The following is a 63,994-nucleotide window of genomic DNA, read 5'->3' as shown; positions in this document are numbered from 1 at the left end:
ATGGTATGGTGCATATTGTCACTATCATTACTTGTTGAGTGTTCGCGGGTAAATTGTATCTTGTTGTATCATCCTTTCTGGAACTTCAAGTGTGTGTGGCGGGGTGTGGTGGCTGAGTGTGGCGCCGATGTGTTGGGTGAGTGTGGCGGGCGGGGGGGGTGTGGCGCTGCTGTTGGACTCCCAGGGGCGCCACTATGGTTCTCACCCTGACAGTTATTGGCCTGACCATGAATACTGTGTCAGAGAGGGGAGGGGGAGGGGGCAGCTCTTATCGTGTGTGGCCTTCACTTACAGGACTCTGCTGGAGGAGTAATGTGTGTGTTCTAACTCCTGATTGGGGAGTGGACGAAGTGTAGGGCAGGTGGATGAAGTGTAAGGCAGGTGGATGAACTGTAGGGCAGGTGGATGGACTGTTATTGGATGTAGGTAAACTATTAGTGAAAGTAGATACATTGTATATCCATTTCACCAAACTTACCTCACACGTAATAAAAATCCATTAGTTAGATCAGTAAGACAAGGATAAATTGGACTCTTTTTAAGTACAGGTTATACAAGAATTTTTTTTAATAGGAAATAGGTTTAATAGGAAATAGCTGTAATAGGAAATAGCTTTGATATGAAATAGTATTAATAGTAAATAGCTCTAATAGAAAATAATACTCTATAAAGTCATCGAAAAACATTACGCAAATATTAATATATAATTAATTAAAATCTGGGGAATCGTTTTCAAAATCAAATTACCTTTACCTGTATAATTAAGGTGTATCGTCTGTGTGTTACCTGGAGACTTTTGTGACCTTTCAGTAATTAATTTAAGTATAAAATTAATTCCAGAAATAATTCTATATGATAGTTAATAAATTCTTGATAGTTTAATTAATTCTTGCATCACTTCTGTTATTTTCATTGTTTCTTTGTTTATTATTTTTTTCATTTATTTATTCTGTTTTATTGTTTTTCTTCTGTTTTTGTTGATTTAGTCATTTTGTTGTTTCAGTTCAGCGTTAACTCTGGGGGAAAGACGACTGCTTATTGGATTATATAGCGTGAGTGTTATTGTAATTGTTGTTATTGTTATTGTTAGTGTTATTGTTATTCATATTACTAGTTGTTGTTATTATTATTATTATTATTATTATTATTAGTGTTATTGTTATTACTGTTGTTGTTATTGTTATTATTGTTGTTGTTTTTATTGTGGTGGTGTGGAGGAAAGAAGATGGATGAGGCAGGGTGGAGTGAAGGGTGGCAGGGTGGAGTGAAGGGTGGCAGGGTGGAGTGAAGGGTGGCAGGGTGGGAGGAGCAGGGTGGTCAGGGTGTCGGGTCAATACACAGCTAGGGTGGTCCTCTTGTTGGGTGGCCGAAAGCTACATCAGCCGCCACCCAGACCACCCACATGTGTCCCGTTCCTGGTCGGCGCTTCTTGGGTAGGGCGGGTAGGTCAGGATAGGGTGGGGTAGGTCAGGATGGGGTGGTAGGTCAATGGGGCCGGGGTAGGTGGGGAAGGTCGCTATGGTGAGGTGGAGGGAAGTAGAACGAGGTGGAGTGGGGGTGAACCAGGTGGAGTGGAGTGGGGTGGAGTGGAGTGGAGTGGAGTGGAGTGGAGTGGAGTGGGGTGGAGTAGAGTGGAGTGGAGTGGAGTGGGGTGGAGGAGGCCAGGCACCACACCCACCACTAGCAGGAGTCATTAGAGAGATGCCTCCATACGCCATTATAGTGGAGTATGGAAAATGAGATTCCTGGGATGTCTCTCTCTCTCCCTCCCTCTCTCTCTCAATAATTATCTCTCTTTGTTCTATCTCCTCTTTGTCTCTCCCGGTGATATAAACAATAACGAAACAAGAATTACAATAAACGGAATAACACAAAGGAATAAGGAGAATTAGCTGAAGAAGATTGGAAAGTCGTTCAGTGATTCTCTAGTTACTCGGACATCAGCGCTAACAAGGTCATGATTTAGGACACTCGCTGTTGGTCGTTTAATGAGACACAAGAAGCGGTTGTTAATTCGCTATAATATGTGGACACTAAGACACCCCTATCTGTGTTTGCCAAGAGGACATAGTTTACAAGTCCGGTAACCTTTTAGGACATATTGGAGTCATTTGGGACACTGGGGTTATCATTAGGACATATTTGGGACACATTGATCAGGTTTGGTTAGGTTAGGTTAGGTTAGGTACCACAGTGGAACACCGCCTTGGGCAATAATATCAGGTCATTGCCCGAGGGAAATTTGTGAAGGAGGAATATTGGAAAAAAAAATTGAACTTTCTTTCCTCTTGTAGAAAATTGTTTCTCGGAGATAAGATGACGCGGTTAAAGTGAGTCTGTGGTGCCGAGGTAGTGGTTGGGTTAGGTTAGGTTAGGTTAGGTTAGGCGAATACTTGAATTTAATCTCCAAACATTAAAAAAAATACCTCCTATACTTAGGTTATTAATTCCAGATTATACAATAGAGATATAATTGATATTCTAGGTTCGATTATGTAACACGTATATATATTTTACATCTCGGGATAATTTAGATACGAAGGCCATATTGTATTTCATCAATATGTAGGATTTAAGAATAAGTATCATACAGAAGTTATTTATAGACCTAAGGTAAATCAGAACTTTCTTTTAGGGGTACTTGCCAGGAATCAGATCAGACCACACCACACCTCACCACACCACACTACACTACACCACACCACACTACACCACACCACACTACACTACACCACACCACACCACACCACACCACACCACACCACACCACACCACACCTCTTCACTAAATTGCACAGTAATTGGACCTTTTCCTGCATCATTACCGTAAGCCAATTTAAGTTACGATAATAATTAGTAGGGAAGGTAGGTGGAGGAATCTGATCTAAATTGGTAACCTTAAATTGGTAACCTTAAACTTTAATGGGGGGAAATTGGAGCCGGGAAGGACGACTGTACCTGGAAGATAATTGGAAGTTTTTTTAAAGATTTTCTCTCTCTCTCTCTCTCTCTCTCTCTCGGTGTAGAATAGAGAGGCGTAGTAATTACACCTGCTGTACCTGTGTTAATTATGATCTATCTGTCTCCCACCTGAGTAAAAAAAATTCACTACAAGAACCTACATAATACAGGATACTTAACATATTCAGCTACATGACCCTACATAACTAACTACAGTCATCTACATAACTGACCTTTCCATCACTCGTATCGTTAAGTGTGTTGACATCTATCCTAATCTAACTAAAATGATGAAAATAAGTCAAAAGTATACATAATTATTCCCCTGTCGTCACATCAGAGGATAGGATGCGTACTGTACCTGTAGGAGATGTATCGTGTTTACATTCTGGTAATTAAGTGGTCAGGTGATGGAGACACGCGGACAGGTAATTAAACACGTGTGTGGATTTTTTTTTTTTTTTTTAGGAAATGAGAGAGAGGTGAATCATAGCTGTTATATAAGTGTTTGTAAAGTAGGACACACTTATAATATCTGATGGGTTAAGTGCGTAAAGTAAAACACACTTATAATTCTGATGGGTTAACATTAGTGCTTCAGGTCCGGTTAATTAGTCAGTAATTTTGTACAGCCGGGAGTTCATTTTTGGCTGTACATACTAAACAGGTCGTGTACATATTTACAGTTTTAATTATTTGTACATTTGACCTTTGACCTTGGTGGGTTGAGTGGCACTTGTAGGTGAGGTAGTGTATGACCCTCGCCTCTCAGGGTGCTACCTCCCACCTCAAGTATTACCTCCCTCCTCGAGTATTACCTCCCACCTCGAGTATTACCTCCCACCCCTCGAGTATTACCTCCCACCACCTTGAGTTTTACCTCCCACCTCCTAGATAATTACCTCAAGCAGGACCTTCAACCACCACTCCACTTCACACTTCATTTTTCATTTGTTTACATTAACTTTTTGTTCAGTGTTCATCAGGTGTTCAGTATGAGTCATCGGGTGTTCAGTATGAGTCATCGGGTGTTCAGTATGAGTCATGAGGTGTTCAGTATGAGTCATGAGGTGTTCAGTATGAGTCATGAGGTGTTCAGTATGAGTCATGAGGTGTTCAGTATGAGTCATGAGGTGTTCAGTATGAGTCATCAGTGTTCAATCATAAAGAATGTGTTCACCTCAGGAAGCAGGAAGACTTACCAGGTTTTTAGACAGTGGTTCGGGTGTTGCTTGTCGCTTTGTTGCTGCCAGGGGAGGGATGTGGGCTGGTTAGGCTATATTTATCTAGAGAGAGAGAGAGAGAGAGAGAGAGAGAGAGAGAGAGAGAGAGAGAGACCATTAGGATTATTTGTACCTAATTTCTGTCACCAAATAACAGAGACGGGTGTGTGTGTGTGTGTGTGTGTGTGTGTGTGTGTGTGTGTGTGTGTGTGTGTGTGTGTGTGTGTGTGTGTGTGTGTGTGTGTGTGTGTGTGTGTGTGTGTGTGAAATAAGTCGCATGATAACTTTCATTCCCTGAACTGAAGTCTTTTCACAAAACATTAAGTTCGTTGGGAGGAATAACTCTTATTTCTCCCTAGATAATTAATTTTTGGCACACACACACACACACACACACACACACACACACACACACGTACGTGATGCAACTCTTAAATGAACCACAAGACTCGATACTGTTCCTCGCTTCAAGTCGGTTCACAGTATTACATGGGCTATCTGGGGATAAATATTTCGTCTTTAGTGGTTCGAGGGTAATTTGGCTAAGTGTCTTCTCCGCTCTTTCCAAATTTTGATTATTCTAATGGTTTGAGAGAGATCATTTTTTATGGAGATAATCTGTCAATGTTTGAATGAGCTGCAGTGAGTGAGTGCGAGTATTTATAGAACAGTATAATTTACCTAAGTCTGGAGTGCGCGGGAGGTCAGAGAGTAGTGGAAGACACCAGACTCCTCCCGGTAAACTTGTTTGTTTTTGTTCCTCCTGCAGCACGTGAAGCTCGCGGGATCTTCTTAGCGATCGTCGTTGAGCACAGACTCAATCCCCCCATGAATATATTACGAGGCGGTAGCATTATCCTCTCACGCTGACCTTCCCCCAGCAGCGAGGCGCCCGCGCACCCTACCACCTCCCTCAGCGTCCATGCCTCCTCCCGTTGCAGCAGTGATGCCGTCGTCTGCCATCACTTCTACAGGATGTCATGGGGCACTGCCACGTCCTAGAGAGACTCCTGAGTATCCCTCGTCTGTTACCATGAGCGGTGTAAGACCTGTGTGAGAGGGAGAGAGAGAGAGGGGGATCTCCGCATGACTATTGATTTGGCTATTGACTACGGGGAGGACTGTTGAGACTCACCTCACACTGCCTCGCCGAGTCCGCTGGCGGCTGCTGACGGGCAAGCACCGGCCTGCTTCCTCGCCTTCCCTGGTTCAAATACACGCGGTGTCCGCTGTTATCGCGTTGTTGGATGTGTCGTGGTAGTTTATCATTACTATTTCTTTACGAGGTCAGATGTAAGAAAGTCAAAGAGAAAAGAGAGAAGCAAGATAAAGTGATATAAACAGTGAGAGAGAGAGAGAGACAACGTGTGGCGCTCCGAGAAAAAACTTTACTCGTTGGCTGACTATGGATGAACAGCTGAGAGTCGATCATATTAAACTGTGCGGGCGATGGTCAGGTTGGTGACAAGAGTTCACTAACGTGGCTCTGTGTGTGTAGTGTTGTGTCACCAGCCTGCCTGTGTGCGTGTCTGTTCACACAAACACACGCGTCCTCTGTACTGTTTCCTCTATCTATCGTTGCATGTTACTTCAAAGAACTTTCACTGTCAAACTGAAGAATATCCCCAGTGCATGTTGACCGTCACGCGAGTAGAGGAATTAGTCGATATATGAATGATGTGTTTTGAAGTTTTGGGTGTAGTTAGACAATTATCTCCAGAATAAACAGTTAAGCCGACACTGCGGACGAGGTTTGGTTGGCGTGTGAGGGGGAGACAGGAGCCACTGGGAGTAAAACAAACGTAAAAATAAAATCATTTTCCCCACACCTGTACTAAACCCAGATTACACTATGGATATATTAAGTGATTCTAGATAACATGATATCCTGTTACCATGATGATGTTGAGATGTGATTCTAGATAACATATCCTGTTACCATGATGAGTTGAGATGTGATTCTAGATAACATGATATCCTGTTATCACGTGTACTCTGCCGTGATGGTGCCTCAAGCATGGTACTGTATTATTGAAGACCAGCATGGACATGATACCTTAACTCGTGTTGTCCTGTACATACATACATACATACATACATACATACATACATACATACACTTACGCACATATATACACACGCACATACTATACATACACGCACATACTATACAGATACTCACGCACATATACTTACGCACATATACTTACGCACATATACTTACGCACATATACTTACGCACATATACTTACGCACATAAACACACACGCACATATACGCTTACGCAGACGTGCACAACAAACATACATCCATTCACATCAAACACCCACCACACACACACACACACACACACACACACACACACCTGGTCATACTTAGTTTTTTCTTCATTTTCTTCATCGTAAAGAACAAATTATGATACACTAACTAGGGTAGAAGTGTCTTGTCTGTCTGCCTGTCTGTCTGTCTGTCTGTCTGTCTGCCTGTCTGTCTGTCTGTCTGTCTGTCTGTCTGTCATGTACTGGAAACGTGTGAAGTTGTGTTGTGAACTCATGACACTGTTGATGACACACCTGCCCATAGTCTCCACACCTGAAAGTGAGAGGTCAAGTGTACAGGTGTGGGGGGTGAGAGGTCAAGTTGTACAGGTGTGGAGGTGAGAGGTCAATGTGTACAGGTGTGGGGGTGAGAGGTCAATGTGTACAGGTGTGGGGGTGAGAGGTCAATGTGTACAGGTGTGGGGGTGAGAGGTCAATGTGTACAGGTGTGGGGGTGAAAGGTCAATGTGAGTGTCAGATGTGTACAGGTGTGGGGGTGAGAGGTCAATGTGTACAGGTGTGGGGGTGAGAGGTCAATGTGTACAGGTGTGGGGGTGAAAGGTCAATGTGTACAGGTGTGACAGTGAGAGGTCAAAGAGTGTACAGGTGTTAATTTTTTTTTCATGGTCTTTATTTTTACTTTATTTCATGTATTTTTGTCCGCTATTGTTTTATATAATCCTCATTTTCTCTTATGTTTTTCTTCTTTTGTTTTGTATAATTTTATATTTTTATTGTCTTTTAGTTTTTGGTTTAACTGATTTTATGATTTTCTTTAATTTTCTTGCTTTTTTTTCCTGTGTTTGGTTTATCTGGTTTTATGATTTTTTTAATTTTCTTGCTTTTGTTTTTTTCTTGTTTGGTTTATCTGGTTTTATGATTTTCTTTAATTTTCTTGCTTTTTTTTCCTGTGTTTGGTTTATCTGGTTTTATGATTTTTTTTAATTTTCTTGCTTTTGTTTTTCTTGTGTTTGGTTTATCTGGTTTTATGAGTTTGATTTCTTTTTGTTTTTCTTTTGTTTGGCGGAAGAATATCACATCTTTTAAGCTATTGTTTGAGTCTTATTTTAGTCAACACAGAGAGGAGCCCATACACGAGGAAGCTAATGTTACCTTGAGCGCTACTTTGTTACTTAAAAGTCGTGGTCAAGTAACATTCTTTTTTTTTTATTTGTTTTTACTTTTTTAATCGTTTGTGGATGAGGTTAGGTTAGGTTAGGTTAGGTTAGGTTAGGTTAGGTTAGTGTGCATGAGGAGACAGAGTGAGATGTAGGTTGAGTTGCTGAGTGGGATTCTGATGGTTTGTTTTTTGACTGACTGACTGACTGACTCACTCACTCACTCACTCACTCACTCACTTTATTATTAACATACTACTGGTATATAACAATATACGTAGACAGTACAGGTAAACAAACAATGATCATAAACAGTGTAGATATGTAAACAGTATGTAAACAGTAGGTAAACAGTAGGTAAACAGTATGTAAACAGTAGGTAAACAGTAGGTAAACAGTAGGTAAACAGTAGGTAAACAGTATGTAAACAGTATGTCATCTTGATCAAGGATAAACAAAGTCATCTTATGTTTATTTACGTGAGTCCATTAGTGTGTCGGTGTTATACAATAGAATTTTAATGCAGATCGGATTCTTTAACATCTGATCACTGTAGAGCATCTGGCACTCTGTACTGGATTATTAAACCATTGTAAAAGGGTTAAACCATCGTCGTAAAGGGGTTAAACCATTATAAAAGGGTTAAATCATCGTCGAAAAAGGGTTAAATCATAGTTGTCAAAGGGTTAAACCATCATAAAGGGGTTAAACCATCGTCTTCAGAGGGTTAAACCATCATCATTCATTTGTTATGGTTTCCCAGGTGACCTATGAGACACCCTGTACAATATTACTCTTTTATATATTAGTAGTAGTAGTAGTAGTATTAGTATTAGTAGTAGTAGTAGTAGTATTAGTATTAGTAGTAGTAGTAGTAGTAGTAGTAGTAGTATTTTAGTGTTGTTGAAGGCAGCCATGTCATATCCGCCCCATTCACCTGTGTCTCCAAGATCACGCTGTCAAATGATGTCTGTTGGCTGATGAGGGAAAGGCTGCTCACTATGGCTGGGACAATCACCGAGAAAGATAATAGACATGTTCGTGGTATTCGTTGTTTCGTGGTATTCGTTGTTTCGTGGTATTCGTTGTTTCGTGGTATTCGTTGTTTCGTGGTATTCGTTGTTTCGTGGTGTTCGTTGTTTCGTGGTGTTCGTTGTTCGCTGTGTTTGTTATTCCCTGTAATCGTTATTCTTTCATATTCGTCGTTTCGCTTTTTTGTCCTTGATAAAACAAAAACAAACAAAAAAAACAAATAAAAACAAATACTTAATAAATTTAGTTTTGAATCTCCGACATAAGTTTGGATTGAGTTTGTGTCTTTGTTTGTTTGTTTGTTTGTTTGTTTGTTTAAGGAATTATTATTGTGTAAAATGTATATGGTTGAAGGTATTGACAAACAGGGACAATAAGAGGGCAATGCAAGTAAGGGCAATAAGAGGGCAATGCAAGTAAGGGCAATAACAGGGCAATGCAAGTAAGGGCAATAACAGGGCAATGTAAGTAAGGGCAATAACAGGGCAATGCAAGTAAGGGTCAATGCCAAAGCGGAGGGCAATAAGAGGGCAATGCAAGTAAGGGTCAATGCCAAAGCGGAGGGCAATAAGAGGGCAATGCAAGTAAGGGTCAATGCCAAAGCGGAGGGCAATAACAGGGCAATGCAGTACTAAAAGTTAAGATCGATGCCAAATTAAAGCGAGAAAGATTAAGGTTTATGCTCCACTAATGTATATAACTTAGGAGGAGCTACCGTGTATTATGTTGAGGTAGGTTAAGGTTAGGTTAGGTTAATGTTAGGTTAGGTTAGGTTAGGTTAATGTTAGGTTAGGTTAATGTTAGGTTAATGTTAGGTTAGGTTAATGTTAGGTTAGGTTAATGTTAGGTTAGGTTAATGTTAGGTTAGGTTAATGTTAGGTTAGGTTAATGTTAGGTTAGGTTAATGTTAGGTTAGGTTAATGTTAGGTTAGGTTACTTTACGTTTCCCTGATAAAGCCACCTTGTTACTCAATTTATTTTATGACTGATTATTTTCGGAAATACAAAAATACAGAATTAATACGATTTTCACTCTTGTATAAACATATTCAAGAATAATAACAGTATTAGTTGTAATGGTAATAGAACTGCAGTGGTAGGGGTTATTATTATTATTATTATTATTATTATTATTATTATCATTATTATTATTATTATTATTATTATTATAACTCGTGACGGTGCGTGTATAAACAATAACTCGTACACACACACACACACACACACACACACACACACAGAGGCCGTCTCCCCTCCGTTATCTCGCCCTCACAACCCCCCTGGGAGACTATCACTCACAACTGTGGGGGAGATACACAATAAGTTCCTCATATTACTCTCTCAGGTATGTGGAGTATTTCGCCTTTCCTTAGAGAACTTTTTTCCCTCACCTGTGGTTTCGTCTTCTGTCAACGCTGTGTCGAGTTAATCTTGTGTTTAGAGGCTCCACGAACACTATGTTTACATAATATAGTAGTGTTATACTTATAGTGTGTTACTCTAGATGACAGGGAACATATAATTAATTAATGAAATGTGAGAAGCGTCTAGACACAGCGCCAATCAGCTGGCTCGCAGACCACCACACGAAATATTTTTGGGGTCCCGGAGACAAAAACCCCGCTATTCAGTCTTATTTACCAAAAACACTCGGTCTCATAAACGCCAAGATATATTTTACTCTTGCTGGAAAATAAGAACAAGTATTTTTAGATACTATCCTTTCACATATGGGGGTGATAATAAAAGATTAGAACATATAGATGATAAAGGTACGGACACATAATAAGGTCATGGCACCCACATTACTTGGAGACCTGATACATTAAGACGTTCAAGGACTGTACCAGTTATTCCTGTGCTGCCCTTACCATACCGTTTCTTCCCTCCTTTCCTGCCATCACTCCCTTCTCTCTTATCTTCTCTTCCATCTTTCTCGCCTCATTTCCCTCCTCCCCCCATCTCCTCGTCCTCCCTCTCCCCCCTCCCCATGCCTTTCTCCGTCTCTCTCTCTCTCTCCCTCCCATCTCTCTCTCTCCCTCCCATCTCTCTCTCTCCCTTCCATCTCTCCCTTCCATCCCACATGTAATCTCTCTCTGCCTCCCACTAAGCGATGGCTTGTCGAGGCAGAATAAAATGACATTCTCAAATCCACCTTACCTGAATGTGTTGCCCCAGCGTCTATAATACTCCGTCTATAATACTCCGCCAATAATGCTCCACCTATAATACTCTGCCTATAATACTTACCTATAATACTCCGCCTATAATACTCTGCCTATAATACTTACCTATAATACTCCGCCTATAATACTCTGCCTATAATACTTACCTATAATACTCCGCCTATAATACTCCGCCTATGATACTCCAGTAGGCGTCTATGATACTCCACCTATATCATGTATAATACTCCATCTGTATGTATTTTCATGTACGCCTGTTGACAGTAAACTTATTATGATATGGCTTTGTCTGTCTGTGTCTCGAGTAGCCATATGTCTTGTGTCTGTTTATCTATGTCTGTGTCTGTTTATCTATGTCTGTGTGTGTGTGTGTGTGTGTGTGTGTGTGTGTGTGTGTGTTCTACATTGATTTATTTACTTCATTCAATATTCATTTATTATTTATTATTCAGTTTATTCACGCAATCGTTTCACTCAGCCAGAAACTATTTAATGCAGCAATTAGCTCGGGCTGGTGTGGGCAATGGAGAGATAACAGTAGGGGGGGGGGCAATAGAGAGAGAGAGAGAGAGAGAGAGATGTGTGCCAGGCCAGCTCAAACACTTTATTCATGCTTACAAAAATGCAAAAATAAATACCAATCTCCAGTAATTTATTTAACGTCCATTATAAATTTATTAATATGTGTGTGTGTCTGTCTGTCTGTCTGTCTGTCTGTCTGTCTGTCTGTCTGTCTGTCTGTCTGTCTGTCTGTCTGTCTGTGTCATGTTTTGAACGAATTGGTATTATTTCATTGTGTGTTGAAGGCCTTATACATACATACACGCACACATCATACATACATACATACATACACGCACACATCCATACATACATACATCCATCTCCACTCTTCTTTGTATTCATTACTCGGCCACGTAATATGTAAACATTGCCTTCCTTCAACAGCCATAAACAACTGTAAACAAGAGAGGTGTGACTCACTGTTGGTAGTGAACTTACCTGAGATGTCCACAGTTGATTAGTTCCTTAGTTTACCTGTAGTTTACCTGAGTGATCGATGTTAATTATTTCTTGTTGTAGCGTACCTGTGTTATCGACGTTAATTATCTCATTAGTTTACCTGTAGCGTACCTGTGTTATCGACGTTAATTACCTTCTTAGTTTACCTGTAGTTTACCTGTGTTATCGACGTTAATTATCTTCTTAGTTTACCTGTAGTTTACTTATGAATTTTAGGTTTGGTTGAAAGTTTTGTTAAGGATTCATTTTTATTTCGTATTCCCGCTTTGTATTATAGATCAACCAGGCTCCGTGAAAAGACTAAAAATATTTCCTGTAATAATCGACCCCAATTGATATGCAAATCTTACGCCTACAACCCCCTCTCACCCCACAACCTCCTACACACACACACACACACACACACACATACCTAATATAGTATTTACCCAAACACACACTGATAGATTATACTCTGAAAAACACACCAAGTCGCTACAGCTGACGGCACAGAATTCGGGGGAAAAAACTGCTTTTACTTAATGTTTTTTTTTGTGTGTGGGGGTGAGTTTCTGGTCCTGGTTCTTCAACACAAAAGCTGTTTCATTATTTCACAAGACAAATATTTGCTCTACAAACACGGGCGGCTCTGGCTGTTATAGAAATAGTTCAAATCTGAGTTAAATTAAACGTTTTTTTGTGGGGTGATTTGATCCAGGAAGCTATAATATGACCTGAAAAGTTGATATTCATGTTATTATTCCACCGTGTCGGAAGAGTTGTTAGTGGATTAATTTACGTGACCAGAATATTTCGAGTTCACTTCATCCTGTGTCATAATTGATTCTCTATTATGGAATGACTTAAGTGTGAAAAATAATTTGAGGGAAAAAAAAAGTATTGTAAAGTTGTGAAAAAATATCGTTCGTGAATTGGTAATTGTTAGGTGTTTAATTTTTTTTTTGTACAGTCGTTAAACACCAATGATGTGTTAGGAGTGTGTTTGTAGCTGACTTCTTTCAACATTTAATACGACTATGTTCCAGTTTGGGTAGTCTGTTGTCCAGCCCCACTGTTATCACGCTCCAGTGTTGGTAGTTCATGCTAAGCGGGTCGTCATTAAACTGAGGTGTCGTCATTACACGGGGGTCGTCATTAGACTGGTGGTCGTTATCTTGGGGGGGTCGTCATCACACTGGTTGGGGTCGTCATCACACTGGTTGGGGTCGTCATTACACTGGTTGGGGCCTATTACACTGGTTGGGGTCGTCATCACACTGGTTGGGGTCGTCATCACACTGGTTGGGGTCGTCATTACACTGGGAGGGTCGTCTTCACACAGTCATCATCATCACACTGGGGAGGAGAGGGGGGTCGTCATTACTGGCTGAGGGGTCGTAAACAAGACGTTCACTAAGATAACTCCTGTTACGACTACAGAGAGTTTACTGAAAGCCAATTACCTGCTATTGATATTACGAGAAACTACAATATATTCCTCTTAAGGTAAATTACATTTCTACCTGTTAAATAATTATCATCTCAATATATACACGTATTTTTAACCTTGATCTGTACAATAATCAAAAGCAATCATAAAGACTCACTGTTCTCAGGTGTGTTATATTTCCATTAATTAATCTGAAAGGTGAAATTTACATCAATTTGTTGTGCTGTCGGAGAAAATTCACGATTCTGATACAGTGTAGAAGTAGCGATGGTTGTGTTGTACTGTATGTCTCTATCTACCTGGTGAATACACATTTGCATATAATACATAATACATATAGAGATACATATTCATATATCCCACGTGTAGAGTTGTGGAGGTTAGGTTAGGTTAGGTTACATGCAGGAATGTATCCAAGCTGTAATACATGGAATGACTGGTGGGGTGGGGGGGTAACTCATCTCTTGAAAGGGGTCAGTGTATATGTACCTGGCGATATGGTGGTCGAGGCAGGCTGTGGCGATATGGTGGGCGAGGCAGGCTGTGGCGATATGGTGGGCGAGGCAGGCTGTGGCGATATGGTGGTCGAGGCAGGCTGTGGCGATATGGTGGTCGAGGCAGGCTGTGGCGATATGGTGGTCGAGGCAGGCTGTGGCATATGGTATGAGGCAGGCGTGGGGAGGTGGTCCTCAGGTAGTCTCTCAATATGACTACTGGCGACTCTCTTTGATGGGCGAGGGCGTGGCGAGTGGCACCATCTGTAGGCTCAGGTGGCGTTACTCTCAGATGAGACGCTTGGGTGTTGGGGGTAGAGGGACAGGAGGGAAGGGAGGGGAAGGGAGAGAGAGAGGAGAGAGAGGAAGGAAGGAAGGAGAGAGAGAAGGAAGGAAGGGAAGGAAGGAGAGGAGGAAGGAAGGAAGGAGGGAGAGGGAGGAAGGAAGGAAGGAGGAGAGAGAGGAAGGAAGGAGAGAGAAAGAGAGAGGAAGGGCGAAGGAGAGAAAAGAGAGAGAGAGAGAGAGAGCAGTCATCTTCTCACGAAACCTCTCTCTCTCCTCTCAGTGTGTGGGCTAACTTCAGCAGTAAACTTTAGACCATCAGGCAGGAGATGGTAGCGAGCGAGTTATTTAAGGTGGTGTTTCAGCCTCATCAGCCAGCTCAGGTAACTCAATTTAGGTAACCAGATAACCAGGAACCTTTTCAACAACACCTGCAATTAGCCACTGGGACATCACCTTCATCGTCATCGTCGTCACTTGGAAGGTGTGACCAATAATGTGACAATAGTGATAGAACTAGTACTCTCTCTCTCTCTCTCTCTCTCTCTCTCTCTCTCTCTGACCTGAGATTGTCGTGTCCTTCTCATTAACTCTTCCCCAACGACCCTGCACGAGAGACTGTTTACCTACGAGACCCTGTACACCTCACTCCCTTTGGTCCCTGTGCCGGAAATAACACCTTTATGGTACTCGTAAACTTGATAAAGAAACCTAACCTAACCTTACCTCCCCCCTTCCTACCCTCCCCCCTCCCCCTTCCACCCTTACTCTCTTGTTCACTAAATCCTCAACTTAATGAAAGAAATTAAACCCCTTCTTGTGATATCCTTCCATTCAATCTTTTTTTTTTTTTTCTTATTTTGTCACCCCTTTTTATCTCCCTCCTCCCTCCCTCCCCTTAGTTCTTGCCTCGGTGGTGGTTCTGGAGGCAGGAAGTGGTGGCTGACGACATGTCTAGTGTCCCTGGTTAAAAAACAACAACACAAAGTAAAAATAATAAAAGTGTAGTTACTAAGGGCCCTTCACTCGATTAATTAGTTAGGTGAGGACATCACCTCTCGTATCAACACAGCCAGGTCACTCACCTCTGCCCCCCCTGGCTCTCCCTCCCGCCCCCCTTGCAAGACTAATTATGAAACTCTAATTCTCTTCAGCCAGCTTCCGCTCACACCCCCTCTCCAACTCCCTGACCTCTGACCTGACCTCCTGACCTGACCTCCTGACCTGACCCCCTGATCTCCGACCCCCCCGACCCTCTCTAGCTGAAGAATTTAAGACTACCTGAGGCTGGGAAGAGGAAGAGGGGGAGAAGAAAAAAAAGAAGGGGGAGGAGGAAAAGGAAGAGCAAGGGGAAGGGCAGAGGAGGCCAAGAGGAAGATGAAGAGGTGGGGAGGGGGTAGAGGTAGAGGTCGCATATGTTTGGCAATACACGTGTGTGTGTGTGTGTGTGGTCAAATAAGTAGTGTGGTGGGTGTACTGTAGGTAGTGTGGTGGCCTGTGTGGTGTAGTGTGTATTGTAGGTAGTGTGTGGTGGGGTGTACTGTAGTAGTGTGGTGGGTGTAATGTAGGTAGTGTGGTGGTGTACTGTAGGTAGTGGTGGTGCATTGTAGGTAGTGTGGTGGGTGCATTGTAGGTAGTGTGGTGGGTGTACTGTGGTGATACTGTGTGGTGGGTGCATTGCAGGTAGTGTGGTGGTGTACTGTAGGTAGTGAGGTGGGGTGTGGGTAGTGTGGGGGGGGTGGATCCGCCACCATCCACACTTCTTTCTGACCTGCACGAGCAGGTGTATTGATCACTCTGAAGTGTCTTATTCAACCTGTATTAGGTGTCACAATCAGGTGGGAGGAGTCATCACCAGGTGGAGGAGTCATTACTAGGTGGGGGTCATCACCAAGTGGGAGAGCTCATCACCAGGTGGGAGGAGTCATCACTAGTGGGGGTCATGACCAGGTGGGGAGGAGCTATCACTAGGTGGGGGTCAGTGACCAGGTGGGAGGAGTCATCACTAGGTGGGGGCTATCACTAGGTGGGAGTTATGTTGAGCATGATTGATGAATGATTATAAATAACACCCCCCCCCCCCCACACACACACCCTCCTCCACACACCCCACACACCCCCACACCCCACACACACCCCCACACACCCATCTAGTGGTAAGAGTCGTTTATTCAGGAGCGGAGTTGTTTCCCATGACAGTGTCGCCAACGCTCTCGATAAATCGACTCTGATAACATTTTTATGACGACTTGTCTGTCAGCTGCCCTTGGCGACGCTGGCTTTTGGGAACTGTGTCTGACTGTGATGATGATGATGATGATGATGATGATGATGATGATGCACAGGGACAAGTGTATCAGAATGTACCAAAGAGAATCTCATAAGAGTGTATTACAGGTGACTCAAACAGACAGACAGAATAGACAAACACAGGTAGACAGACACAGGTAAACACTACTTGCTGATTTGACTGAGGGAAATTTTCTACCCCGTTTCCCCACCCCCTTAATCCCCTTCTCCCCTTCCCCCACCCCTTTCCCTTACCTCAACCCCTTCCTCCCCACCTCACCCCTCTCTCCCTTTCTCATTTCACCCCTCCCCCACCCCACCCCCTTCTCACCCCCTTCCTCACCCCCTTCCTCACCCCCCTTCCTCACCCCCCTTCCTCACCCCCTTCCTTAATTTCCTAAGTAGCGTGATCAGGCGCATTACTGGTCACTATACACTACACTTCATTATTACCTATGGCTGTTATGACACGAGTATAGAAACAGTCAACAGTCACACACACACACACACACACACACACGCACACACACACACACACAGTAGATGCTTATAGATTTAACTTATTTTGCTAGTAATAGATATTGTGTTGACTTATATTACAATAATGTCACAGTAAGGTATTGTTGTCACTTACGATACCACTTGTTATTACGATACTTGTGATTTACGATACCAATTGTGATTTACGATACCACCTAGTCATTTACGATACCACTTGTTTAACGTCTCTGGTCATCATTGTAAAGCGGGAAGAACACAGCGGGAAGTACACGGCGGGAAGTACACGGCGGGAAGTACACGGCGGGAAGAACACAGCAAAGGTATATTATTGCCCCGAACACACAGCCCTTACGACACATCACCGACACAGCCTCTGCACATGTTAGCATACACAAGGAATAATTTAGACACAAACCACAGAGACAACACACAGCACATGAGCCACACACCCTACACAACACAGCACATGAGCCACACACCCTACACAACACAGCACATGAGCCACACACCCTACACAACACAGCACATGAGCCACACACCCTACACAACACAGCACATGAGCCACACACCCTACACAACACAGCACATGAGCCACACACCCACACAACACAGCACATGAGCCACACACCTACACAACACAGCACATGAGCCACACACCCTACACACAGCACATGAGCACACACCCCACACAACACAGCACATGAGCCACACCCTACACAACACAGCACAAGAGCCACACACCTACACACACAGCACATGAGCCACACACCCTACACAACACAGCACATGAGCCACACACCCTACACAACACAAGCACATGAGCCACACACCCTACACAACACAGCACATGAGCCACACACCCTACACAACACAGCACATGAGCCACACACCCTACACAACACAGCACATGAGCCACACACCCTACACAACACAGCAATGAGCCACACACCCTACACAACACGCACATGAGCCACACACCACACAACACAGCACATGAGCCACACACCACACAACACAGCACATGAGCCACACACCTCCACAACACAGCACATGAGCCACACACCCTACACAACACAGCACATGAGCCACACACCCTACACAACACAGCACATGAGCCACACACCCTACACAACACAGCACATGAGCCACACACCCTACACAACACAGCAACATGAGCCACACACCCTACACACACAGCACATGAGCCACACCCTACACAACACAGCACATGAGCCACACACCTACACAACACAGCACATGAGCCACACACCCTACACAGCACAGCACATGAGCCACACACCTATACAGCACAGCACATGAGCCACACACCCTACACAACACAGCACATGAGCCACACACCCTACACACAACACAGCACATGAGCCACACACCCTACACAACACAGCACATGAGCCACACACCCTACACAACACAGCACATGAGCCACACCCTACACAACACAGCACATGAGCCACACACCCTACACAACACAGCACATGAGCCACACACCCTACACAACACAGCTCATGAGCCACACACCACACAACACAGCACATGAGCCACATACCCTACACATCAGCACATGAGCCACACACTCACACAACACAGCACATGAGCCACACACCCTACACAGCACAGCACATGAGCCACACACCCTACAAAACACAGCACATGAGCCACACACCCTACACAACACAGCACATGAGCCACACACCCTACACAACACAGCACATGAGCCACACACTACACAACACAGCACATGAGCCACACACCTACACACACAGCACATGAGCCACACACCCTACACAACACAGCACATGAGCCACACACCCTACACAACACAGCACATGAGCCACACACCCTAACAACACAGCACATGAGCCACACACCCTACACAACACAGCACATGAGCCACACACCCTACACAACACAGCACATGAGCCACACCCCTCTAACAACACAGCACATGAGCCACACACCCTACACAACACAGCACATGAGCCACACACTACACAGCACAGCACAAGAGCCACACACCCTACACAACACAGCACATGAGCCACACACCCTACACAACACAGCACATGAGCCACACCCTACACAACACAGCACATGAGCCACACACCCTACACAACACAGCACATGAGCCACACACCCTACACAACACAGCACATGAGCCACACACCCTACACAACACAGCACATGAGCCACACACCCTACACAACACAGCACATGAGCCACACACCCTACACAACACAGCACATGAGCCACACAGCCCTCACAACACAGCACATGAGCCTCACACCCTACACAACACAGCACATGAGCCACACAAGAGCCACACAGCCTCAGCTCCCCTGGTTGCCTTTAATCTATACGAACCATCTGTCAGGTGGGTGGTTTATGGTGGTGTGTGCTGGGTGGGGTGGAGGGTGGCCAGGGCAGCAGATGGGTGGGAGAGGGTAGGCCGGGTTAGAGATGAAGACTGGGATGAGTGATAGAGGTGGGTGGGTGGGTGGATGAGTGTGTGGGGTGTGAGTGAGTGTGTGGGTGGGGGTACTGGGTGGCAGGGTGGGGTACTGGTGGCAGGGGTGGGGGTGTGGGTGCAGGATGAGTGTGTGGGTGGCGGGGGGCGCTGGGTGGCAGGATGAGGTGTGGTGGGGGGGTACTGGGTGGCAGGATAGTGTGTGGGTGGGGTACTGGGTGGAGGATGAGTGTGTGGGTGGGGGGGGTACTGGGTGGCAGGATGAGTGTGTGTGGGTGGCGGGTACTGGTGGCAGGATAGTGTGTGGGTGGCGGAGGGTACTCCTGAACATGCTGCTTAGGATCTGTAAAATTTGATATCTTGATTATAACTTGTTCAAATGGCTTTTAGAAAATGTTCAAATGATTTTTAGAATATTTTAATTACTTTTTGCAATGCTAATTACTCGCCACTTATGGGTTTTCGAGGTCATTTCTTGGTGCTTGTGTATTATTCTGGATGTACTTAAATAGTTAGGCACATTAAATTTTAGTTCAGAGAGTATTTTGGCAAAAATTCTGTAGGGGTAAGCCTTACAATTTTTGGAATTTCGTCCAAAATTGATTTTTGCTCAAAATCGCAGTATAGGTACTCCTGAACATGCTGTAGGATCTGTTAACCAAAATTTGATATCTTGATTATAACTTGTTCAAATGGCAGGATGGGGGTACTGGGTGGTGGAGGGAACTGTTCCATGCTATTGATTGATTCCCATTTTTGTGTTCCTAGTGATGGGAAGACAGTGTATGTATGTATGTATGTATGTATGTATGTATGTATGTATGAATTAACCTCATCTGATGAACACTTAAGTAGTCATCCTTACCTGAGTTAATTGGAGTTTAATACCTGGATTAATTAGATGTTATTACCTGGGTTAATCATTATCATTCATTATCATAGTTATCGTTCATTATCATAGTTATCGTTCATTATCATAGTTATCGTTCATTATCATAGTTATCGTTCATTATCATAGTTATCGTTCATTATCATAGTTATCGTTCATTATCATAGTTATCGTTCATTATCATAGTTATCGTTCATTATCATAGTTATCGTTCATTATCATAGTTATCGTTCATTATCATAGTTATCGTTCATTATCATAGTTATCGTTCATTATCATAGTTATCGTTCATTATCATAGTTATCGTTCATTATCATAGTTATCGTTCATTATCTCATCTCCAGTATATATGTGAGTTGCCTAATCATCTTTATTGTCTTATTTTCTCCCTGTTTATTCTTTTTCTTACTTCTGCTGTTTATTGTTTTCTTATTCTTCCTCTTCCCCCTTTCTTACTCCCTATTCCCCCTTTCTTACTCCCTATTCCCCTTTCTTACTCCCTATTCCCCCTTTCTTACTCCCTATTCCCCTTACTCCCTATTCCCCTTTCTTTTCACCTATTCCTCTCTTACTCCTATTCCCCCTTTCTTACTCCTATATGCTTTCTTACTCCCTATTCCCCTTTCTTACTCCCTATTCTCCTTTCATCTCTCGTCTTGGATAGAAGCCAATGACTCAGGCTCTCCTACAAAAAATTAAGGGGATCTACCCCTCTCCGCCTATCCTCCCCCCTCCCCTCCCCCTCCTACCCTACCCTCCTCCCCCCTCCCCCTCCTGCCCTACCCTCCCCCCTCCCCCTCCTACCCTACCCTCCCCTCCCCTCCCTACCCTACCCTCCCCTCCCCTTTCAGCCACCTCTATGGTCGTGGCAGCTATCGGAGGCTGAATCTATCGTAAACCAAACGGGTTGGGTTTATCGTAAATAAATTGGGGAATGTATCGTAAATAAATTGGTGATTGTATCGTAAATAAATGGGTACATAAAGTTACAGCTCTCGACCGCTATTTCTATTGTCAATCCATCATCTCCCTCCATCCACCTCAATCCGTCATCTCCTCCCATCCATCCACAACTTCTTTTCTTCCTTCTTTGCGTGGATGTGAGGTCCGGGAGGTGGAACACGTAGTACGACGGTATATGAACCTCTTCCGCCGCCGCCTCCTCCTCCTCCTCGACTAACTAACGATGTGGCGTTGCTGTAACTTATAAGCCTCTGGAAAAACAAAAGCCAATCGATACATAAACAAATGAATGATCTATAAACGCAGTGAAAATAACAATAAATGCAACAATTCTCCCTCGTTTAAAAACAAAGTACGGTCGTTTTACCTTTCATATGTGACACTAGCTTTATGAAAACAAAGGCAATCGATGTATAAACAAATGAATGATCTATAAACAAATGAAAATAACAATAGATACAATAAATGTTCCTCGGTATAAAGACAATACTATTTTTCACTTCATCTATAGTTGTAGCTTAAACCTTTGAAGTAAAAACAAAGCCAATCGACATATAAACACAATAAAAACCACAAAACTTATAAATCTTTCTCAATATAAAGACACAATACAGATTCTTTTTCTTTTCACGCGAGTAATATTAGTTGTAGCAAGAGAACAACCTCCCACCACCAATATTTTTTTTCGGGTACCAATTGGGAAGTTGCTGTGATTTATGACCCACACACACATACACGGGGTTATTGCAGCCGTGTATTTTTTTTGGGTCTCCCGAGTACAAATTTATGAGAGGGCGTTTAAAAATTTCCTTTCTGACAAATTGCTTCCCCGATATTATTTTAGGGGGGGCTGGTTCTTAGAGTTACGTAAAAAAGAAATAGAAAAGAAAAAGAACTAAAAACAAACAGACAAACACAGACAGACACAGACAGACAGAGAGACAGACAGACAGAACGAACAAGACAGCGCAACATACAACCAGGAAGAGACGGGATAACTTTATTGGTGTAGAGAGACGTGTAAGCATGATTTAGTGAGTGTAGGTCCGTGTTGTGACAGTGGCGAGACCTGACCTGACCTAACATGATCTAACATGGCCAAACCTAACCTGACCAAACCTAACCTGACCTAACATGACCTGAACTGACCTAACCTGACCTGAACTGACCTAACATGACCAAACTTAACCTGACCGAACTGACCTGAACTGACCTAACATGACCTGAACTGACTAAACATGACCTGAACTGACTAAACATGACGAACTGACCTAACATGACCTGAACTGACCTAACATGACCCGAACTGACCTAACATGACCCGAACCAAACCAGTCCCCGAGTTATCCATTATGTGTGTTCATGTTCGTTGTATTTGTTATTGTCTAGTTTGTGATTGTTGTTGTTTACTGTGTTGATTGTTAACTGTTTGTTTGTTGTTGTTGAATGTGTTTGTTCTTGCCCCCTCACTACTACCCCTCATCTCCCTCACTACTACCCTTCATCCCCCTCACCCCCCTCACTAATGCTCCTGTGACCTGAGGGAGAACTGGGTCAAAAGGTCAAGAGGAGGAGAGTCACACTGGAAGTAATAATCTTGTTTATATCACGAACAAACCTCATCACTACCTGATCTTTACTGCCACACATGATGATGATGATGATGATGATGATGATGATGATGGTGATGATAGAAATATATTATAAATAGGTGTTGTCTCATACGTGAATTCACCCTTCATACCTTTTTTATAGGTAGGTATATATAGTCCCAGAGATGTATAATTTATTCACTATACACTAGAGGCTCATGAGTGGTGTAATAGTGATGAACTGATTGTATTCACTATAGCTTCTTCTTTTTTTTTTACCTGAATTAATTTATTTTTTATTTTTTTTAGTAATTTATTCGTGTTGATTTGTTTATGATTATGGTTTGTGGCGAGAGGTGAGGGAAGAGTGAGAGGTGAGGGAAGAGTGAGAGGTGAGGGAAGAGTGAGAGGTGAGGGAAGAGTGAGAGGTGAGGAAGAGTGGTGAGAAGAGTGAGGAAGAGTGAGGAAGAGTGAGAGGTGAGGGAAGGCCGTTACTATCAAGGGAAGAGCCGAGGGAGAGTTTTCATTAAAGGGCTAAAAGACGGAAGGAAGAGGGGGCCGAGGGGATTAGCTGCGGTGCTAAGGGAGAAAGGGAAAGGGGGGTGGGGAGGGAGAGAGATAGTGATGGGGAAGGATTTGCCACGGTGAGGGAGAGGCAGGGGAGGAAGAATCACCACGGAGACTGCCTGCCAAAAGGACCTTAAGAATCGTTATAAAATAATTGTCATCTGCAGAATCAAATTTTCTTATCAAAGTTTTTTCCTTTTCATCTGAAAACTTTGGTGTGGGGAGTTTTCAGGTTCGGTTCCTCGCTGCTTCATCTTCGCCTGGCGTTCGCATCGCCTGACTGGGTTCACTTTGATACCGGGGCCAAGTTTTTCGTTTAGTGTTCCTGGACTAGAGAAGTGAACAGTTCTCCTGTCCTCCGGGTGTGTCACGTGGTTCAGCTGGTGTGGCGTCGTGGTTAGGAATGGACTTGGTAATTTTTGAAGTCACCTGTTCGTATCCCACGTTTGAGGGTGTAGTGTTGGGATGACCTTTCTTTATAATATAACCTACACAGACAGCCAGCCCACCCACAGACCCACCCACCCACCCACCCACCCACAGACACACACACACACACACTTACAGAGGAATTCTTCACGTGATAAACTATACAACTAAGACGGTAATCTTATATTCTGTGTACGAACAACAACCGCCTTCACCATAAGGACGACCCTGGGGACGACCCTGGGTGACGTAATGGGTGGTGGTGGTGGTGGGAGAGACTCACTGCTGGCTGAGTGGTAAAGGACCTTCCCCCTAGCTCTCGGGTACAAAATTCGACTTTTTATTTATTTTTCTTGAAACTAATCAACTTGTTTTGTTTTTATTGTTTGTCTCTTGTTTTTTTTTATCGGGTTTCACTCTGTTGTTGATGACTATTTGTGTACATAGTTCTTCTTTACGTAATACCGAGTACAGGAGGTGTTAGGCTTTCACAGAACTTCAGTCGATTATTCCCTGTGTGTCGCGACAGCTGGTGTAGTAGTGGTGTCGCTGGAGTTATTAAGATCTCTATAATAACCATATGAAGAGCTACGTTAAATACCTCAGACTTAAACATGAATTACACTTTCTAGATAATATAATACAGATAATCAGAAATAATATGGAAAGAATTAGCTGGAAATTCATAGAAAGAAAATAAGATTCCCATTGTAGGAGAAGTACTTGGCAACCTTACCTCGGGGAGCGTGAGGGAGAAGGAGAGACGGAGGGAGGGAAGGAAGGAAGGAGGGAAGGAACAGTGACTCACCCAACCTTCTCACGAAATCTGACTCACCCCGGCAACACGAACACTATAATAATAAGTTATAAGCTGAACACTTGTAAACAAACCCTCTAGAACTTTATAAAACTCCCAAATCATAAAAAAAAGTTAATTAAAATGAAAACTTTGTACAGGTGTAGTTCCCAGCGAGACAGGAACTTAATTATTAGAAGGTAATTAAGTGTGAACGTGTATGGGGCCCATTTGTTCTCTGTATACCTCTCTTCATCTGTTAGTCTGATAGGGTTAATTAATTCTATTGCATCATGTGTTGCCTTATTGAATTTATTACACAGGTGTTGACAGTATACCAGGTGAACCCTTTATACAGGTAACAGCATACGGGTCACCTGAAGGATAGCCCCCTAACTTATTTCATCTGATGATTAAAACACACTAACCTAACCTAACTTAACCTAAATAATTAACCTAACTCCCAGGTAGCCTTAAGGTGTTATAAATATTTAATCATCAGGTGGAATAAACTCTGAGGTGCTAATCTTCAGGTGATACAGGTAGACTATATCTGGCCAATGTAAACTTCCTTTTTTCCAGACACAGTTGAATTTAATCAAGTCTTGTACCTATGACACAGGTGAACTAACTACCTTGGTGTACTGTATATACTGAAGGAGGTTACTCTGACGGTGGGGGTGACGGAACTCGTGAGGGACGCTGAGGAGTGACCGTGAACACACTCTCGCCTCCTCTTCCTCTGAGGCTTCTCCCTCTCTTCTTCCTCCTCCTGTGCGTTTCTCTCTGCTCCTCCTCTTACCTTTCCACTTACTCTCCTCCTCCTCCCTCTTCCCTTATCCTCTTCTTCCCCTTATCCTCTTCTTCCCCTTTTTCCTCCTTCCTCTCTCTCTCTCCACTTGCCCATCCTCCTCCTCCTCCTCCTCCTCTTGTCTTCGCTAACATGCGTAACCATCGTAAGTATTGACCAGGTTAATGAGCTACAGGTATACGCATGCTCTGTTATCCTCACCTTGTTGCGTACATAGTGAAGCTTCTGTCCTGTCCGTTGTTGCAACACCTGGCTGGAGGCCTTACACCTGGCTATTAGAAGGCCTTACACCTGGCTATTAGAAGGCCTTACACCTGGCTATTAGAAGGCCAACACCTGGCTATTAGAAGGCCTTACACCTGGCTATTAGAGGCCTAACACCTGGCTATTAGAAGGCCTTACACCTGGCTATTAGAAGGCCCACTGGCTATTAGAGGCCTAACACCTGGCTATTAGAAGGCCTTACACCTGGCTATTAGAAGGCCTAACACTGGCTATTGAAGGCCTCACACCTTATTAGAAGGCCTAACACCTGGCTATTAGAAGGCCTTACACCTGGCTATTAGAAGGCCTTACACCTGGCTATTAGAAGGCATCACACCTGGCTATTAGAAGGCCTCACACCTGGCTAATGAGGCCTCACACCTGGCTATTAGAAGGCCTCACACCTGGCTATTAGGAGGCCTCACAGCTATGGGAGGCCTCACCTAGTGGCTAGTAGACCGTGAAGTACTTAAGTTAATTACTTGGTTCTGATTGTGGTAATAGGGGTGATAGTAATAGTGGTAGTTGTGGTAGGAGTGGTTGAAATAGTGGTAGTTGTAATAGTGGTAGTTGTAGTGGTAGTTGTAATAGTGGTAGTTGTGGTAGTGGTGGTTGTAATAGTGGTAGTTGTAATAGTGGTAGTTGTGGTAGTGGTGGTTGTAATAGTGGTAGTTGTAATAGTGGTAGTTGTGGTAGTGGTAGTTGTAATAGTGGTAGTTGTGGAATGTGGTGGTTGTGGTAGTGGTGGTTGTAATAGTGGTAGTTGTAATAGTGGTAGTTGTGGTAGTGGTGGTTGTAATAGTGGTAGTTGTGGTAGGGTGGTTGAAATAATTGTAGTTGTGGTAGTGGTGGTTGTAATAGTGGTAGTTGTAATAGTGGTAGTTGTGGTAGTGGTGGTTGTAATAGTGGTAGTTGTGGTAGAGGTGGTTGAAATAGTGGTAGTTGTGGTAGGAGTGGTTGTAATAGTGGTAGTTGTAATAGTGGTAGTTGTGGTAGGATGGTTGTAATAGTTAGTTATTGGTAGGAGTGGTTGTAATAGTGGTAGTTGTGGTAGGAGTGGTTGTAATAGTAGTAGTTGTAGTGAGTAGTGGTTGTAATAGTGGTAGTTGTAATTGTGGTAGGGAATTGGTTTGAAATAGTGGTGGTTATGGTAGGGATGGTTGAAATAATTGGTAGTTGTGGTAATGGTGGTTGAAATAGTGGTAGTTGTGGTAGGAGTGGTTGTAATAGTGGTAGTTGTGGTAGGGGTGGTTGAAATAGTGGTAGTTGTGGTAGGATGGTTGAAATAGTGGTAGTTGTGGTAGGGGTGGTTGTAATAGTGGTAGTTGTGGTAGAGGTGGTTGTAATAGTGGTAGTTGTGGTAGGAGTGGTTGTAATAGTGGTAGTTGTGGTAGTGGTGGTTGTAATAATGTGGTAGTTGTGGTCGTGGTGTTATTGATGCGGTAATACCAGTAATTATGTGAAATAATAGGCTGTACTCGGCCTGTTTATTCCCAGAGCATTTACTAATTTGTTCTTACCATTCAGTCAGGGTGTGTGTGTGTGTGTGTGTGTGTGTGTGTGTGTGTGTGTGTGTGTGTGTGTATTGATTAAGGCGTAGAGCGACTGAGAGAGAGAGGATTTTGATTGATTAAACAGACAGACAGACAGAACAGAAGACAGACTGACAGACAGACAGACGGACACAGACAGACAGACAGACGAACAGACAGACAGACAGTTGTGCTCGATAACTCAGTGTTACATAAAGGCACAAATTTTTGAGTGGTGATTGGACTTCAGAAAATGGATTAGGTAAAGATTAGTACAGTAATAGATTAGATGAAGATTAATTTAACAGTAGATTAAGATTGGTACTGGATTAGATTAGTGGTGATAGTAGTTTAGGTAAAGATTAGGAATGAATTAGATAAGAATATTTAATGGATTAGTTAAGGTGAAGATTAGGAATGGATTAGGGAGGCGATTGTGTGTGTGAGGAGCGAACGAGTCTGTCTGTCTGTCTGTCTGTCTGTCTGGGATCGATGCAGCTGAATATTTTTGTTATTGAGTCCTGGGGTAGCGTTGAGGCAGAGAGAGAGAGAGAGAGAGAGAGAGAGAGAGAGAGAGGAGAGAGAGTAAAAAACACTAGACAAGTCATTAATTAAATACCGAGTGAATAATTAAATTTTTTTCCACACCTGAAGAAATTACAGGTAAGAAGAAGCATACTGACCAGGTGAGTGAGGGGGGTGATTTGAGGAGGGGAGGGGTTGAGTGAGGAAGGGAGGAAATTTGAGTGAGGGAAGAATGTTTGTTAGGGTCAATTTTGTCATCTTTCCCTACTCTCCTAGGGATCGATGAGGAAGGGGGTGGGAAGGGGGAGGAAGGGACGGGGGAGGGAGGGAGGGAGAGAGGGAAGGAGGAGAAGTAGAAGAGAGGAGGAGAAGTTTAGAAAGAGACCTTGGAACAATCGACTCGACTTTCATTTGTACCGAGAAGCTCAAGGGAGACGTAACTAGCTGGCAATTGGTCAGTGATTAGGTGAGAGAAGGTCCACAACACGAGGGTTTTAGAAGGGAGAGGTGGATTAAACCTACCACTTTGCTTCTACACTAAAGTAGACCTCCTCACCTCTAAACCTCCTCTTCACCTCCTCTTCACCCCTAAACCTCCCTCTTCACCTCTAAACCTCCTCTTTCCTCTAAACCTCCTCTTCACCTCTAAACCTCCTCTTCACCTCTAAACCTCCTCTTCACCTCCCTTCACCTCTAAACCTCCCTCTTCACCTCCTCTTCACCTCTTCTTCACCTCCCCTCTTCACTTCTTAAACCTCCTCTTCACCTCTAAACCTCCTCTTCACCTCTAAACCTCCCTTCAACTCTTAAACTCCCTATTCACCCTCTTAAACCTCCCTCTTTCACCTCCTCTTCACCTCTTCACCTCCTCTTCACCTCTAAACCTCCTCTTTCCTCTAAACCTCCCTCTTCACCTCTAAACCTCCTCTTCACCTCTAAACCTCCCTCACCTCTAAACCTCCCTCTTCACCTCTAAACCTCTTCACCTCTAAACCTCCCTTCACCTCTAAACCTCCTCTTCACCTCCTTCACCTCTTCACCTCCTCTTCACCTCAAACCTCCCTCTTTACCTCTAAACCTCCTCTTCACCTCTAAACCTCCTTCACCTCCTAAACCTCCTTCACCTCTAAACCTCCCTTCACCTCCAAACTCCCTTCACCTCCAAACCTCCTCTTCACCCTAAACCTCTTCATCTCCTCTTCACCCCCTCTTCACCTCTAAACCTCCTCTTCACCTCTAAACCTCCTTCACCTCTTCACCTCCTCTTCACCTCTAAACCTCCTCACCTCTAAACCTCCTCTTCACCTCCCTCTTTCACCTCCCTCTTTCACCTCCTCTTCACCTCTAAACCTCCTCTTCACCTCTAAACCTCCTCTTCACCTCCCTCTTCACCTCTTCACCTCCCTCTTCACCTCTAAACCTCCCTTCACCTCTTTCATCTCCTCTTTCACCTCTAAACCTCCTCTTCACCTCTAAACCTCCTCTTCACCTCTAAACCTCCCTCTTCACCTCTAAACCTCCCTCTTCACCTCTTTCACCTCCCTCACCTCTTCACCTCCCTCTTCACCTCTAAACCTTCCTCTTCACCTCTAAACCTCCCTCTTCACCTCCTCTTACCTCTAAACCTCCCTTTCACTCAAACCTCTTCCTCTTCACCTCCTCTTCACCTCCTTTCACCTCCCTCTTCACCTCTAAACCTTCCTCTTCACCTCTAAACCTCCCTCTTTACTTTAAACCTCCTTCACCCTAAACCTCCTCTTCACCTCCCTCTTTACCTCTAAACCTCCTCTTCACCTTAAACCTCCTCTTCACCTCTAAACCTCTTCACCTCTAAACCTCTTCACCCTAAACCTCTTCACCTCTAAACCTCTTCACCTCTAAATCTCCTCTTCACCTCTAAACCTCCTTCACCTCCCTCTTCACCTCCAAACCTCCCTCTTCACCTCCCTCTTCACCTCCAAACCTCCTCTTCACCTCCCTACCTCCTTCATTCTCCCTACCTCCTCTTCACCTCTAAACCTCCCTCTTCACTTCAACATGAATGCCGCCACACATCCCACTACACCCAGTTATTGAGTCTTTCCGGGAAAACTGATCTCTCTCGAGTCTTTCCTCCCCGCTGAGTCACTTTCCTCAGTAGTGACTTTACTGACTCTCCTTGATGTTGCTAGATAATGTTGACACGGGAGAAACGCTGGGGTAGGGAAGATTGATATGTAGATAGCTGAATGGAGTAGGTACATACATACATATTGAATCGAGTCAACATTGTAATTGGACAGATAAGCAAATAAGATATACCGCTACTAGCATATTAATCGGGCTGGCTAGTAGAGTGTGTTGTCAAAGGTTACCATCAGTTCAGTAGTAAATCAACAACCAGCAAGTGTAGAATTTGATTATTATATATTTCATGTAATCAGATTAAAGTCGGGTTTTTTTTGAAAATAAGTTAATCCAAATCCTCCTCTTCTTGTTGAACTGTATGCTCGGATTGGCTTTTGTTTCGAAATATAGTGGGTTCGTGTGGTCTGGGATCTGTACAGGGAGGAGCCACGCCACTACACCAGCCAATGGGTTCTTAGTTGACCTCTGAACTGCACTGACAACTTGGTAGTGTCTCCTTCAGCCAGCAAATATTTCTCTCTTTATTATTTACTCAACTTTGTCAGTATTTTGTTACGTTCCTTTTATTTGTGTAGAATTTTTTAACTTGAAGTTTCTGAACTTTTAACTGTCGACTTTTCTTCTTTATGGTTTAACTTTTATTGCTTTTTTTATTCTCATGACAAGAAAAATGTTGTGTAGAAATGTTGAAACAATCCGACTTTATTATTTTAGTTTTATTTGCAGCATCTTTATTGTTGGTTTGTTTTAAGACAATATATATCAGGCGTTGAAGAGACAAAATACTCGAACTAAGATTGCGGTGTGTTTACAATCGGGTAAGAGACTACGGAACTAAACACATTAATCATTTCAGACAGCAGATGAAATAAACCAAGAAAGTTTAATCTAACCTAACTAATTTGAGTTAATATTAAGTTTGGATTATTTAAAGTTAGATTTGCTTGGTTCTTGTCTTTGTGTTGCCGGAAATAATTTAGCCTCGTTATCCCCAACTAGGTCGTACATAAATGAACAGTTGTCGTTTTAGTGAAGAATTTGAATATTGTTTTCATAATTTTACGTTTGGTTTCACCTTTTTTTCCGACACTTTATATATATTTTGTATATTAAAACGACCATATCAGTAATTATCCCCTAAATTAATACAGAGGTAGCAACAACTCCCGTAAATCGTCACCACCAAAAAGTCTTGATAAAATCTTTCCGTCAACAAATTTCTCACCAACATTTCACTCAAATTAAAAACTCTTCATAAATTTCCGGTCTTGTATAACAAACACAGTCCTTATATCATTACATCTTGAGTTATTATTATTAAATATTCACACGTGGCTACTTTTTTGGGTGGTGGCGAGTCACTTCACGTCCAGAGGGGTGCGGGAGGAGGGAGGGAGGAGAAGGGGGGATGGAGGGATGGAGGAGTATGTGGGGGATGGAGGGATGGAGGAGTATGTGGGGGATGGAGGGATGGAGGAGGTGATGGAGGAGGAGGAGTATGTGGGGGAGGGAGGGAGGGAGGATGGAAACTTGGGGCAGTTCTCGGAGTTAATGGACTAACTTGATGCAAACGGCGCCATACACTGTTGAATATTTCCTCAAAATATTGCCCCTTTTGCCCTTAAATATATACTGTGGGTATTGCCCTTCTTGTTTATATACTGTACACTGAGGGTTCCGTTAGTTACAGTGAATATAACCAGATATTTATTATTTTGTGTAATTATTAACCGATAATACTCGTTTAAAAAGACCTTAGTTGTAACGCTAGACGATTTTATTCAGCTCAGTGGAGAGTTAAGGAACATAGTAATGCATTTAAAACGTAAAAATAATAATACCTTCATAATGCGCATATCTTCCCAAAATTGTTAGTGGAGATTATCACAAATTTATATTTTTTTTAGGTTGAGGGAAGGCAAGGGGGGGCAGCATCTTGTAATAGCGATTGAAACGTTAGTAAAATGTTGTTGTTTTTTTAGTTAACACAGTAAGATAGTACGCCGGTAATTGAGTTTGTGAACCAAGTTGGTGTGCGAGGGTCGTCTTGTTGACACTACGACCACTGCCACCACTATTTACGGGGAAACTTGGGCGGTCGGTCGTGATATACTGTATAGAGTGTAGGGGATGTCGTTCCCTGCACACGGTGACTGTACGCCTCTCCTCTACTGCTGCGATAAATCTTGTTTAATGTGGTTAGGTTATAAGAGGGGTGAGTCGACCCCCACGACCACCATAACTATATATTAATACCCAGAGCTGCCCTAAGAAAATTCTGCTACAGTTTGAAAATCAATAATTCCAAATTGAACAACAGGACGAGGCTGTTTTGTTTATCCTGCCTGACGCTACACCCGACACCCGCCATACAGGGTGTTTAATCATCATGTGAAATAAGCTTGGAGTGCCTTACCTTCACGTGATCGAATATTTTCCACGATATATTTGTATATTTCTTCATTATTGTACACAGCGGATTGTCAGGCATTATTCACGGCGGTAGAATTTATTAAGAGAGAAATAAATTTTTCAGGAATTTTAATATTTCTTGATCACTTTCTGGGGAGGATGGTGTTTTTTGTATGTGTGTAGGTTTTTATTCAGTAATTGAAGAAAGATTTCGTGGGTCTAAATCAACTGGTGAAGAGCTATTGGTTCGTCAACTTTTAGGCTGTGTACGGTAATCAGTGTTCCTGTGTGTGTTGTTTAACCTCTTGAGTGAGTCGCTGGTCACTATGGGAACAGTGTGTGGTGATCACTGGGCGAGACAGATAGACGGAAAAGTTAAAGAGAAAATGAAAGAAAGAGAATGAAGAGAGACAGGCAGAGAAAAAAAATAACATGGTGGAAATAATTTTACTCCACCAGTTAAAAATGACCGACACTCAGGCGTGACAGTGAACAAACAGTCATCAAAACACAAAACAAAAAAGTACACCTCTGTAGCCCATAACAAAACACAAAAGAACAAATACTGATTATAAATTTCTCCTTTATATTTTTTCGACCTTCCCACTACGCTTGGAGCCTAGTTGGTACGTAGACCAGAGGAGAGACACTTGTTATTTCTGATATGCGTCTGTAAGTTTATTATTTTATGCTGTATACAAACGAGAAAATTGTTTTGTATTTAATGTTTCACTACACTTTACAACTAGGAGATAAAACCACTATATTATTCGTTAAAAGTTAAGCGGAGCGTTTTTGTTATTTCAGGAAGGTTATATTAAAATGCCAAGTACTCGGTTGAATATTTTATTTTAAATTTAAATGTAGGAATTTATATGACAAATGGTGGTATAAATTTTTCTGATGTGGGTGGATTTTATTGCTGTTTTCAAGCTTTTATTTATGTGGGTTCATATTTCTGACGTAAATAAGGATTCAGTTCATGAGCGGGAGTCGAGAGTTCCCTGGCTCACGAAATGAAATATAAGTGATTGGAGAGACGTAGTTTGACAGTGCTGGGAGGATATGTCTATTATTATTTATTATTATTATTATTATTATTATTATTATTATTATTATTATTATTATTGCCGTTGTTTTATTTTTATTAGTATTGTTGTTATTGTTATTGATTTTATTACTATCATACACTGGATATACCAAAACCAGCTCAATCCTAGAAAACAAATTGGTAGTTGTATTGTGCCTTCTACTCGCCTTATTGACAGCACCACGGTACCTCACTCACACTTTAAACTTACAATTGTAGTGAATAACCTGTCGACATTCTGTGCTGATTTATTACAAGAGAAAATATAACATTGCCTTTACTTTCGTTCAGTTCAATTCATGTTTGTATATTTATCTGTTAATGTTTGGTTAGTAATTTTCTTCAAATAATTACCTTGTACTTAAAGGGATACTGTCTAAGAGTCTATCTGTCTGTCTGTCTGCCTCTGTCATATCTGCGCCAAATCTGACCAGACGTCAAGGATGAACTATGTTAGGTGTCCAATTATCACTTCAACTTGGGGGAGTGGAGGTCAAAGGTCAGAGGTCAGGATTATTGGAAGTTAGATAATCATTTTTTAACTATGACTGGAACGAGGCGTGGTATAAGTAGGGGATTATAGCTCTTGGTGTGGAGGAGTAGCAGTAGGTGGAGGAGCTGGAGGATGAGGATGAGTAGCAGTAGGAGTAGGAGGAGGAAGAGGTGGAGGATGAGGATGAGTAGGAGTAGGATGGTCAGGGGGAGAGTTACTGACACTTGCCAACCATGACAAAACAAACGTGTGGAGGTAAGACGATTCATTGTTCGTGTTTTCATCCCAACTTTTGAAACACTACCACCGTGTTTGTTCCTTCCCTCCACATCTGCTAAGGGTTCTCAGATATCAATAAGGGTTTATATAAAAAAAAACCCACGTGTTTTTATGTTGTGTCCAGCAAGGTCAGGAGCCTCAACACAATAGCGAGAAACATTAAACATTGGTTGGGAAGAACTAAGGCTGGGGGGGTGTTGAGAGCCTCACCAAACACTTCAGCAGTTGACAATTTTTTTCTCTTTCAGTATCTTGGGATAATTCTCTACCACGTTATATAATACAGAATATCTAACCTAACATAACCCTCTATTGAATACTGAGAGATCTATTGGTATTAAGTTTAGCCCTGCGCCATCGCCTACTGCATCTCCGAGCAGGTATCACGAGTTTCCATTCCTGGCGAAGTGTACCTCACCTGGATAGAGAGAGTGAGAGGAAGGGGAAATAAAAGCTCCCCCCCTCCTCACCCTCCCCTCTCACCCCATCATTCAGATAGGTATTCCACCGGACTACAATTTCGTTCATTTAGCGGATTACAAACGATAACAGGAGTACCTTGCTTGTCTTGGTATAGCCCTCCCCCACCACCCCGTGTGATAGCGTAGTAAAGGTGTAGCTATTCAATCACAAACTCCCCATTTTATCTTCCCTATTTCTTGTGGGGTTTTTTCTCAGTTTCATAGTCTAGTATTCCCCATGGCCTCCTAAATGCATTACGTCTCGAGTGGTTTTCATTTGTTTCTTGATGGTAAATGCGTTTGAGGTCGGAATTAGACATTGATGGCGTTTTCTCTTCACTCCTGCCGCTGCCTCCGTCTCGCTCGTTCATTCACTCTCTCCTCTCTCTCCCCACCGTCTTGGTATATTTGTTAGTTTTCCAGCCCGTGTTTTGTTGTAGCCTCCTTCTTCTCTACATCCTCCTCTTGTCTCGTATCTCTTCCTCCTCTTCCTCTCCTCACCTCCTCCCCCTCCTCTTCCTCCCCCTCTCACCCTCTTCCTCCTCCTCTACACCCTCCTCTTCCTCTACACCCTCTTCCTCCTCCTCCTACACCCTCCTCTTCCTCCTATCTCATCCCAATGCTTCCCTGGTCTTGTTTATCTACTGAAGCTTTTCTGTCAACTCACACTGTCTCTCCCAGATTTAAGGAGTACAACATTTATTTAGCTTAAACTGTGTGTGTGTGTGTGTGTGTGTGCGTGTGTGTGTGTGTGTGCGTGTGTGTGTGTGTGTGTGTGTGTGTGTGTGTGTGTGTGTGTGTGTGTGTGCGTGACTGTCCTCGTCCAGATCTGCTTCCAGGTCATTTTGTCTCTTCCCAAAATAACTGTGGGCAGACCTTTTGGCCAGTTGGTGGCTTTGTTGGCCCTCCAGCTGGCTCCACGCCCCTCTCCAGCTGCTCCCTTTCTCTAGATGGCTCACACGGCCCTGCTCAGATGGCTCACACGGCCCTGCTCTAGATGGCTCATGGCCCTGCTCTGCTGGCTCACGGCCCTGCTCAGATGGCTCACACGGCACTGCTCTAGATGGCTCACACGGCCTGCTCCAGATGGCTCACAGCCCTGCTCCTAGATGGCTCACACGGCCCTGCTCTAGATGGCTCAGGCCCCTGCTAGATGGCTCACACGGCCCTGCTCTAGATGGCTCACGGCCCTGCTCTAGATGGCTCACACGGCCCTGCTCTAGATGGCTCACAGGCCCTGCTCTAGATGGCTCACGGCCCTGCTCTGATGGCTCACACGGCCCTGCTCTAGATGGCTCGACTTACGTGGTCAGATGAACACAAAATCCCAGCGGCGAAAACACAAACATTTAATATAGATCCAGTAAGAAAAATCCCAGCAGATGACAATCCCAGCAGAGATGATCAAGCGGTGCAATTAATCTCAGGGCAAACTCATAACAGCATGCTCTTGTTGGTGGTTAGGTTAGGTTACGTTAGGTTTTGTTGGGGTTAAGTTTATTTGGTATGGGTTAGGTTAGATAAGTCTGATTAAGTTGCGGCGGGTTAGGTTGTTACGGTGGGTTAGATTAAGTTAAGTTTGAGTGAGTTGGATTAAATTTCGTTGGGTTGATAAAGTAAAGGTTACATTAGGAATATTTCTCTTCGGTTGTGCATATCTCTGTCTCTCCTTCCTTCCTTCTTCCTTCCTTCCTTCCTTCCTTCTTCTTCTTCTTCTTCTTCACCTTCCTTCCTTCCTTCCTTCCTTCCTTCCTTCCTTCCTTCTTCCCTTCCTTCTTCCTTCCATTTCTTCTCTTCCTCCCTTCCTTCCTTCACTCCTCCCTCCCTCCTCCTCCTCCCTCCCTCCCTCCCTCCCTCCTCCCTCCCTCCTTCGCCCTTCCTCCCTCCCTCCCTCCCTCTCCTCCCTCCCTCCTTCCTTCCTTCCTTCCTTCCTTCCTTCCCACCATGACAAAACAAACCAAAACAAACAGTACACCAGCACCTCACCTCTGGGTACTCCTCCTTCAGGTATGGTAGCGCTCTTCAGGACGGTGGTCGGGGTGAGCCTAGTAAGCGGCCTGCTGGTGATGTTGCTATGGTCGGAGCAGCAGGTGGGCGTCAAGACTCCCGCCCACATACACTTCCACGCCCACGCCCGCGGTATCCCCGAGGGCGGCCCCAACTCGCAAGATGCTCAGGATACCGCCCCGGACTCAAGCTTCCAAAGTAAGTGGTTCATTGTTATGTTGGATGTGTGTGTGGGGGGGGGGGCGTCCGTACCTCCGTCTGGTAAGAGAGAGAGAGAGAGAGAGAGAGAGAGAGAGAGAGAGAGAGAGGACCCCACTGATAGTGTTATACGCGCGTGAGGAATAACTTTTACCTCTTTAACTTCCGCTAAACACAACTAATGATTGATTCTTGTTAACCCTTATTTAAAATCCACACTATTTACAGGTTAGGTTATGTATATGGAAGCACGGACGATTATTTAGAGTTTATTAGTAATTTTTATTGGTGATTTATATACGTGTTTGGTGGGGTTATATAAGTCATTGTATAAGTTGGTCATAATTCAAGATGTCGATTGCTCTCTCTCTCTCTCTCTCTCTCTCTCTCTCTCTCTCTGCTTCCCTCCCTCTCCCTTTCCCTACTTGTCTCCTTCCCTCTCTTCCTTCTTCTCCCTCTTCCTTCCTCCTTCCCTCACTCAGCTAGACAACGGAGTACGTGCTTGCAACTAAGTGACCTTCCCCTCTCGTTCTTCCTCTTTTCCTGCAGAGATACACTCAAGGTACATGACCCAAGCTGTGACTTCCCCTCCCTTCCTCCCTCCCTCCCCTTCCCTCTTCCCTCCTTCCCTCTTCCCCTGCACAGGATAATAACAGCTGCCTCTCGTTGTTAAGAAAGTCTGCCCTAAGGTTCCCAGACCAGATATATTTAGACGTACACAATACCGCCCACGTACACAGTCTTCGCCCATAATGTGCTCTGTAACCCACTGACAGGGAAGAATACAGTAAAACCGGACGACTCGCTCACCGCACTGGCTAACCAATTACCCCAAGAACATGATGGGACAGTTAATTAACATCCGGGTCAGCCATTACTCCCAGGTAAACGAAGACAAATGGTGGTCGGTAATTTCCCTGTAATCTCACCTGACCACACGTGAACAGGGAGGAAATAACCTACTGTGTGGTGGCCAGGTGACCCCTCCCTCCCTCCCATCTCTCCCTCCCTCCCTCTCTCCCTCCCTCCCTCTCTTCTCCCATCCTTCCTTCCATCCTTCCATTCCTCTCTTATCGCTCCCTCCCTTTCTCCCTTTTTCCCTCCATCTCTCTCTCTCTCCCACACTGTCATCGCCCACCACTAATTACTGTACCATCATTATCCTGTCCACAAATTTGGGTAATCTATGTTACAGTTATAATAATAGTTAATCATTACATCACTTAACCTGTTATATAATATTCAGTATCGAAAAAAAATATGAATTAGTTTGGTTTGTCTTATTTATATTTCTATACTGAGGTGTTTATAAAGTCCCTCTATACGTTGACACTTTAGTAAATTATTGAAGGTAAATTTATTAGAGTTTTCATACAATTACTGCAGATATTTCCACCTTTGAGCGTAAACCACTGTCTTTTGCGTTCCTTGTTCATACGGGAGCAGTAAGTCAAACACGGCAGGACGAGACCGTAGAGTTTATGCGTAATTTGTATCAGATGTTCGCTGTAACTGTCTCAGAGTACAGAGACATGTATGGCTTCAATTGTAGATAAAGAGAGAGAGAGAGAGAGAGAGAGAGAGGTAAAAATCAACAGGAAGAGGCGGTGAGATTCTGAGGTAACTTATGTACAATATGGGATAAAGTCTACGGTATTGTCCCACCGTGTTTGACTTACTCCTCATGATAAATGGTGGTTATGTTGAAAGGTTTGGACTATAGGCAGTAAATGTGTTAAGACTTTACTAAATTTGTCTTTTTTTACTCCATTTATAAATTTTTTATCATATATACATAGAAAGTTAGTCTTTAAACTGACGAGGCTTATCTCACAAGACACCGGGACCAACATCAAGGGAATACAGAGTTATGGTGTGTTGTTAGTCATTCTCTTTGACTGCTGTGTGACGGGTGTGTTCTGTTACAGTGTTCCCACATCAGGCTCGGGGCTTATTTGTTGTCTCTCCTGCCACTCCTCACCTACCATCATCACCACCCCCATCATCACCACCACAATCATCACTATAAGCCACTCATCACCACCCATCATCACCACCATCACTATAAGCCATTCTTCACTATGCTCTGATCAGTCCTATCTCTCCCATCACTCTCATAGCTTCTTCCTGGATATCCTACCCCTCTCATCCTATCCTTCCACCTCCTCCTTGACCTCCACCTCCTTCTCCTACTAACCTCTTCTGAAATAACATCCCCTTAAAACATCTGTTGCTTCCCATCTTCTTCATAATATTCATAAACACATTAATCACCAGCTGTCTCGTCTTCCACATCGTCTTATATCCCTGTTTCTGACTCCTTTCATCACGTCTGACCCCACAAATGACCCCCACTTAAAACTTTCCTCTTCCTCCTAATCTCTAATTCTTGATGGATTAATGTAATTATTATCCTTGTGATGCACTTAAAAAAAAACTTTTGCTCTGACTCACTCCCCCCCAAAAAAGTATCCTTACGAGTTTGTGTGAGGTAATATGACACAATGGACGAAGGATTTTGACAACCTTACCGAGACAACAGGAATCACAGTGTTCATTATGACATTTATCGGTCGCCTCCGTGAAGATACTTTTTTGTCGTGTGTGTGTGTGTGTGTGTGTGTGTGTGTGTGTGTGTGTGTGTGTGTGTGTACCGCTCCGTCTTATAACAGTTCTCTATCTCTGTTAGTTAATAATGATTTAGTTCCTCACTGTACGAGCTCTTCTATTTCTCTTGTCTTCCTTCCCCATTATTATGTCCGCTCTTTATTATTCATTTTATTACCTTTTCATCTTTTCTCTTACTTATTCTTCCTACATACATAAGTTTTTAATTTCTTTTTTTGCTTTTTCATTTTCCACATTATATTAACACACACACACACACACACACACACACACACACACACACACACACACACACATCACGTCAAAGCTTTTTAACTAAATTGGCATTAAAAATTAATTCGTCTGTGATATCAACATGGAACGACGGTTGATTGTTACTATAATAATATTTGTGTTTTGATGATATCTGTTCCACTGACACACACACGCACCACTACCTACCTACCTACCTACCTACCTACCTACCTACCTACCTACCTACTCCCCCCCCACCCCCACCCTCACTCACCCTCCTACCAATTACACACGAATTTCAGTCAGGATTTACTTGTTAATGGCCTCGTTCGCTCGTTTGTGTGTTTCCAGTGTTTTTGTATCGCTGTTTTCCTTCAGTCTTTTACTAAATTATATTGTTTGTGTTTGTCGGAAGAGTATTAAGTGTTTTTTTGTGTGTGTGTGTGTTTTTCGTTTTTAATTGTGCTTATACATATGACAGAGAGAGAGAGAGAGAGAGAGAGAGAGAGAGAGAGAGAGAGACACTAAGTTAGTATTGGAAGAGTGAATGAAGAGCGAGTCTAAAAAAGCAGAAGCGAGTTTGGAAAGTGTGAGAGAGTGAGTGAGCGAGTGGGCAGAAAAAAAGAGATAGCTAGCAGAAAGAAAGAAAGAGAGAAAAGAAAGAAAGTGAGAGTGATATATCGTGTGTAATGGGATGCTGGGAGCCTACCATTACGTATTCCAGGATCATCTAGGAAATGATGACCGCTATCCTCCAGGAAGAAATTCACACCCCTTATCACTTTTCCTTCACCACCTTACCCTTACCAGTTATTTCCTTGCCCTTAGCATAATCCCTTTACCCTTAGTGTCTCCCTTCATTCTTCCCCTTAACACTTCCCTCCCCACTCCCCAAGCTTCCTCCCCAAACTCTCCTCCTTGTAAATTTACTTGGCGTTAATACTACTCTTGGGGAGAGTTATGTTATGAGAGACGGTGTGAGAGGTGGGAGAGGAGGGAGATGAGGAAGGGAAGGAGAAGTAGGGAGAGGATGGAAGGGGAGGAAAGGTTTTGAAGCAGTGACGGAGATTGTCTGTCTGTCTGTTCCTGACTTAGTGAGAGACAACTTGATGGGCACGGGATTATCTGTCTGTCTGTCTGTCTGTCTGTCTGTCTGTCTTCAAATCTTCATAAAGTAAGTCTTCAAAGTTTGTTCTCACAGACCTTACTTTATACGGGAGGGAAGGAGGAGGGGAGAGAAGGGAGGGAAGATGGGAGGGAAGGGAGGGAAGATGGGAGGGAAGGGAGGGAAGATGGGAGGGAAGGGAGGGAAGATGGGAGGAAGGGAGGGAAGATGGGAAGGAGGGAAGAAGGGAGGGAAGATGGGAAGGAAGGGAGGGAAGATGGGAGGGAAGGGAAGGAAGATGGGAGGGAAGATGGGAGGGAAGGGAGATGAGAGGTCCCTTACAACACATCAAAACACCATCTGAAGTGTATAGTGATCTTGAGATAACATAGTTGTCCAGTGAGGTGTTTTGTATAGTGTCCACACGATTCTAGGTTAGATTAGGTTATGTTGGGTTAGGTTAGGTTAAGTGAGATTTGGTTTAGTTAGGTTTGGTTTGTTTAGGTTAGGTTTGGTTAGGTTAGGTTAGGTACTGCCGAGCTCTGAGAGGTTCAGGGTTGTTTACATCTTAGTGAAATACATGATTAAAGTTATTGGGCCACAGTGTTATGTAAAGGTAGGGAGAGTCGTCACAGATCACTCGATAACACACGTACACAAGCCGAGGGACACACACACACACACACACACACACATCTGAACACCGTATATAACATTAACGACAAATATCGAAAAACAAACAGAAAACATCAACAAACTGACGGAACTTCAAGACCAACACGAAATGTAAACAGGAATGCAAACAGGAATGTAAACAGGAATGTAAACGGGAATGTAAACAGGTTAATGGTGTGGCGAGAGAGGCACTGGAGGATAGGGTGAGGCCGGATGTAGTGAGAGAAGATGCATAAAGCTACAACACCAGGAGCCAGATGGGTTGGTTAATGGAAGCCGGATAGGAATTCAGGAGAGGGGGGGAAGAGATTCGTGGACAGCCCGGACTTGATAAAAGGGTGAGAGAGAGAGGAGAGAGAGAGAAGAGAGAGAGAGAGAGAGAGAGAGAGAGAGAGAGAGAGAGAGAGTATAGTGGTGTTATGGTGATGTGTGGTGCTCCTTCCTTCTGTCTGTAGCTCCACACACACACACACACACACACACACACACACACACACACACACACCAGGAGGGGGCGGGAAGACACCTGACACCTGCAGGTAATGAGAGCAAACTCAGTCTTATGGCGTGGACGACGGTGAGGCAGAACACAACATAGTAAACAAAACACAAAGTATAGTAACACAAAAGTAAAGTAACACAAAAGTACAGTAACACAAAATTAAAGTAACACAAAATTAAAGTAACACAAAAGTAAAGTAACACAAAAGTAAAGTAACACAAAAATAAGAAAAATAAGGGAAAATAACAAAATAGGCTAAAAGATCAGTAAAAACTAAAATACGGGATAATACGTGTGCCATCCATTGTGTGTATTCGATAACAACAAAACACAGTATCGAGAAAAACCCCACCAGATTGACAAATAATATAAATTGAATAACAACGAAAAAATACCAATAAACTGAAAGTAACAAATAAAAATCATTGTTAACATACCTAAACAAATAAACACAATGAATGTTTTTGTAAATACATATACAGGTGAGAACAAGAATATAAAGAATACATTAATTAATACAGGTACAACGAGAGACTACAGGTAAATTTCCTAACCTCATGTAATAGTAATGAGTTTATTGAGAACAGGTGAAGTAATTGTGGTAACTGTGTCAGTGAAGGAAGCGACAACACGGCAGGTTAATGAGGGGTGGGTGAGGGAGGTAAGGGTGGGCTGGGTGAGGGAGGTAAGGGGAGGGGTGGGTGAGGGAGGTAAGGGGAGAGCTGGGTGAAGAGGGTAAGGGAGGGCTGGATGAGGGAGGTAAGGGGAGAGGTGGGTGAGGAAGGTAAGGGAGGGCTGGGTGAGGGAGGTAAGGGGCTGGGGGTGAACACGATATGGGCGACTTGTGTCCACACACACTGGGAAATTATCCTGTGTGTGAGTGCCTTTGTTTGTGTGTGTGTTGCGTATGTGTTGAGTGTGTTTCGTATGTGTTTAGTGTGTGTTACATATGTGTTGAGTGTGTTTCGTATGTGTTTAGTGTGTGTTGCGTATGTGTTGAGTGTGTTGCGTAGGTGTTAAATGTGTTAAGTATGGTTTCAATGCTAATTATATCCACTTAAGAATACTATAAGCAACGAATTGATAATCTAAAGAATATTAATGGAAACAAATTTGTACTTTTAAACTAGAAATCAAATCTCACCCCACCTAACCTAACCTAACCTAACCTAACCTAACCTAACCTAACCTAACCATTACACTGTACCACCTTGAACTAACCTTTCCATTGTTCTTGTTAATAAAATAAATAGTGTGGAATGGTGAGGTAGTGTCAGTGTTGCCAGATATGGTGAGTGTAGGCTGTACCATACACCCCGTTGACTATCTAGTCCTTTGGGGGGGTTCACGGATCACTCGTTCTGGTAAAACTGTATCTGTGTGTGTATGTTGGTCATGGTCTCTCTGTTATTGACTTCAGTTCCAGTATTTCTTGTTATTTTTCTAGTGTAACGTAATCTGGTTCTATTGTCACGAGGCGATTATATTTATTACTTGTTACTTGCATTTGTAGTTATTTTTTTTATTGTCGTATTATTGTTATTTTTGTTACGAATTTATTTTTGTTATTGTTTTTATTGTTTGTAATTGTTATTGTTTGTTAGTTTATTATTACTGTTATTATATTTTATTTATTTATTTTGGTTACTGTACTTGGGTCAAACACGAATACTCACACCTCGTTAAACTTGGCAGATACGTTTTGCTTTTGGAAAGGTCAAAGGTGAGGGTCAGGACGCATACATAAGACGATTACCACACACAGAGAGACAGACCTGACCACTGTGTATACTGCATGTGTAAAACAGATTAAAGTCTGTGTAGGTAATAGACTTTTGAGAGAGGTATTAGGTGGTGGAAGGTTTGGCTATTGTGTGCGTGCCTGTCAGTTTGTCACCACCTTCCTCATGACTTGGCTGCTGGCACTGTTTTGTTTATAAGGTACATACATACATACATACATACATACATACATACATACATACAGGCAGATACAGAAGCCGTTGTAACTCTTATCATTTATAATTAAATTGTCAACGTGAAATCGGTAATACTTAAGGATTAATGTACCCACAGAGAGAGAGAGAGAGAGAGAGAGAGACCAAATCCCATAGTTTCACGGTATTTTCCAGACGATTTTTTTTGGGTTTACTCTTGTGACACAAACCAGGATAAACAAAAAGCATTGTTTACTTTGTTCTGTGTCGCTAATGGCTCTGTTTACCTGTCCGTGATGGTGACAGAGCCGGTCGGAAAGTTAACGTCATCGCCCATAACAGTATCACCTCTTGATTAACCACCCTCCTGCTTGTTTCACCTGAAGATTAACCACCCTAGCGCTACCTGGGAGGGTTAGGTTAGGTTAGATTAGGTTAAGTTAGGTTAAGTCAGGTTATGTTAGGTGAAAATAATTTAGGTTACTATAATGTTGTATCTCTCTATCTACAGTGAAAAAAGAAAGAAAGAAACTGACAGAGAGACAGACAGACAGAAAGAGACAAACATATATAAAAAAAGAAAAACAAACAGACGAAAACAGAAAAAAAATGCCAATGACTTTTTGACGATTTCGCTATTTGGTAATGTATCGGTTTCCTCACCAACTCCTAACTCATTATGAAAACGTAATTGAAACTTTACTCGTTAGTTGTGCAGCTTCATGACCGTGTGTGAGTTTATCTCGACGTTGGTGAAGTTGTAACTTTTCTAATTAAGGTAAAAAAAAAAATAATAATAATTCTCCAGAAATGAAAAATACATTTGTCCCGCTCTCTCTCTCTGTGTGTGTATTGTTATTGTGATGTGTTGGCACGGGAAATATTTTACCCCGCTGCCTCTTATGTCATTGTTTATTTTCTGTTTATCTGTCATTATTGTTATTTTTTTTCTACCGATTTTTATATATTGTGTTTGATATTATAAACATTTAATTTTATCTGTTATCGTTTATTTTTTATAAGAATTACACTGACATTAACCTTAACTAGATACGTTCACTTAACTCCAGACAAAGTTACATACTCTTTTGGTAACGATGCTGTGTTGTAACTCTACCCTCCTACTAACTGATATTAACTTTCAGTGTTATTTAACTTATTGTGATATCATTGTTTTGGAGTGAGTCTTAGCTGATGACAAGAAGTTTATGGTTAAGTTAGGATGGGATGGGCTGGGATGGATTTTTCATTTCTCTGAAGTTGAAATTTATGTTTACTGATAGTCGAATACAGGGCCTCTCTCTCTCTCTCTCTCTCTCTCTCTCAAGATGTTATTTACCTCAAGAGCGCAATAGCCAATGGGAGAGATTCATCCCGTGCACGAAAAAAAAAAGGTTTATGCCCCCTTCACCACAGAGTGCCACCATTACCACTAGTGCCACTCTCAGGAGCCAGTTAGTGCCTCACATAATAAGGGTTGAGTGCTTGCTTCATACAGAGGACCAAACCAACGCTCTGTTCTCCATCCACCAGCAGTTTATGTTATGGAGTCATGCACTTGCTTATCTTCCTGTATTGCGTCTCTTGTAACTCTGCTGTGCCCTGTGTGCGTGTGTGTGTGTGTGTGTGTGTGCGTGTGCGTGTGTGTGTTTGGTAAGGAATCAGGATACTCTGTATATATTTCTTTCCACAATAGTAATACCTTCCTATTTTTTTTTTCATTATTCCATTTTCTCTTATTTTTCGTCTTCGTGTGTATTCCCGTTTTCTATGTTATTTTAGGGGTGACTTGAATGGGTTTTTTTTTATCATGAGTAAAAATCCTTCCCCACTGACCATTCCTCTTCTCCATTTCTCTCCGCCTACCATCTCTCACCCCCACCCCTCCCCTCTCCTACGTTAAAGCTATTTTCTGGTTGGTATACTCGGCCTTGCCCATCCTGCCAGATTCTCAAAATAAACAGAAATAATTAAATGTCAATATCAGCAAGTCGGTCGCCTCATTAGCGTGTGATGGGACCTATTCCATGGCTAAAAGATGAACCACTTGTGTATGTCTTGATGTGCTGGCTGATTTATTATTTATATTCTCATTATTTAACCTGTTTATCTCCTTACTTACCTCTCTCTGTCTGTCTATGTACTGTATGTGTGTCTTTCAGCAGTACACAGGTTTTCCAGCAATCCAGGAAGTTGGCGTCATGTGCCCAGTAATTCCTCTTCTGCGATCTCAGGTGTTAAAGCATAGATACCAGATAAACGAGACGAAAAATAACAAGTGTGTTCAACCAATCTATTTCAACCTCCGCTCACAGCAACATAGTCATGCGTTCCCTGTATTGTTATTACCACATGAAGACGTCTAGTTCTCGGTAGTTGGAACCTCTAGTAAAAGTGTTGAATCCTCTATATAAAGATTCCTATCCCTTATGATTTTGTCGATGCTTTAGTGTAGTTTCAAACCTTATGATGTATTTAAGATTTTATATTGTCGTTGAAGCTCATTCATAACAGTATATCATCTTCATTCTCCAGGTGAATCATTATTCATAGGTATCGATTCCCAGTCCGTGTTCTCAAGGTAAATTTTTTCTTCTTCTTTATCTTTTCTTCGTCAGGTTTATCGGTGAAGTTCGGGGCGCCACGGACTGTTCTCTCCTCACATAATATCACCTTTCTGGGGAATAAGACAGTGGAGGCTGGTGTGACGACTTCTCCTGGGCACCACGAGGCCACCGGCCAGTCAAGCCACGTCCCCGCCCAGGCCAGCCACGCCCCCGACACCACTACCTCCATCAACGGCAGCAAGTTAGTTTTCACCATCGACCAGAGCGACCCCAGCCCCGCCACGCCCAAAATCTACGTCATCACGCCCACATATCGACGGCCTGAGCAGGTACTCAATTATACCCCACACACACACACTCTTGTTATTGTAGCTCCTCGTGGCAGTAATGTTTTAGACTCAAGAGGGTGAACGGTCCCTTTTGAGAGTAGTGATTTAACCCTTTGTATATAATGACTTAAACCTGTGAGGGTGATGACTTATCCCCGTGAATCTGGTAGCTTAAGTCATCACACTCAAGGGATTAAGTCATCACACAGGAGGTTAAATCACCAACACTCGAGGAATTACCTCCTGGCCAGTTAACCTCTAGTACTACCTCCACACCATCAACACCACTAGATTACCCTCAAAAATGACCGTAAACTGCACCAATAATCACTAGAGGTGGTCAGGTGTTATATAGCGCGGGTTGGTCACTCACACACTAGACTGGTCGACTGGTGACGTATCTCGTTGTTGGACAAGAGGTTGAGGGATCGACCCGTACCTCACAACTGGTGCCAGGGAGGTGGAATAGAGTGTGTGTGTGTGTGTGTGTGTGTGTGTGTGTGTTTCACTGATCGTACGTCCATTATTATATAGGTAAGGTTAGGTTAGGTTAGGTTAATTTACGTTTGAGTACAGTTAGGGTAGTATAGGTTATGTTTGGTCCAGGAAGGTGAGGTTAGTATAAATTAGATCTAGTGATGTGATCTTGAGCTAAATTCATGTACTCTGCAGAAGATAACATAGGGATGAATTTCCACCTGCAACAGACTACTAATGAACACACAATACACCTGTTAGAGAACTTCACTTTCTCTCTCCGTAACAGTGAGAAAAGAATCCTCGGGCTGTCTCTATATGGTAATGAGTAGACAAGAGTTAGGGTCACATCTCTTCCCCAATTTAAAGTTAATCGAACAAGTGGTTAAAAGAATGATGCTGGAAACATTTCTTGAGTGAATAGGTGGAGGGCCGGGTGAATGGACTGGTGGATGAATGGATTGGCGGGCAGGTGGGTGGATGAACGGACGGACAATGACTTTGAGTCCTGGGCTCTAGTAGCTGTAGGAGACGATGACAAGTACACTCTACCGCCTACATTCCTGGTCCACCTACATCCTGGTCCACCCACACCCCTGGTCCACCTACACCCCTGGTCCACCTACACCCCTGGTCCACCTACACCCCTGGTCCACCTACACCCCTGGTCCACCTACACCCCTGGTCCACCTACACCCTGGTCCACCTACACCCTGGTCCACCTACACCCTGGTCCACCCACACCCCTGGTCCACCTACACCCCTGGTCCACCCACACCCCTGGTCCACCTACACCCTTGGTTCAGTACTGTATGTGTGTCTTACCACCACTCTCACTCAGACCTCTATCGATGAATGAGCAGCTGACCATGAGTGTGCAGATGTTGTTGTTCTTCAGTGTAGCTTCCAACTCCTCCGTATCATGAAGGGCCAGTGTTTTTATTGTGATTTTTTACCCTTAAGTGTACTGTATGTCCTAAAATGCCGGAGACTTTAGTGTATCTTAAAATTCAAGGGAGGGTATATAGCCTGAGTCAACTTCCATAGACGTACGTGAACCCTGTAGTCTTCCCGGTGTCTCCTCCCGTTCCTCACCTAACTACTTCTATTCCTTTCATCATCAACAACACCATCATCTCATATTAACACACATTCACACCCCTCCACCCCAGCAGCGCCACCATCACCACCACCTTACAAGATAGTGTCGTTTGGTACAGTCTTCCGGAGGCTGTGGTGGTGGCCGTCGTGTTTGGCTTCGGGCGGTACGAGGAATTCTTTTTAAGGGGAGCGAGGAAAGCGCTGAATTTGTGTGTGAATGTTAAACAACCGCGTCGCCCCAATCCTTCTCTTCCAACAGACGTAAAAGAAAAATGTTTGAATCTTTTTTTTTTTTTTTACAATTGGAATTTCATGTATTTTTATTTTTATTGTTTTTATAGCAGATTTACCATGTTTTTGTTTTCATGAGTGACGTGGGTTAGGGAGAGGCTTGTATACTCTTTAGTGCTGTCTCCTGTATTCACATTCAGACACAAACTCTTACTGAATCTCTAACCTTCGGATGTTGTTCCGTATAACGAGTATAACACAAGTTCACATAGTCGGGATAGAAAGCCCGATGGTTATACCTGTGATGTAAAGACCTGTGAATACTAACTGACAGGTAGTATAGCTCAACTCCATAACGCTGTCGCTGCATTTACTGATAAACTGGTACAGTATTACCAACTACATCAACTGGACACAAAACCCAATCTAACCCCATGTAGATGTACGGGACACTCAGTACTTGGTGGCAGTAACACGGGTGATTGACGCGGCACAATATCCATATCGACACAATTGGCTGGTTGTGTCAGGGATAGTCTGTTTGTTTGTTTTGCTTTATGTCAGAGAATTAATTATGTAGGTAGTGTGGTGGTACAGTTGTTCTTCCTCTGGGTAATATACTAATACTAAGGCTTTGTTTTTATCATAGTACAACACACGTACACAAATATATGTAAACTCTGGAATTTTCTTACACACACACACACACACACACACACACACACTCTCCTAGGTTCTTTTATGTGTGCACTATATAATGGTTGCCCCTCGTGTTTGAGGATGGCCGTCACTAGGGCCTCCTAGGTGTGAATTTGTTTAGTGTAGAAGCTGTCGCCAACACAACAACCACACCCTGAGTTAACGAAATATATAGCATATTATTATATTCGCTGTACATAGACAGTGCAGGTATACAAACAGTGGTAAACAATATGTCCAATAAGCTCGTATCCATTCGGGTACAAAGGTTTCAAAGTTATTACAGTAACGCTCACAATTGCAACACACACACACACACACATGTATATTGTACAGTATGTACTGTATTCCACACATATTCGTACACAGAAAAAAGTAAAGGGACTTATTGGTGTGGGTAAAAACAGCTGTTATTTATTATTATTTACACACAGGTGGCGGAGCTGACGAGGTTGGCCCAGACTTTAATGCTGGTACCTAACCTACACTGGCTGGTGGTGGAGGACGCTGTCGCCCCCACCAGGAGAGTGTTGTCCTTCCTCGACACCTGCAGCGTCCCCCACACCTACCTCCTCGGTGAGTCATGGACCTTCCCCAAACTACTTTAGATATATCCCAGTATTTTGGTGGAAATATTGTTTTTTTAAGCATATAATTACTTTGTTTACACCTAAGGTGTTGTGCTTTAATCCAGACTCTTAACTGTGTCCATGGTTATAACACACACACACTCGACACTGCTACCTGTAGATGTAAATTATAGTCAGACAGTGTTTTGTCTTCCCGTTAAAGTCACCTAGTGTTTACTGAACACACTCAGTTGAGCTGTTTTGTAATGACACCAGTGCTCGTGTTGGTCCAGACATCAACATGTACAGTACAGTCGCCGATGACATACTCTGGACACGTCTGGTAGCACCATCTATGAGTACAGTAATGATGCCAGACGTCCACAGTATTTCGTTGGCGAGGATTGTTTTAAAGCGTTGGGCCGCCACCTCTCATGACTAAATAACCTTCATGAGGGAGAAAAATCAACTATGTTTAAATATCATACAAAGGTACTACTCTAATTTATGCTGATTAAGGTTCTGGGTTCACAATTTAAAAATTTGGTTAATTAGAGTTAATTAATGACCTTTGAATTAATAAAGATATTAAAAAAGTAAATTACGCTGTGCCCGTAAGTTTTAAATCGTCTTTATGTACATTTTCTAAAAAATATAGACTGTCAGGGTGTTTACTGGTGGATAACCTGGAAAAGCCAGGGAATATTACAAATAAACCTGAAATTTTATGTGAATTCAGTTCAACTTCAAAATATTGTTATTTTGACAGCAATTTTACCATAAATTAATGATGTACTGTATAATAGGTAAATAATTAAACTTTTAGGAACAAATTCCAGTAAATATTCCACTCCAATAACTGAATTATTTGTGTACCTGTCATATTTCATGTTAGCGATGAAATAACCAAATATTTGGTTATATCTGCTAATGCTGCAATAAGTATTGTTAGAGATGAATATTGTTCTTATAATTAAGTGACTTAAGTGGATTATTCCACATATTAATCATGAGTCATATAGGTGGATCAGGAGTGTGATTTTGTATTTATTACATTGTTTTTTTTGATGGATTACTGGCGTTTTTTAATTTTTTTTTTGGTAACGTCCAGGTCGACCCACGTGAATCGCAAAAATCCAAGGAGAAAGATATGGAGGTCATGGTCTTTGCCCATATTCATCACTAGGCTTGGGGGTCATAGTCTTTGCCCATGGTCATCACTAGGCTTGGAGGGGGGTCATGGTCTTTGCCCATGGTCATCACTAGGCTTGGGGTGGGTCGCTAAAAGGTCTTCATTTTCTTGATTAATATCATTATCATCATCTTTCAATTTACCAATAGTATATACATATTATTGAAAACCTCTAATTTTGTTATTCTGTTGTAATAAATACCGAATTAATGTACAGTCTCGTTCAGGATTCTTCGAACACTGCTGGAAACAGCTGGCAACTCGAGGCCGTTTGTTTACTCAATTTTCAATTTCAATTGTTTATTCCTTGATAGAGGAAGCGGGATCCTAGTGCTGTCACTAGGTACCTCTGTACAATGACACCAGAAGCATCTGGCAAGTGTGACAAGTATATACAGTATAAATATTATAAAGGGGTTTACTAAAGCCTAAGGAAGGAAGGAAGGAAGGAAGGATATTCCTTTAACACATAATCAATATTATTTACAAAATATCTGGCCAGTATGGGGAGGATCATCGTGTCTCCGTCAGGGGGTTGTTTGTTTACTTTAGTACGTAGTATAATACGAAACAAACAACCCCAACCATTAATTAAGCAACAGGGAACTAAGTAACCAATCACCGATCACTTTTACATTCATTCTTAATTCTTACTACGTACTATAAAACAAACGGCCTTGAGTTGCCAGCAGTGTTCGAAGAATCTTGAACGAGACAAAACCTGGAATTTTTAAGATTTACTCCTGGAAAATACAGGGAATTTTGTTTTGTCTGGGCAGTAGACACCCTGGTATAGGATTAGTTCTTGTTAAGGACATTATTCTTGCGCCAAAATTTAAAGAAAGATGTAGAGGAATGGAGTTTTAATGATAATTTTTAAATGGCTGTTGGAAAGACATTAATTTTCGCTTTAGTTTAAATAAATTATGGATGGTGATTTAGGGAGTGGTTATTGTGTGCTCTCTCTCTCTCTCTACAAAATTAACCAAGAAACAAATGAAATATTAATCTATATACCAGAGTTTGTTGTTGCTAATAAGCCACTAATAAATAAATGCTATGTTCCTTATCGTCAACCACCATCCCTGGCTGGACGGCAAGGCATGGCATCAAGACGGTACAAGGGCGCCAACAAACCCCGTGGGGTCAGTAACCGCAACGCTGGCCTCAAGTGGCTCAAAGGACACGCCAAGGAAGGCATCATCTACTTCGCTGACGATGACAATACCTACGACTATCGCATCTTCCAGGAGGTGAGTGTTGTCTGCCTCCTCCAGCCTTCATGTGCTGCCCAGGTTAGGAAGAGGTGGCTCGCCTCGTGTTGGGTGAAGGTATTATATCTTACTTTTCCCCTCATTCTCATTTTCTCTTTCCCCCTCCCTCTCACACTCTGAAGGGTACCACCACTTGTTGCAATCATCACGAGAAGTTAGACACATGTTAACTTCAGTGTCAAGGATGTAACTAATACACTGTTTATAATTTCTATTTCAATGCAAAATATAGGAAGAATAGAGTCCCTCTTCACCTCAACGGAAAATGATAGTTGATGTTGAAACTGTATTGAAATAGAAGTTTTTATTTATCACGGATGAGTGTTCACACCTAACCCAACCCAACCTCACCTCACCCCACCTAACCTCACTTAAATTACCTTCCCTCCCCTTCCATCACCCTACCTTACCTCGCCACCCCTACCCTTCCCCTCCTCTCCTCACCTCCCTTCCCTTCACCTCCCTCCCCCACTGTATAGTATACAGAATACCACTTGTGTCGTCAGATCCGTGAGACGAAGCAGGTGTCCATGTTCCCTGTGGGTCTGGTAACTCGACTCGGAGTGTCTTCCCCTATTGTCTCCGGCGGGAAGATCATCGGGTTCTACGACGGTTGGATCGCCGGCAGGAAGTTCCCCGTCGACATGGCTGGCTTCGCTGTCAACGTTAAATTTTATCTTAAGGTCATCATTAACTTACATACATAAGAAGTTGTTGGTTTACATACTATTTAAATATTTGTTGTTACTGTGGTCACTATTTTCTATAATTCATTTGCATATTGTTTAGGTTTTTCTAAGTAAATTGGTAAAGCATTCTGAATTGTTAAGCTTTGTAAATTGGCACGGGAAACTATTCAGCTTTGTACAATGTCACTGTGAATAATTAAGCTTTGCAAATTGGCACTGTAAATTAGTCTTTGCAAATTGATATACTGTAAGTTATTAAGCTTTGTGTGTACTACATTACTAAGAGAAGTATTATGAATGACAGAAAAATGCTCCTCTGATGCCGTACAATGTTGGCTTCGAGGAGGACGGTTTTCTGAAGGCACTCAAGATCAAGCCTGAGGAGATCGAACCATTGGCTGACAACTGTACCAAGGTGAGGCTTAACTCCTTCAGGCACTCTTAATACCTTGGCTTGGTCTCCTCTCTCCTTGGTCATTACATAGACACATCACTCGTTCAGTCATTCTTTCATTTTTTTTTCACTATGTCATTCAATCGGTGACTCACTCACTCACTCACTCACTACCTCCCTCCCTCCATCACTCACTTCCACTTTCCCTCTCCCTCATTACCTACAACTCTCATCCCTTCCCTCCCCCAACTCAGTCACTCCCTTACTCACTCCTATATTACTTCCCTCCCTCATTATCTACCTCCATAACCCCCCCCCCCCTGTACCTGTACCTATTTTTGAAGATAATATATAACAACCATTCTCCTAACAGTCTACACACATTCCAAAAAAGTTTCGCTTACGGAGAGGTTCTATGAATTTCAAAATGAACACTACGACTCCTGTTGTCTCGGTAGGGTTGTCAAAATCCTTCGTCTGTTGTCATATTGTGTCTCACAAAATCGTAAAGATACTTTTTAGAGTGTGTGTATATTTTGTTAGAATTGTAGATTTGGGTGTGTATTGTAGCTGTTTGATTAATATGCTGTATTGTATAATTAACTCTAAAATAGTCATAGATTTGATATACAGTACACTGACCTTTTATATTCATTGCAAACCATTGAATTGGGTCCTTAGAATTTACAGTTAGTTTTTTTTTTTCACTTTCTCCTATATGACAAAAAAAGTCAGATTTTTACCTTGCATTCTATAATTTGACAGATAAATCAGATCTTTACCGTGTCTTTCATAATTTGGCAGATAATTCCGCTTTCTACCTTGTCTTCCATGATTTGGCAGATTCTTGTCTGGCACACCCGGACAGTCAAAAGTCTACCAGCCCTGAAGATGCCCGACTCAGACAAGGTCACTAAAACTAACCTCAACTATCTCAAGTCACAGATGGTCTTTCAGTTGCCTTATGGACTCTCCTAGTTAAGGCATCAAGAAGAGTCCCTCACCTCCACCTTCCTCCACCCCTCAGCGACCGTAACTGCAGCCTACACACACACACACACACATAATTAAGGGTCTTTGGTTTTGTCATTTGTATAATACTGCACTACATAATGTATTGAGGGAACAAGGGAATATTTTGTAGGAGGTAGTACAGTATTTAGACATCTTTAGTACTAACTGTAGTCATCTTTATCCTCAGTACTGTAGTTAAGCTTTTATTTTTATTATTATTTAGATTGGGCTGTTTTTATTCTGATGGACTAAATGTGTATGTTTATGTATGGATGTGTATGGTGTATAATTACCCCAATTGGATGTGTATGAGTTATAATTATCTCAATCGATAAGATAAAGACAAATTTCATGTTTGAGAAAAAAATTTACCAATGAAAATCCTTTAGGCAGAACAATAATGAATGAAGGGTTTAACGTATAGGCATTTATTTCTCATCGATAATTAATTAGTTCATTAAAACACTTAACTTCACAGCTTCATTCATTCACTCATTCATTCATTATCATCAAGTTTGTAGATCTGGCAACGATGAGACTTGTTTTATATTTGTCTTGAAACACCATCATGATTATAGGTTGTCTCAAAAAAATGTTAACAAACTTATGTCAACAATGCCTGGTAAGTATGTATACATTTTTTTGTGAAACTCCCTTAAAACTCCTTTCCCCGCCAGTGTCCTGCTGCACAAAATGGACCAGAAGTTGACGCTTTTATTTTCTCTAACTTTCTCCACTTACTTGCCTTAATGTATTCACTCAAGGGTCTTATATAGAGTAGGCTTGTAGGATACAGTATCTCTCCAACTTCATGTAAAATTATTATAAAAAAAAAAACCCCATAGAATCGAAATATAAAAGTTGTCCCCAAATTGGTACTGTATTATGGTTAGGCGAGTGGGTGTAGTAGAGGGATATTCTCGGCAGTATATAGGTTATTTTTAAGTAATACAAGTATAGACGCCACTCAAGCTTTCAATCAGGCTATCCAATCACTTACAAGATCTGCTTTAGGTAGGCCGCTGTTAGGTAGTAGTCAAGGAGAGTTACTACAAGTACAGTACACAGTTAGACCACCACTATGACTAACACGTCTACAGGAGGAAATATTTATTTAGTTTGTTATACAGGTTATTTACCAACAACATATGATGGATATATTAGGTGGGTAGCAACATGATGGGTTTATAATAACATTGTAAGAGAATGAGTTGATAATGTTAAAATAAAAACTATACAAACTGTACTGTACATGACAACAACAATAAGAGTTGAACTGTTTACAATACAATAGATGTTTTGTATATACCGTGATACATGGGAGTCAGGGAGTGATATTGAGGCACACTCCATGCTAACTAGTTACAGTCTTCAGTGCTGTGCGATTCAGTGTTGTCTTTGTATTCCTATCGTAGATGTACGAACCACAAGCTGACAAAAGTAGTATTAAATAATTAAAAGTAATGTCCATATATGTGAACTTCCATGTTTTGTAGTGACGCAAGATTTTGATAAATTTACTTATTCGTACACCCACATTAAAAGAGAAACTAGATTAAAAATTATACCAAGTTTGAAGGCTTTGTTAAAAATCATCGTTTGTGTATGACAGATGCCTGTAACTTAACACTTGTGTGAATTATTATTATTATTATTATCTAAACTACAGTGATTCAGGTTATATAAAACAACCAGTACACGAAGAGACAAGACCACAGCCTAGCTTAGACCAACACCACCATTGACCCACTCAATAGGATTTACGTCTAGAAGAAAATTGAGTCTTGTATCTATCTACAGTACTTCTCTAAACACAATAGTTTTATAAAACACTTTACACAGCCTGGTATAATGTGTTAGCTGTAAATATTACCTCTACATCAAGCCTCATAACTTCAGGTAATTTATTGAAGATTTTTCGTACCTAAAGAAGCCAACAAACTCTGTCAAAATAATTCATGATGCACAAAAAAAAACACACTCACTGCATACTAAAATTTTTATTTTCCCAGTGGAGTTACCTTTGAGCGATATGCAGGTCTTGTAAAGGTAATCTGCGCTTTTGTCATACCAGGAGTCAAAATCATGTTTGGGCAACGTTACAAAAACATGGCTGTATTACACTCACCCATGATAATGATGGCTGGCAAGGAGACCTGTGCTGTTGGCTAGCTAGGAGATTCACATTGTTGGCTAGCTAGGAGACCCATGCTATTAATTAACTATGAGACCCATGCTGTTGGCTAGTTAGCAGACCCATGCTGTTGGTTAGCTAGGAGAGCTGTGCTGTTGGGTAAGATATTTGCCATCAGCTTCATACTAGGCTACCACACACTGTTAATTCATTACCTTTGAAACTTTGTACTGTACTGTATGTAGCACACAAGTAGTAGAGGCAGAGTGTGTACTGGACTAGATGTTGTTTCAAAGTACAGTACTTTATAACCAATGTACAATATTTCACTCGTAAAAACAAAACAAATTCTGATAACTCTTTGGTATTGATCAAGGTGATTGGTAAAGAATGCATGATGGCTGCCACTTCATTGAACAAGTGATACAAATAGGTATGTTAAATATGTTATCCATGAAGTTTACATAGCTGAAGAAACTAACCAGGCGTATGTTTCTCAAGTGGTTATGAATGATGAAAACGCGCTAGAAAGTGGTATAAAGCCTGGAAATGTTTACTAATTCGAGTATAACACGCAACTTATTGCTCTGTAGCACACACGTATCTCATCTGCCAGTGTTGTCAAAGAAAGTGATCTCTCTACATCTTAGAAGTTTTAGCTGTTGATGACTAGCGTAAGTGTAAATCTGAATATGCGCTGAAAGACCTAAGTTATTAAAGCATAGTGATACATTATATTATTATAACAGGAACAACCAACACATTATACGATACAGCTTTCTTATCAACGATATATTTTCTAAACATCTGCGTAATAAAACTTGAACTAGTACTTATAATTCTACTAATTAAATATTTATGAAACACACTTTATAGAATTTTGCATTAGAGTTTCATCGTCATCAATATTAAAGTAATTTCATGATGACGTTAAAGATATATGTAGCAAAGGTTCAAATGTTGTTATTATTATTCAATGTTCAAATATAGAAGATTTTGATATATTAAATTAAGTAAAAATAATCCTGAATAATATAGATTGAGGCTACTGTACTGTGGTATAATACAGTTGGGGTAATTTGTTTGTCAGACCAGTGATGTTTTCATTAGGAATGTTACACCAGTGGTAGAGTAAATCCCAACTGTGTATTCTATCAAAACATCTTATTCATTATTATTTTTCACAGTACAGTATACAAAAATAGGCTATAAAGGGAAACGCCTTTTCACACATGATCGATAGTACAGTACAGGAAGTCTGCCAAGATGAGTGAGTGTCAGGTAGAGTATGTCTGCTGGGAAAAAAGAATACTTGTTTGATATTTTCTCTACTAAGTTTTGGTAGAACAATGTAGAGTCTTGGGACTGTATGTTGTGCTGTTAGTGTCAAATTACTTGTAGTTTTTTAACATAAGTTTAAAAAAAAGATTCATGGACATTTGTAAACTGATAAATATTGTTTTCTTTGTCTCATCTGAATGTATGGTATAACGATATATTTTTGCACAATAAAAATGGTATTATAAAAGGGTTGAATTATTTACCGGGTGATTAACTCATCTGCCAATAACAACACTAATATTAGAATCTTCTCAAAATATAATAAAATAGATTAGAATCTTACAGCATGATCTAACTTATTAACATAATAATAATCAGATGTCTCAGTTGGAAAGATTCTGTACAAATTGCTGCTGCTGCCATACAAGAGAGGCACCACAACGAATGTGACGAGAAGAAAGAACCTGTATGGCTACTTTGTCTTCCCAATGATACCCAACCATCCTATTCAGAATTTAAAAATTCGAGTAATTGTTGTTAATTAATGACTTGAAATAATTAAAGATATTTAAAATATTAAAAAGACAGTTGCACTGTGCGCTTAAGTTTTAAAACATTATATATATTTTCTTAAAAATATTGGCCATCTTTACTATATAAACACACTAGTTTTAACTTTCCATCATTTGACGTCAAACTATGCCTGACCTAATAGTTAGATTTTGGCACTTGGGGTCATACCATGGATTTTCTTCAAATTTCAGACAAGGGTACTACTGTACTGTTCATGCTGATTAAGTGATTAAGTAGTTAGACGCATTAAATTTCATTTCTGAGAAAAAGTGCTTATGACCTAAAATCCTGTAAGGGTTATTTGGCTTACTGTTTCAGAATTAATCTTATCTCACCGATTTTGTTAAAAATACCAATATGTGTACTCCTGAATATGCTTATAACACCCCAAGAGCAATCATAACTGTGTGTGACTATGTATCATCAAACATGTCCCTGCCCATGGGCCATTTTTGTTTTGAGTATTGAGTCACAACAAAAGACATCGTAGCTTAAGTTATGGCCATTTTTTTTTCATTATCCAGCCCCTCGATGCTCTATAGGAAAAGGATTGGGCACCAAAAGAACATTAACGCACAGCTCTAGGCTCCTCAAATCCTCCTTTTCTGCCTGCTCCCTGGACTACTGCCCCGTGAGCCTCCACGCCCAGGGTGCTTTAATAACTTATGTACGGAATGCGTCGTTGATCAGACAATTGTTTGTCATACATGTAAAATGTGAACCTTACCGACTGTCTCGTGACCTACAATAGTTCCACTCACAAATATAATTAATGTTTCCAATGTGGATTCCGCTCCCATACGAGGTCACTGGACTTGGCAATTAGAGCATACCAAAGCTTCCTTGGACCTCATTATTCACCAGTTCCTTGAGTTACATTCGAACGTAACTATCACCTCAGCTCCTCTAACTACCCCCTCACGTAGAGTTCTGAGTAGGAAAAAAAGAGGTTTCCAAAATTTCCTCAGATACGCTCAGATGTGGTAGCCACAGAGGATGACCTGGACAATTTGCAAAAACAGAGAAATGCCCTAAAACTTCAAGCTGATCAGCATGCAGCTGTACTGATCAGTCAATCTTACTTGTTAGCTAACCGTGGTAAGCCGTCAGATAAGATCACGAGTACTGTACAATACTATGAATCAGATAGTCAGTGACATTAAAGTTTCCACAATTAACTTGCATGATGGTGACAACTCTGGTCGATTCCTTGTCGGACCAAGTAGAGTATTATCGTAATTACTTCATGGCTCTAATAACTAATTTAAATTTGCTGAATGAAGGAAATGTCACTCCCAATTTACTTCCGTTTAGTTAATTAGTCAAGAGCGTGGAAATAGCTCCTAGCTTTCAGAACTTGGGCCCTACGGTTCCCACGGACGGCTTAGAGAATTATTACAGTTTGGTCTTCGTTTCTGTCAAACACATCTTAGACAAATATTAACCATTGCACTTATGCACAATTAATTGTAAAAAGATCTTGGGTACTGTTTTCTTGTTTTTCCTGCAGGAAGTTCCCGTGAGTGTAGCCTGTCCTACTGAGCCACCAGCCTCACTGTGGGTCAGGGATGGTATGTTCTACCTCAAGAAAAATCTTTGTCCTCAAGCCTTAGGACAATGCGAGGAGCAACACTTCATAACACATCAATTATTCTAAGGAAATCCATCATAGCCCGTATTGTAAAGGCGCAGAAGATAAAGCCTGCATTTGAAATTGAGAACCTCACTTGTGTAAAAGGAAGTACTGATGGAAAGTACTGTATATGTTTGGTCGCCCATGAACGTTATTGACAGTGTAAACCAGTGGTCCCCAACCTGCAGTTCGACGCCCGCATAACCGTATTATGGAGCCCGCAAGGAGTTGTTAGAAAATTGTAAATTATTTATGATTCTTTGTAGGTGACATTAATGAAAATATGTAATAACATTGTACAACTTTATAGTTTGAGGGAGAGAGAGAGTTGGGGGAACTGCAATGCTTGTCCCAGAGCACCTTTGTAGATGAAATAAAAATATGTAACTGGTAACAGATAGACCTGTAAAACTGCAAATAACTGTACAGTATGTATGGGATTTTTCTTGAATGTAAATCCGAAGTTTTGGTGCCCTCCACTATATTTACAATGATAAATGTGGCCCAGAGCCTACAGAAGGTTGGGACCACTAATGTAAGTCATCCCACAGCGACTTCTCTGGTAGTGTAGTGTGCACTATAATTGTCACGTTGATTCTCTTGATTATTATTAGGATATACTTAAGGCGACGATTTTGTAATTCAGTTAATAAAAAATAAATTTGTTCCACTAAAAAACTTTCGGATAAGGGATTGTCAACCTGTAGCTATAATTTGATAACTTTGTATAGCAATAGTTTACCAATTTACCTTTATTATCAGTTATTTATATTTTACGTGTTCACAACTTGCTTTGTAACCATTGAATTTTTCTTCTGGATAAAATTTTGTAATTGTATTTTTTTTTTAAATGTTGTACATGTTAAAACTTATTTTCAAGGCAGTGTAACTTCAAGGGGATATGTGAATGTTTGTGGCAACTTGGAGATGTGTTAGGCTCTTAAGAGCTATTTGTCTCTGAGGAGGGTGACTGATGCTCCCATAAGGTCTACGTGATGCTTCTAGGGGTGCTCATAAGTTACTAGTTGTGTACAGATAGTAAGGGCTATGTGATGACATCAAAGGCTGTCCTGTCACTGCTAGGGATTGTGAGGCTGCCAAGGGCTGGGTGCTGAGGCTTGTCTGAGCTCCCTACTACAGAGGTAGGCGTGACACTTCGACCAAGGTACACTGGTAGCCTTGCATGATCTAGGTTGGGTTACCCTTGTGGGACCCTGTGTACACAGGTTGTAGTACCATAAGGGCAACCTAACCTAGCAGTAACACCCTCTGGTGTTAATCATTACGATAAATATTGCAGCTACATTATTTGTATAGAAACTTAATGTGTCGTATAAATAATACATATATTTTTTTTGTTTAAATTAATCCTAAGAAAAAAATTGAAAACAAAAGGGTTACAAAGTTCAGATTCTCAAAAGATCGTAAGTATCTACTTTTCGGGAAAGTAGATTATATACTTTTCGGGAAAGTAGATTATCGACTTTTTGAGGCAGCAGATTTTTCGACTTTTGGGAAATATTACCTAATTTTCCGAAGTAGATTATCATAGAAAACGGGAAATATGTATCACAGAAAATGGGAAATATCTACTTGCTGGGAAAGTTGGTTATCTACTTTCCCGAAAAGTAGATAATCTACTTTTCGGGAAAGTAGATTATCGACTTTTCGGGGAAGTAGATTATTGACGTTTTGGTAAAATATTACCTAATTTTCCGAAGTAGATTATCATAGAAAATGGGAAATTTGTTTCACAGAAAATGGGAAATATCTACTTTCCGGGAAAGTTGGTTATCTACTTTCCCGAAAAGTAGATTATCTACTTTTCAGGAAAGTAGATTATCGACTTTTCGGGGAAGTGGCTGACGTTTTGTAAAAATATTACCTAATTTTCTGTAGTAGATCAGAAAATCGGGAAATTTGTCGTTCTACCTTCTGAAAGTTGGTTCCCGAAAAGTAGATTATCTACTTTTCAGGAAAGTAGATTATCGACTTTTCGGGGAAGTAGATTATTGACGTTTTGGTAAAATGTTACCTAATTTTCCGAAGTAGATTATCATAGAAAACGGGAAATTTGTTTCACAGAAAATGGGAAATATCTACTTTCCGGGAAAGTTGGTTATCTACTTTCCCGAAAAGTAGATTATCTACTTTTCAGGAAAGTAGATTATCGACTTTTCGGGGAAGTAGATTCTTGACGTTTTGGTAAAATATTACCTAATTTTCCGAAGTAGATTATCATAGAAAACGGGAAATTTGTTTCACAGAAAATGGGAAATATCTACTTTCCGGGAAAGTTGGTTATCTACTTTCCCGAAAAGTAGATTATCTACTTTTCAGGAAAGTAGATTATCGACTTTTCGGGGAAGTAGATTATTGACGTTTTGGTAAAATATTACCTAATTTTCCGAAGTAGATTATCATAGAAAACGGGAAATTTGTTTCACAGAAAATGGGAAATATCTACTTTCCGGGAAAGTTGGTTATCTACTTTCCCGAAAAGTAGATTATCTACTTTTCAGGAAAGTAGATTATCGACTTTTCGGGGAAGTAGATTATTGACGTTTTGGTAAAATATTGCCAATACTCCAATTTTCCGAAGTAGACATCAATAGAAAACGGGAAATTTGTTTCTACAGAAAATGGGGAAATATTCACTTTCCGAAAGTTGTTGAGTTTTCCCGAAAGTAGATTACTCCACTTTTCATATAGATTATCGACTCTTCGGTAGATTCTGACGCGTTTTGGTAAAATATTACCCAATTTTCCGAAGAGATTATCATAGAAAAACGGGAAATTTGTTTCACAGAAAATAGAAATATTCACTTTCCGGGAGAAAGTTGGTTATCTACTTCTCGAAAGTAGATTATCTACTTTTCAGGAAAGTAGATTATCGACTTTCGGGAAGTAGATTATTGACGTTTTGCGTAAAATATTACCTATTCTTCCGAAGTAGAATATCATATAGAACGGGAAATTTGTTTCAGAAAATGGGAAATATCTACTGGGAAAGTTGGTTATTTTCCTAAAGTAGATTATCTACTTTCAGGAAAGTAGATTACTTCCACCTTTCGGGGAAGTAGATTCTGACGTTTTGGTAAAAATTATTACCTAATTTTCCGAAGTAGATTACTTCATAGAAAACGGAAACTAGAGCCTCACAGAAAATGGGAGAAATATTCATCGAAAGTTATTATTTACTTTCCTGAGCAGATTATCTACTTTTCAGGAGAAAGTAGATTACTATCGACTCTCGTAGAAGTAGATTCGACGTTTGGTAAAATATTACCCACTTTTCCGAAGTAGATTATCATGGAAAATCAGGGAAATTTGAGCCACGGTGAAAATGTGGGAAATATCTACCTTCTGAAAGTTGGTTATATTTTAGTAGATTATTCACTTTCACAGAAAGTAGACATCGACTCGGGAAGTAGATTGCTGACGTTTGGTAAAATATTACCTTAATTTTCCGAAGCGATTATCATAGAAAACGGAAATTTGTTTCACAGAAAATGGAAATATCTTACTTTCCGAAAGTTGGTTATTCCATTTCTCTGAAAGTAGATTCTACTTTTCAGGAAAGTAGATTATCGACTTTTCGGGGAAGTAGATTATTGATTTATGTTTGGTAAAATGTTACCCATCTTCCAAGGAAGTAGATTGGTAAAAACGGAAAATTTGTTCTTCACAGAAAATGGGAAATATCTACTTTCCGGGAAAGTTATTATTTATTTCCGCGAAAAGTAGAGATTATTCACTTTTCAGAAAGTAGATTATCGACTCTCTCGGGAAGTAGATTATTGACGTTTTGGTAAAAATATTATCGAATTTTCCTGAAGTAGATTACTCACAGAAAACGGGAAATTCTGAGCCCACAGAAAATGGGAAATATCTAATTTCTCCGAGTTGGTTTTCCGAAAAGTAGATCATTCACTTTCAGAAAGTAGATTATTATCGACTTTCGGGGAAGTAGATTATTGA

The 63,994-nt window shown here is 41.6% G+C and overlaps 1 protein-coding gene across 3 annotated transcripts; it reads left to right on the top strand.

The window, feature by feature from the left end:
* The first annotated feature begins 5,327 nt into the window (after nt 1-5,327).
* On the top strand, nt 5,328-55,232 carry LOC121872297 (galactosylgalactosylxylosylprotein 3-beta-glucuronosyltransferase P-like). Of its 3 annotated transcripts, none has more exons than XM_042374992.1 (8): nt 5,328-5,640; nt 36,578-36,775; nt 46,475-46,752; nt 49,695-49,836; nt 52,123-52,274; nt 52,802-52,978; nt 53,289-53,399; nt 54,222-55,232. In XM_042374992.1, the coding sequence occupies exons 1-8, from the start codon at nt 5,589-5,591 to the stop codon at nt 54,354-54,356; spliced, it is 1,245 nt and encodes a 414-aa protein (XP_042230926.1). In that variant the 5' UTR covers nt 5,328-5,588; the 3' UTR covers nt 54,357-55,232. The 3 variants fall into 3 exon arrangements, with proteins under 3 accessions (XP_042230926.1, XP_042230928.1, XP_042230927.1); XM_042374994.1 differs by having other exon boundaries at nt 5,333-5,440; XM_042374993.1 differs by lacking the exon at nt 5,328-5,640 and adding an exon at nt 25,433-25,532.
* The last annotated feature ends 8,762 nt before the right edge of the window (nt 55,233-63,994 follow it).

This window comes from Homarus americanus, unplaced genomic scaffold (genome assembly GCF_018991925.1).
Source record: "Homarus americanus isolate GMGI-L3 unplaced genomic scaffold, GMGI_Hamer_2.0 scaffold5589, whole genome shotgun sequence".
In the NCBI taxonomy this organism is placed as follows: domain Eukaryota; kingdom Metazoa; phylum Arthropoda; class Malacostraca; order Decapoda; family Nephropidae; genus Homarus; species Homarus americanus.
This window is presented reverse-complemented; position numbering and strand designations above follow the sequence as displayed.

Bases quoted from the DNA above. Each gene is read 5' to 3' on its own strand.
- LOC121872297 (XM_042374992.1), top strand. From the start codon at position 5,589: ATGGATGAACAGCTGAGAGTCGATCATATTAAACTGTGCGGGCGATGG. The intron at 5,641-36,577 runs GTTGGTGACAAG...CTCCTCCTTCAG, and splicing joins ACTGTGCGGGCGATGGTCAG to GTATGGTAGCGCTCTTCAGG. The intron at 52,275-52,801 runs GTGAGTGTTGTC...TTGTGTCGTCAG, and splicing joins ACTATCGCATCTTCCAGGAG to ATCCGTGAGACGAAGCAGGT.